Here is a 72,089-nt window from a genome sequence, read left to right on the forward strand (position 1 = left end):
CACAAAAACTTTTTAAAAGTTATGCGTTGTGAAAATTACGTGATCTAGGATGTTTATGCAGTGCTTGCCATTGTAAGGACTGTACATCTAATTCAATATGCTGGGTCTGAAGTTTAAAATCATTGGTTACCCGTAAGCCAATCACATAACGTTTGGTTAAGAAGTGTGTTATGCGCCGACTCAGCCGCATTGAACTTCCACTGTAAACACATGTATGATGCGAAAACAAAACCATCGAGCGAAATACCGGACTGAACATGGCTGTGAACGACTTTTGCAGATTATGTGAAGTAAAACTACGCATCCACGGTACAATCAGCGTCTACGTCACGGCTCTCAGCCCGCCCTCTGTTCGTTGATTGGCCGGCTGTTTTGAGGCCGGAGGAAAACTGAAAGACAGGTCGATATCTCAGACTGAGTACAGAAGCGAACTGAAATTGAGCGGAAGTACGAAGTCTGACGTAGTCAGGCTAAGTTTGAACATGATTAGAGGGGAAAAGTGCCCTAATACAAGTTTAAAAATAAAAAAATGCCCAGGAAGATATTTTCCGAGGCCAAGTATTCCCAATTAATGCAGAAGGGAATTCCAGACACTTAAGTGTCATAAATGTGAGCTGTAACTCATATAGAACAATGAATGGTTTAATTTAATGGATTGCACCATATTGCACCATGTTGAGGTGCTGGGAGGAAGAATGATCCAACGATGAGCAAATTAAGGGAATGGCTATGGGAAAAATGAAACGGTGTAACTCGATTAGCCACTTGATTTGAGTGACATGTAGGTCTTGGCCTGAGTCAATCAATTGAGTCTCTCAAAGGAATAGACAATGAGAACAACATGGCTGCCATTGCCACCCAAGGCATATTTACATTCAATTATATTCTATTAATTTTCCACAAATGCAATTAAAGGTGACCACAGGGATATATCATTTATATATAATCATATTGCCAGTTTGATATTTGTGATTTGCTGGAGGCTTTGCTCTTCACTCCTTTAATTCATTATTTGATTGTTTCAGAGGAAATGAACTACACAGAAGCTATAGTTATGTCCATGTCTATTTGTGTGCAGACATGTGTATGTGGGATTTGATGCAGTATTCTCATTTAAATGTATCGTATACAACACAATACGCTGCTTTCTATGCACTTGAACTGGCATCCTCAAATCGGTGAAGGTGTGTGCATGTGAATGCATTTAAACGCTTTTAATCGAGTCTCTGAGGTATGTAAACACATATTTATTTTCATGCATATGGTTTAATCTCCCTGAATGCATGTATATGATTATGATAATGTTTATCCACGTTGATGTACGTGCAGCCAGGAGCATGATAAATCTATCCTGTTGTCTTACTCATCCTCCGACCCAATTTAAATCCACGGCTGGAGTCGGGGCAGGTCAGGGGTGAGGTGGGGAGAGGTGCTGTGTGTAAATTCGTGCACAGACGCAGCGGGTGTGTGTGTGTGTGTGTGTGGATGGGGGTAGTGGATCTGTGTTAGTAAAAAGAAGACTGGAACTCGATAGCATGAGCTGAATCACATTCAATCTGTGTACCAAATTGATGGCGATGAAAATTGGAGAAGAGGGACACAAAAAAACACTTGTTTGCAGATTAATGTTCTGAATGGCGGTCTGTGAGACTGCCCTTTATGGATGGCTTCACATGTGGGCCTCAAGACCAAGCCTGAGGATTACCTACAACTCACTCCTGTTACACACTGCGCACACACACGAACACACGGGTACACCAAATCCAGTCGAGATTTTGTTGCATGTATAAAATTGTCAACAAACCACACTTAGACTTAAACAAGCAGCATTAAAAATAGTGCAAACACTTTATTTCGATAGTCCACTTTAGACATTCTACATTAGTAACTTTGTAGCTACATGCCAACTACCAGTCATTAGAGTATTAGACTGTCTGCTAAATATCCACTAACACTTTATTTGATGCTCCCCAACAGACATTCTACTGACTAGAAGTAACTTTACAAGTGTCATGCCAACTTATTCTAACCAACCCAAATCTTACAGTCCATTACTACTCTAATGAGAGTTAGCTGACATATAGTTGCAAAGTTATACTTATGAGAATGTCTCAAGTGGACTATTGAAAAAAGTGTAACCAAAATATTCACTTTAGTACAATAAACAGCATTAAAGACTAAAAATAGTTGAATGTCTTTATGTGAGAATTTACGGATGAATATATTTTGGATGCACAGATGTTCTAAATTTAATGGTGGACCTCCCAGAATGGGAACATATGACAAAAAAAATGTGTTTTAAGACAATAGATCTCTTACTTGCTCCTTGCACTATTTTAAAATGCAATGAATTTATCTTGAGGATTCATACAAATGTCTGTTGACTAACAGCAATTAATGCCATAAATATTCAATATTTTTAATCTAGTTTAATATATCCTCCCGTTTTATGCAAATTATGAGTCATTAGCATAATCACATTTGACTACATCCTTATAAACCAAGTGAAAGATTACAGCGCATTTTAAAATACATGTATATTAAAGAAACATATTCAAATGTTAATGTAAACGTGGTGTGGACTGTGAAGGAATTAGTGCGCGGTGTGTTCGGGCATTAGTAGACTCATATATATGTGTGACAAATCGCACAAATTCTAGGTCGGAACGTCCATGAGGAAAGTTTCCAAATACCTAAATGTGTCATCGGATTGTGTAAAGGCACCTCTCTCATATACTCAAACACAATGTAAACTCTGTGCGACTTTTTCAGCTTTTCCCTGCAAAATTCATTACCAGATAAAATGAGTGTAAACGGGGAAGGGGAACAAATTGCAAAGATGGAGAGAGAGAGAGTGATAGTGAAAAGGACATTACCTATAGCAGCACTTAAGTTGACATGGGGCCTGTTAAAGCTTCAGCCAGATATCAGGCTGGATAAAGACGCCAGCAAAGGCCATTATGTAGCCACGAGAGACTCTATCCCTCTCCCTTATTTCACTTGTCCCGCTCTCGCTCCCTCTCTCAAACCTCGAACATGTCAGGAGTTCAGTGTCTGAGGGGCCCCCTGGATGCAAGTGAGCGAGAGGTCCCATCGGATTCGTCCGACATCTCGCCAGCCCGGCTTCGTTTTCACTCCATTGCCCATCTCTCATCCAAACTTTTGCGCTCTCACTCACACAAGCACACAAAAACAACAAACCGAGTTTTATCTTTGCCCCAAACACAACATTAACTACCGAAGAACTAGTAAGACGCTATAAATCCGCCCCCAAAAGCCTGGATGGCTTCCTTCTCAAATAAGATCATTATTGCTCAAGTAATCCCATTAAATAGATCATTTTGCAAATATCTAAATCCAATTAATAATTTGTTTTCAAAGGCGGTGAGGAAAAACAGTATGCTATAGAGAGTTGACACGCTGTGACTCACAGCCCTTTGTTGCCCGCCTCAGCGTCAGCACTGCACGTAAAGGCTGAAAAAAGCAAACTTAAGCCTGAAGCATCATGTTGGGGAAAACAGGATGATGAAAGCCACACTCATTACAGGAAAATAAGACATTCACTTTCCACAAGCTTTTTAATTAATGCGTCAGACTCCGAAAAGGCCTTTCCCCAGAATCCACGGTGCTTTAGAGAAGCAGAGCTTTTTTTGATATCCATGAACCCTTGAATTCATGAGTCAAGGAGCACTCTGCTTAAGTGAATTAACATGTAATTAAATAAGTGAGCATCTGTTTTGTGGATTTTAGAGATATATATACACCAGAGACTTTTTATTTTATTTTCATAAGCACAGTCAAAGTAGTACAAGCCAATTAAATGACTAGTCTGAAAATAATTTTAGCAGTCCAGAATAACAGAACCATGAAATACTGTGCATGCTTATTGCCGGTGCAACAAATCACAGTACAGAAGTACAGTTAATTAGAGCAACGTTTAAACAATGACTACATACCTTAAATTATGCCCTTACAATATTGTGTTACTCTCAAAAAGGAAGCATTACTTAGTTACTTTTTATGGGAAGTGATGCATTGCGTTACTTTTGTGTTACTTTTTCTCACCTGGGCTGGGCTTGTTTTTTTGTTTTTTAATAACAAGAAAAAGGTTATATTTTTGGCGAAAAATTAATAAGCCTCAGGCTGAAGGAAATTCAAATTCACTCCTGTACAGTAGAAGGCGGAGCTCAAACAAACCTTACAGCTGTGCTGCCATTCTGGAATAGGACACAGGAGAAGAAAGAGAAAGTTCAAGGTTCAAAGTATATTTGAAGTATTTAACATTTTAATTATTGCAGGTTTGCATTTCACAGTTTTTATTCATTTTGAAGAATAGCTATATACAGGCATTATAGGCTGTTTTCTCATGGGGACCACAAAATGTCCCACAGGGAAAAAGTTTTTGGATATTACCATCTCTGTGGGGACATTTTGTCCCTATAATTAGGGTTTACCTGAACCACACACACACACAATTAATTTCTCAATATATTTTCTTCTATTTTGTACAGATTAAAAAAAAAAAAAAAACGTACAAGTTGAGATGGCATGAGCAAATCAGATTTTTGAGTGAACTTTTACTCTACATACTAATAACTAATAACTAAAAGTTATTTCATTAATGAGAGAAACCTACAAAAAAAGTTTCCACATGATCAAGTGCACTGCATGTGCAGACCGGAATCATGTGACAATGTCACACTTATTAACACATACAAGCATTCTAAAGAAAAAAAAAAAGATGACAGGGCTAGTTAGTACTTCAGGTGGGGGGTCAAGACCAGCATGAGGTTTTCAGAGCACAAATCTAATAGAAAACTCTTTAAACCACCACAATAGAAATGAATGCGCACACAAAAGAGCAGGTACTTTTGAGGAACATAGCACCTGTAACTTAATATTGCATGTATCTCAGCTGCATCTACCTCATTTTCAAGCTCTGCCATAGACAAACCACCTAAATGTGTTATCTTTAAAGAGGAAAAAGAAAAGCGTCCTGTGCATAAAGAGCGCTGTTTTCAAGTGTCTGAGCATGCAGATTGCCCCCTCTTGTTTGTTTTGATCGGTTAATGAGTGTGCCATTTAGATCTTTATCATGAACGAGAATTCGAGGCTCACAGCTTTACTGTGCCTGAAGAGGTGTGTGTTACTTTTGGGGAATTTATGCATAGACACTCATGCTGTTGATTTCATGGTTTTTTGCTATCTCTTAGTTAACAAATGTAGTTAACAGAACATTGTTATGGTTGAAAGGAATGAGAGAGAAACACTTGAGGGTGGTTATGACATATCTCTGTGCTTGACTATCCTTATTTGCACCTATATGAAAAAAAAAAGTAAATTGTGACAAATACAGGCGAGTCAAAGTTTGAGGGCATAATGAAAATTGATATACAAATATGCTTGCATTTATCTGGAAATAGGCTTAACCCCTCTGGGGGGGGGGGGGTGTCGATAAAATTTTTTGTTTATAAATCTCTCGTTGCAAAATATTGGATTCAATCTTGTTATCAACCTGTTTTCTTTCGATTAGGACAAGTTTTGTATTTCTTTTTGGAACAAACTGATCATAGACCTCATTAATCTAAGCTTATACACCTTACTTTTTTAAAGGCGAATAAGCTTGAATGAACTTTTTTCACTCAAAAACAGCTCAGATCACTGAGGCCCACAATCAGTCAGTTCCAAAAAGTAATACAAACCCTGTGCTAATTGAAAGAAAATAAGTTGACAAACATAATATAAATTGGTCATAATATAGCATAATCATAGATTTACAAGCAATTAAAAAGGCTGGTCATTTTGAACACCAAACTAGGTAAAGGATTTTCAACACAGCACAAGGATCAAACACCTGTAACACTGTTCGCATAATTTAAATGCCATGGAAATGGAACTAAACAGAATTTTAAAACAAAGAAAAGCTGTGAAATAAGACATTATTTTAGATTTCATGTAATTATTATTGTATTTGAATTAGAAATGAAATAATTAACTTTTTTTATTTTTTTTATTAATAAAAGTCTATTAGAAAAACACTAAAGTGGTCTCAGACTACTAATATATATATATATATATATATATATATATATATATATAAAACTAGTTATATAAAATTAACTAGTGGACTCACATTTTTGGATCCGACTGTATATCTGTAAACTCTTGGCACCCTGAAACATAATCATCTTAAAGAAACAATCAGTACTAAATGTGTTTGAAAAATATGATGTTGACTACCATGATTTATACAGCACAGTGAAATGACTAGAAATGACCAATTACCTTCATCCCAAAACAAAATCAGAAAGAGATGACAGTTAATATAGAAAAACGTGCTAAGAAAAAAAAAAATTGGGGGGCCAGAGAGAAGAAAAGAGGGAAAGACTCGGAAAATGGAAGCTGAATCTGAGCAGAGGTCAAACTCTGGAGGTTAATACCTGCTGTTGAACACGGTGGCGAGCCTGCGCTGAGCTCATCTCACTAATGAAACAGAAACACATCCTCTCCTCAGCTCAAACGCCAATCGCTGCCAGCTAAAAAAGCAGCCCATTCATGCCTCCTGGCAGTCTGTGTTTAAGTATGTGTGCGTGTGTATGTGTGTATAAGGGGAATGTTACCTGCCCTAGTGGAGTTTGATTAATGAAGAGAACAATAGAGCTCTTGTGGATGGCTCAGTCAGCCCCACTTGGTTCTGGTCCAGTGAGTCAGAGGGTACTCCATACTCCGGCCTTAAACTCATCCACATCTATCCATCTGTCCATCCGTCTTCCTATCTGCTTTCTCCCTCAGTATCTATGCTCATCCCGGTCTCTCTTCTTATTCACTTCAGCCCCTTCCTGCTCTTTCAGGATATACAGTATATCACATCTGAGTGTGTGCTGATAAGCATTGGAAAGTGATGTAGAGTTTCAGTCCTAATGGACATTCTCTGTCAAAAGAGAGGGAAAATACCATCGCCAAAGACTTCAGGACAGTTTATACATTCACGGGCGTTTCTTCAACACGGCCACTTTTGGCCCTTTGGATTACACGTAATACTTTTTTGAAAATTCCCACCAGATGATGCATTACGTTTTGGCAGCAAAGACTAATTTAATTGATAGCATTTTATGTATCCCAAACATACCCAATGAAATAACATTTAATATTAACACTTTTTCACAATTTGACAAAATTACATCTTAACGGCCACAATAAAAATGATGCTCAATCAAGTGACATTTACTTTTTTGACAATAATATCTGAATAAAAGTTTTTGGGGCACATAAAATGAAACCACAAATGAGGGACAGTTGTGTTTTTTGATGTATAAAAATGTATAAAAGTAGGTTTACAAAAAGGCACACAAAAAGGTTTAAGCATATTTGCAACAAAATACTGTACTGTTTTGATTTCTACAGTTTGCTAGCAAGAACATGATTTTTTACCATGCTTTTTCTTCTACTATACAGGTTTGCTCTTTCAATTCATCATGTGACAGCCAGCAATTACTCCATTTGGATGAGGATATAAGAATCTCCATTCTTACAGTCTGACAGCTTAATTCTTGCCCCGTCAAAACTGATGCCTCACAATTAATTACTCATATTTTCCCAACTCTCACAGTCGTAGACCACTTTTGAACCCCCCTCCCTCTATCTGTTGCCTAATTGTATCAAAACACCCCTTCAAATCGAACCACCTGCGAGTAGTTTACAAGGCCAACTCTTGTGCTCATTTTACTTGCAAATCAGGAACGTTTCGGAGAAAAACACGGGTGGGAAAAAAAAGAGGGGTGACTGAGGGTCAGTGATATTCCAGCCAGCCTGTGCTTGATGGCTCATCACCCAGCTATGTGACACTTGCAAAACATTGGAGAATTTCCACCTTGTTTGCACTATGGAAACGGAGCGCGAGAGACCCTAATGAGGACATATGGGCGAAAACCGGCCGGAATGACGCTGTGGGCCTGTTTTGAGAAGTACTGCGCGATTATCTGCCATGTTCCCGTGTTTATAAAATAAACCTTGGCATGTTTGCAAGCACGCCGCTAAGAGGGGATTGTGAGAGCCTGGGGTTGTTGGCCGTGACTGGGAACTGAACGATCATTCTTCATGTCAACACCACAATCATTTAGAAAGTTTGCCACAAAGGCCGAAAAATAAATGAAGCATTGTGAGGCCGTATTGGCTCTCCAGGATAATTACAGCGTCAAAGGAAGAGGGTAAAACATCTGTGCTGACTCATATTCAGCAATGCTTCATTTCTGCACAAAAAATTCACTCGGCATGATTTGGCATCGCTGCTTATCATTATAGCCGTGGTGACCTCGTGACCTCTGGGATTACTAGGAGATGGGTTTTCAGTCCACGGTTTGTTGTCAAGTGGTGTCGAATCAGCAGAGTATTTGACTGTAATATAAACGGTCGGGTATACAGAGGGAAGGAAGGAAGGGAGGGAGGGAGGAAGAAAATGAGAAAGTATCTCGATAGCAGAGAAAGAGGCGAACGCGAATGACTCGAGCTAATTCATTTCTTAAATACCACTGTAATCCTCACTGGTAGCAGTTTTATAGTGGGGTAAATGATTGTTTATCTCAGATTAATTTGATTAAAGAGCTTTTAAGTCTCTTCTGTGGAGCGCCCAAAGCAGCAGTGCATCTTTCCAGCCAGTCATTTTCTGTAGATTAGAGGATTGTAATTAATTGGGCAATTGGCTAATTGTCCTGTTTCTTAATGAGGGACCACCGAGAGACTGATGTCTCCTCTTGCACAGTGACCTTTTTCACACTGGAGACACTGCCAATTTTCATTCCGCCAGACAGTATATTCAATCCACGCTCAGCTATAGGCCAAAGAATATCCAAACATAAAAAGTCCCAAAGAATTATTCTATTGAGGTTCAAAAAATGGGAATAATGGGAAAAAATACAGCTGGGAAATCATATCACCTGTTGTTAGCGGCTAGCAGAGAGGATTAGAGTGAAATTACACTAAGTACCTTGACACCTCTAATGCAGGCAGAGAAATTAGAGTATTCACATGAGACTGACTGTTAAAGCTTTACAAAGATTTCAGACGTAGTGAGATGCAATAAAGGTGAAGTGACATTCACACTGGGAGAAGCCGGTTTGATTTTAGGCACCTGTAAAACGGAGGTGGCAGGTGTAAAAGTGGGATTGGGTCCCACCATCATGATCTATCAAAACCAATCTTATACCAAACCATTATGCCAGCAGCTTTCCAAAATAATATGTTCCGTCCCATCGAGAAAGATTATACTGCCATCATCTAAGGACCATCATCACTCTTTAAAATTAATTACAAAAAACATTGGAAAAGCAGAATTAAAAAAGCAATACAAAATTGGAATACTTATTTAATGATATAAACTGTTTATGCTAATCTAGATCAAAATGCAAGTGCCAAATTCTGTGTAGTATTCATGTTGGTTTCATAAATAAAAAAATAAAAAATAAAAAAACGTTGGCCATTTTAGAAAAATTACAAAAATGACCTACCTCTAAAAACAGATATTTTCATGAGAATGTATTATATTTTAATAGTTGAAAAAACAAGCCTCACATCATTGACCCATTATCATTGCACAGAGTCCTTGTGTACATCTCAACAACACTGTTTGAATCACATCTATACAAACGCTGCATTATTGTACAACCTCCATTGAAATTTCATAACAATCAAACAAAATTTTTCTTTCTGCTTAATCCCTCACTGCGTTTTCTTAACAGGGAAAATACGGTCACAATGCTTAACAGTGAGGCATGAACACTATTTTCTTGATGCTAACGGTCTGTGTTGACAGCCAAAGCTACAATGTTACAGATTGGGTAATTATAACTCTGAGGCGATAGGTTAAAATGTAGCTTGGTATCATATGCTTTAATATATCAAGACTAGTCTAGTCACGGTCATCCTGTCCTTCTTTCTCTCTGTGCCCATTAGGCATGATCAGACATCTGAATGTGGCCTCTGTTAGCATTGACACAAGAAAACTAGCAGGCCAGACGTTTTCATACTGGCTAGATGACAGCATACTAAAAAACTAAAATAAATAAACAAACAAATTGGTGCCTGTTTAGCTGGCACTGTCAGTTATGTGAAACCATTGCCGGCCCACCCGAGGCTGTTCATAAACATAACACTAAAATTCACCAACAAATTCATCAAGCATCCTAGTATTTACTAAATGAAAAAACTAGCTGCTGGAATGACACCTCAATCTTCCATTTTGTGAATGTTTTCATATCATCGTTAACTCAGCACATGCTTTTGTGCACTGAAATATGGGGAACAAATACAACACCTGTCATGTTTTGGTGTCCATCCATTTGGTCTCCATGTTCCCTGTGCTAAATCAAGAAATAACAGGGAGATATATACATGTAGTTCAATTGAATAGTTGTTAAAAGAATATGGAGATCGGAGGGTGTTGATCAGGTGACTTGATTTAGCCAATGAGAGCAGTTGGATTCTCCAAAACAAAGGTTTTCATGTGACACTAAAGACTGGCATGATGATGCTGAAAATTCAGCTTTGCCACCACAGGAATAAATTACATTTTAAAATACATTAATGTAGAAAAGTTATTTCAAATTGTAAATATATTTTACAATATTACCATTTTTTATTTTTGCCTCAGTGATCATAAGAGACATCTTTCAAAAACATCACAAAACCTTACAGACAAAAACCTTTTAAACTGTATAAAAATATACTAATTTTCCCAACACTTGTCGTTTGGTGTTATTTTCCAAAACCTCCATCGGAAGCCTGAAATGTATTTGAGTGAGCTGGAAATAATATTCCTAATATTCTCTTCATTGAACATCTTTTCTGCTGAAATTTCATTAACCACATTTAGCACAGAGCAGCTTTCCCTAATGTGCATCTAAATCCATCCACTTCAATTCTTCACCATGTGTTCAATGATCAGAAACAGCATAGAGGAGGAAGATGTGAATTTAAATACCACAAAAAGTGTCAGCAAGGTGCCGGAAGAATAAACATTTACTACGGTGAAGAAAACAGAGAGAAAGTGTGCAAGAGAGAGCAAAATAGGAAATAGAAAAAGGCAGGCTGCAACTTGCCCCACATTTACAAAGTGGATTATCATGGTTTAGGATGGTGATTTGAGTCTCTGGGAGTTGACACATCACAGATGTTGCTTTTGAAGAGACCTGTTAAGGCATGGTGGGAAGCCACTCAGCCTCCCAGCTTCCATCGCTTCCCTCCGCCCAGATTGCTGTGATTTTGGGCCGTGTTTAGGTGTAAACACCATTACATTTTGTCAGTTTGTGATACTGTTTGTCTGGCCTGCAAAATGACAAGCTCTTACACAGGAACCAATAGAAAACGGTGAAAACATTCTGCTTCCGAAAGCCCGCCACCCCTCTGACACATTATAATTTATGAGCTGGTAATTCCCGCCGGAGTAATTTGGCTGGTATAGGGTCCAGCGGTGCTCCAACTGGGCTTTCATGTTAGAGGAAAGGCAGGCAGACAACTGACTGATTGACTGTATTACTCCGTGTTTAGCGGCATATTTGAGAGTAAAAGCGCTCAGGAGAGCAAGAGAGAAACCTGAGGTTGTGTCGTATCAGCTTAAACCAGAAAATCTGGTACCACCAGATGGGTCCACTGTGAACAATGTAAAGACTGACTAATGAGGCATTTACAGATCAACATACACACTGACTCATGCAAGTCGTCCTTAATAAACATTCCAAAGTTCAGTTTGTCATTTGCATTTCAACAGATCTGAACAAGTGCTTTTGTTGGTAATTATCTGAGAGGAGTTATGCAACCAAACAGCCATTTCTCATCAAACAGAAATATTTAAAGATAAGTTCAGATAAAACGCTATAAGTAATGCAGACAAGCGCGGATCATATATTGTTACTGATTGCTGCACAACTCAAAAGTGTCTCGTTGAGAAAAGTTCCAACTGAAACCAGAAGCAAATTCCTAGGGTAAAATTCTATATTCTAAGTAGTGTTATTTACACACTATTGGAAATTCAAGCTTTTGGAGGAGAATAAAAAAAAGCTCAAACCTGCATTTGGACCAGTTTGACAAGGCTGGGAGACCAGAGATAAGATAAGCTGGTAAAATCACATAAAATGTATATGTATATATATTATAAAATATATAATAATAATAAAAAAATCACAATATTAAAGTCAGATTAGGGGACACTAGAAGTAATGGCAGTCTTCACAAGCATAAAATGAACACAAAAGAATATATTTTGAAGTATTTTTTTTTTCCATACTATGGCCGTCAATGGGGCCCATAAAATGTTTGGTTACCCATATTCCTCAAAATATCTTCTTTTGTGTTCAGCAGAAGAAAGAAATTCATACAGGTTTGGAACAACTTGAGGGTGATTAAATGATGACAGAATTATAATTTTTTGGGGGGTGATTATCCCTTTAAGGCGATTCCAAACTTTTTTTTGTCAGCTAAACCCCTTTGATTTGATTGAATTATTTTAACATTCTCTGATGTTGGCTAATGGTCACATGATGTATTGTTTTATTTTTCATCAACTCACAAAACACCAGCAGTTCCCTCAAAAACCACCAGGGGTTCAAAATCCCCAGTTTGGGAAACCTCAAGTAATTCTTTGTAAAGAGACATAACTAGTCCTTCTGAAACCCACATCAACTACAACCTGCTCAAGAAAACAATAAAATACAATACAAATCTAAAGTTATAGTATGTGAATATTTTTTGGTTTTCTTTGACATTGCAGCTCATCTGTTGGATTATCAAGCAGTCTAATGACATGTAGTGGCTAGTAACATAAAATCATTTTGTAAAATATTTTATAAGGTTTTTATAATATTATAGAAAATAATTGTAATATATATTAATTTTAACACACACAATATATATATATATATGTGTGTTACTTATATTTGTTCAACCGAGTAATGTTGTTAATGGTTTAACTAAAGCGATGTGCCAAAGGCCAGGACTGAAGCCATCACTGTTAAAAAAATCTGTAGAAATTACAGTATTATTGGCAGCTACTTGCCAGTAACTTACTGTAGATTTAAATTGATGTTATTTACTGGCAACAGTTTGTTCAAAGTTAAATGAACATTAAACATTAACAAGTCTTTATCTTTACAGAATAAAACTAAAATAACAGCCTCATGCAAAGCATTCTGGGAACCAAAATCTGAAGGAAAAAAAACAGAAAAAGGTTGATGAAGATTTCTGGTTCCCAGAATGCTTTGCATTAGGTTGTTATTTTATAGTTTTATTCTGTAAAGACAAAGACTTGTTAATGTTTAATGTTCATTTAACTTTGAGCAAACTGTTGCCAGTAAATAACATCGATTTAAATCTACAGTAAGTTACTGGCAAACAGCTGCAAAACTACAGCAAATTTTTTACAGTGTATAGATGCACATAATCTTATACAGAACAGCATAAATTATATTCCAGCTCTTTTTTGTTGCGTAACAATCTGCGCTTTTTAATGAAAGTTCTGTAAATCTCTTGATAAATGAAGACATTCCTTATTGCAGTTCTCTAAAAACGTTTGAAAATGTCCTTGTTTCTCCCACTTGCCCTGATCTCTTTTATAAACTTCATCAGCTTTGAATTTCTCTTTGCTTTCTCTTAGCTTTGGTTCAGGTCCTTACACCTCCTTTTCTTCTAATTGTCCTGTTTAGGGATGCACCGATCCGATACTCAGTATCGGTATCGGCTCCGATACTGCCATTTTTGCCGGATCGGGTATCGGTCAGATGAGGCCGATCCAAATCCGATATTGTGCGTATACTATTCAGTGTTATTGTTAAGCCCCACAAAAGGCACACAAACATTATAAAGCACCATACGTTTTCGTGCACAATATTATAAGTGTTCTGAAGCCATTATATCGTATAATGTGAGATATAAATTAATATTTAAGTTGTTAAATTCAAGGTAAACGTTTGTTCTGAAGCCATTATATCGTATAATGTGAGATATAAATTCATATTTAAGTTGTTAAATTCAAGGTAAACGTTTGTTCTGAAGCCATTATATCGTATAATGTGAGATATAAATTAATATTTAAGTTGTTAAATTCAAGGTAAACGTTTACCTCAGCTCCGGCTGTCAATCATTCTTCATTCAGCACTCAAACAGCGCGTCGCGTTCGGTTACGACAGTTAACAAGATGAAACTCTCTCCAAGATGATTCAATGTTACTATTATTATACTTGATCTGCAGATAAAGGTCTATGGTTTCGCATAAAACAACTTTATCTTGCTGGACTTTATTGCTGTACCTTAATCATGTTACTTTCTACCGTGTGTCTGTTAGATCACTACACTGCAGTAAAGTCAGAGCACTATTTGTTCTTCACGCGCACAGTAACTGAAATTTAAAACTGTTAAAAGAAAATGCTGAATAGACTATTGCATAGATAGATACTGTATAATACACTACGCATCAATATGTATTTTCTTTGTGCTTTAAACTTTCCAATGCAGACTCGACGCGCTGCGCGCTGTGATTCATGTTGCTTCAAGCGCATCATTCTGCGCTCGGGATGCGCATAAGCGCTGTGTGCCGCACTGTATTGGAGCCTTATATCATAATACAGGGACGCAATGAAAGATTATCAATAGCCGTTCTTGTTCTGTCCTATCTATTATGTTGCTACCTCATTAAACAGCTGTGCTATACATTTAAAAAATGTCTCAATTTTATAGTAGGATATAAAATAATTGCTATTTTTGATTTTTATCTTGTTTTTCATGAATGTATTTTACAACAATACAAAGAGCAATGTGTAAAGTTTTACCAGATTTAGTGTTACACTTATTGTCTCTAATTTGTTCCCCACTAAACGTTTTTTTGGGGGGGGGGGGTTTTTCACAAAATGTTCAGATTTTGTACAATTATTGTGCACTCGTGATTTTTCTAGACTAAATTTTACTGCTGAATTATACACTAATCTAGTTTATAATAGCATTTATGTCAGATTATGATCATATATTTTTTGTTGTTGTATTTATTTTTTTCAGTTCTTATTATCAGTTCAACACAGAGTTATAGAAATTCTACTTGATTAAAAAAAAACTGCGCTGGTATCGGTACGGATCGGTATCGGCCGATACTCAGAATTTTTGGTATCGGATCGGATCGGTTCTGAAAAAATGGTATCGTTGCATCCCTAGTCCTGTTATCTGATTTCCCCTCGTCCTGCACCTCAGGGTGTCATCTGGCCTTTGTTCACCTGATCCAGGACACGTGGCACCAATCAAGCACACAATGGAACACACAATAGGGCCTGATGGGGGCCCATCCTTGCGCTGAGAGGCTCATTTGACACCTTGCCGCGTGCAGGCTTCCCCTATAAACCAAGTGCTTTGCCAGATTAACTTACTGTTCTCTCCTAAAGCTTCGGAGCAGGGTGGAAGCCCGAGTGGAAGCTAACCTTGACATCTGGCTTATGTTAGGTCAGGTTCAGACAGAGCTCGGGCCATAAGGAGGGGCCGACAGCCACCTATGCCTGTCATTTCCGAACAGCTCATCCATGTGTTGAGTTTCACTTGTCGAACATCTTGTCACAGAAATCGCTGCGGGTGTTTCTCTCTGAATGGACGTGTGCCGTGTGTCACCGATCCTGCGCCATGACGCCCATCCATTTTTAACACCAGCACAGATGAACTGTGGGTGGCCTCAACCTGCACGCGTGTTCCTGTAAACACACGCGCCGCCCGGTGAGCCCGAACCACGGCTGTCCGTCCTGTAATTTATGATCACAAGCAGGTGCTATCACGTATCATATAAAACCCTGTCCTTATGGGCTTCAGATCGAAAGGGATGTGACGCGTGCCACGTCCACTGGACACTACACAAAACGAAACAGTATCTCGCAATGAATGTGTTGAAGTTATTGTTCCAATTAGAGCAGATGAAAATGAGACGTAAACCTACGCCAGGACATCTACAGCGTTAGTCATTGCTTATTCATGAAAAGTTAGCATAAAAAGATGCTCCTCATGTATTTTTTAGGATTATGTTGCATATTGCTGGCCGATATCAGAATACAATATACACTTGACTTGACCAAAAGAGGATCACATTTCTGATTCAGAGGGGAAAAACATTATGCTGTAATGAATGTAACTACTGGCTTTTAGACGTCCTTCAAAAAGGGTAATTAATGTATTACCAGTCTAAAATGATCCACAGTGCACCTCATTAAACATTACACCTTCCACCATCTGTGTCTAATGCTGCATAATCATTAACTTTAGTGGTACAAAGTGGAACATTTACAATGACCCCAGGAAGTATTTGGACACTTAATTCACATTTAAACATGTACATCATTGTTTTCCAGCATACCATAGAAACGTGTGAAAAAAAAGATTTATATATAGACTGTGGAATCATTAAGCAAGAATGGAAATATATCTAACTTGTAAAGCAAGACCCCACAAACTTTGACAATTCACACATTTACATATCTATGTTATAATTTAGCTGTGTTAGACTTTCAACCAAGGTCATTACATTTAACAAATAAACTTAAATAAAATAATTTAATTTTTTCGGCCAGACTTACGGACTACACTTCAGTGGTTTCCTATTCGCCTGTAAACCTTATAAATAAAACTAAACAGCTAGAGAACGAAAAAGCTCTCTGAATACTTTTAAGCATCTGTCTGGCACGGCACATTGTTTCTTATTGAATGAACTACTGGAAATCCTTGCTTTGAGAAGCGTTCTGTTTCAATGGGGAATTCTGTTCATCTACATCTCATTGCGTCTGAAAAAGCTCCATTTTCATCCAAATCGGAGACGTGGAGGACCCTGGGCTGATTGTAAAGGGGCCGGTCTTGTGAATGAAGAGCAATGATACTGCTCCTCAGAAGGAGGAGATGGTAAACAGCTTGAGTGGCACTTGTACATGCAGCCGTTCACATACACACACTCCTGTTACTCATAAACAAATGAGGTGAGAAGTTTAACAAGCTACCTTGTCACTAAAGAGGCTATTTTATTTGTTTGGGCGGGCATGAGAATTTCCTTCCCATTAATTTCCCTGAAAGAAACAACATCCGTGAGGTTCGCAGTGTAATGCAAATAGAAAGCTAAAATCCCTCAGCTTGGAGAGATAATTGCAAAGCCTAATGAATTTTCATTTAACGGATATGTTGATGTGGACACCAGTGGCTTGCAGTATATTGAAATAAAGATACACGCTGAATGCTGAATGCAGACTGATGTGGTGAAGTTTACCCAGCTTGGAACGTGAAAATATGTTGTTCTACAAGCTTTTACACGTATATCAAAGCAATGAAAGACACGTCATGAAGTACAGGAGATTTATTGAAATGGGCTGTACCGTAATTTTCCCCCTTTTGTACGGTAGTCACATAGACAATACACTCACAGCTCTCTCTTCTACACTCATTCATGCCGCATGCCAAGAATGCAAAGACAGACATGTTACTTCTGGATGAATCATCAATAACTACATCTACGCAAAATGTTTAACCACCCAACAGGAAAGTGTCTTGTTGAGAAAAGTTCTCAACTTGCCTATGATTTTTCTGAAACCAGAAGCAAATTCCTAGGGTAAAATTCTATATTCTAAGTAGTGTTATTTACACACTATTGGAAATTCAAGTTTTTGGAGGAGAATAAGTATTTTAAAGGAAGGAGTGTCTGAGTAGAAAGTAGTTTACATCAAATGGAAACATATATGATGCGGAATACTGAAAAACTGGTAACTTATTAGATATGATTGCAGCACCAGAGATTAATGTATATAAGACACCAAATGGAAAAGAAAAAAAATTGATATTCAAATATTATTTTCTATTTTAACTGTGTAGATACTGTGGCTTTCACATGTTTTAACTTCACGTTTGTCTTGCTACTATCCTTTGCTAAAATAACAAATATAAGTTCTTTTTTTTTTTTTACTCAGATTTTTCAAGTCTCAACAAAGTTACGTAAATTCACCCTAAACCATCTGTTGGGAAATTGCAGGAAAATAGCAGCATACAAAAACATGATAACCTCAACACATTAAGCTTTAAGTAGCTATAAACATGGCTAAATAATCAACAATGAATTTTTTTAAATCAAAGATCAACAGCAATGAGAGAATAAAAAAAAAAAAAAAAAACACATTTTGTAAAAACAAAAGAAGGAAATAATAGGTAGTCTAAGCATTTAGACAATTAAATCAATGAATATAACAAAAAAAAAAAAAGTACTTATTAAAAAAACAAATGTGTCTTCTTGATAATCAACCACAGTGAAACCATGTACAATGTGTCAACCATTATTCTGTAAATATGAGTGAAGGCAAACAATGTATAATTATCATTTCAGCTGTATATACTGTAAAGCGTGATAAAAGAAGTGCTAGATAATATCTACACAGGGTGATCAACACTGTTTGTGTGATTACAGACATTGCTGATTGGTCAAAATACATTCAGAGTACCACACAGATTTGCTCTGGAGAGAGATGCATAGCAGTTCCAGTTCAATGAGACAAAACGGAGAGGAGAAGGAAAGTGCTCGGCTGAATGTGAGAAAAATACAACAATGGAGGCAACACATCTTAACTGCCCAACAATAAGATCTACAGCAAATCTTAAGTAGTTTTGAACCTTATTTGATCGAAAGCTCGAGAAGAAAATTAAAGCATAATGCATAGAAGTCCAGATAAAAAAAATAAAAAAAACGGATAAGCTGAGATGGTGAGTTAGTAAGAGCAAACTGTATTATAACAAACTTTACTCTTCAGCTAATGACTTTCCTGAACTGAATCACATTCAATGGAACATTTTGGGCCGGTGAATAATATAATGCTGAAAAATCATTAATAAAAACGTAATTAAGCCCAGCGTATTATAACATATTTGTGAAATTTGTAAATAAACATGTTAACACATTTATGCATATTAAAAAGGTTAAAAATTTAGCATGTACAGAAAACTATATTGAGAAAAAAAAAAAAATTAACTTAAGACCAACTTCTTGCATAAACCTATTAATTGAAATCATTAGAAAAAAAAGAAACATAGGGCATTAAACTAGGGTTTTAATGTCAGCACTGTGTAACACTGCAAGTGGCACTGAATGCTTTTAACGTGAATCGTCAACTACACACATGTAAACCTCTCCAAATACATATTAAAGTGTAAGTTAATAAAACAAAATAAAACAATACTTAATTTATAACTTGAATACAACGCTTGCTCATTGTGACCCAATATAGTAGATGATGTGACTTCCTTTCCAGCACAAATAACCAGCACAGTGTTTTACCATGTTAATAAGAAAAACTACATCTGGGAAGCTTTCTGCAGAGCTATATACAGAGTATACACTATTGTGTTTTCATCAAATAAACATAAAAAGGGGTATTACGGCCTAAAGAACTGCCCTGTATCAGTTTTGTTCTTCAAATGAAGGGCTGTATTAAAACCGGTTATTTTACAGTTAAACTAAATTCATCATTCTAGTTTTCTCAAATGTACATTATTTAGTATCTGGTGCACACATGCACCACTGTTGTGCTGTATTTCACCACACAGATGCTCCAGGCCAGCTTATCGGCCTAAGGTGCGAAAAAGATGCTCAGTTACCAAGACCTACAGTACAGCCAATGTCATTTTCTCACCAGATATGTACTAAACATGATAGAAGATAAGAAAATGGAATTGGAAAAGTAGTACAATGTCAGAGTACTGCCTTGAAACTATAAAGCAATCTGTAAACAACTGTTCTTTAGCAAGGTTTCGTCAACATTGCTCATACTTGTTTTGTAAGAAACATGCTTTACATTGTAATAAATCAAACCGACAGAAATGTTTGTATAAAGAGGCCTTTTGAACTAAAGACTTATTCAGACTTCCCAAATGAATCAGTTATTTTCTGTGGTTTCAATTTTGAATGGACTAGACTTGCTCTGTTAAAGTTAGAAATTAAGTTCAAATAGCTAAAAGAAGTTAATACTTCTTTGCTCGATTGACTGACCGGCTTAACTTAAGTTTAATCAAAAACCGTCAACACTTTGGTGTAGTCAACTGTAGGCAGTCCACAGGTTTTGACAGTCCTGCAGTATACTGAAGATATGGAGCATCAGTGCAACAGTATGACACTCAGAATAAAGTCTTTGGAGACTGGATGCTCATTTCTACACTTCCGTTGTCACTATACATCAGAGGCAGTTTGTTTCTTGGACTTGTGTTAGTAAAGTTGCTTGTAAAGTGAAGAGTGTTATTCACATACACATTTTGCTCATTACAATCAAGCTCAAAATAAATAATAAGTAGTGTACCAGTCTATTATTTCATAGACGTATGCTCTGAAAAAGTACCAAAAGGTTTCATTACCAACATTCAGCAACTAACGTATCGATATGGCACCAAACACATGCCAATATCAAGAGTCTGATCACTATTTGTCTACAGTGTAAACACCATCAAGAGCGATAGGAGAGTTACCCTGTCAAACCCAACCTGGTCTTTCAGTAAACCAATCCGCCTTGGTGCTAAAACATCCAGTAAACATTCACTTCTATGTCACGTGGTGCCATCAATCCAAGTGTTTCCTTGCCTCACCACATATGTGTGTAGGACAAACGTGTACATTGATCTGGTACAGCTTTTGCAGTGTGAATTCAGTCACAGCAAATTCACTGAATTCAATCACAGCAAAGGCCTCATATGGATAGTCCATCCCAGTGATAACTACAAAACACAGTACTACTAAGAGTATTAAGTGCTGAATTATGTTATACTGACTGAATTCAAAGAAAAAGTCAACTTAAACACAGTTATTTTCGGTACAAACATAACATTGGTCTCCTCGCACGAAAACGCCGCTCTAAACTATAAATGGCAGCTTGTGAATATTTTCAAAAATGGTTCCATTCACAAGTATCAGTGAACAGCTCACAGGATTCTTAAAATAAAAAAAATCTAAATAAAGTTATGGAAAAATCGAAAAAGGCCATTTGGCATCTCCACATTTAGTGCCCGTCTTTCTTCACAATATATCCGGTTGTTCTTGCAAACCTAGAGTAACTGAATGACATGAAATCTGTCCGTGTGTGAAAGAATACACTTGCGTTCTGTCACAAGTTACCAACATTACAGTATCCTAATATAAGAAATATATATTTTGCCAGAAATCTTAAGTTACAATACGCTTCTGAGATCTTTTACTTCTTCGAGATCTTCCCAGCTTTTCTCTTGGGCTCATAGGGTGTTCTCAGGATGCTGGGCGTCTCTTCCATTACCCTGACCAGCAGGTTATCAATGTAGTCTTCCAGCTCCCGAATATGAGCATCTTTCTTTCTTACCACCTCTTTCTGCTTGATGAGCTCTTGCACAACTTCTTCAAAGGAGAGATTGCTGTAGGCCGCCATATTCGCATGCAGATGTGCAGGCTCCTATGCGAGAGGAAGAACAGATGACATATGATTGTTAAATGTACCATGTATTGAATACATTTAGAAAATACTTCTTGATTGCTCATAGAATGCTGAGAATTCTAAGTGTTCTCTGAAGTGCGTAAATCAATCGTGCATCTTTTGACCTATAATTTGAGATTTGTACTAAATTTCCAACATGAAACAATATGTTAATTTAAGCACTTCACATTGGTTTGTAAACGGACAAGTGGATAAGCAATAATGCCATATACAGTAGTAGCTGGACAAAGTAAACTAGACAAAAAAAAAAAAAAAAAAAAGTGTAAAAGATAAGAGTGAAATAAACATGTTAATGTTTCCTTCAAAACAGAACTCACTTGACAAATGAGCTTTTATTAAAGGTGTTGCTCTAACCGTTCAAGCCTCAGTTCTCTGAAGCAGAGTGATAATGTGTTGACATGAGAAGTGTCTGCATCTGACTTAACCATGATATTGAGGGACCAGCAATTTAGAAACATCTGCTATCATGCGTCTGACAAATTCACACTTTTTGCTGTCAAGGTGAAAACAAGCACTAAATGCAGTCAGTTGATAAAATCTCTCAAAGAGCTTATCCATTTCACTGTTGTCAAAATATGAGTCAATGTCTCTCAGTCCTGCTTAATTACTGATGCTTAGATAATTACAATAAAACTGCCACCCAAAATAAACATCAACACAACAGGACACAGACCTGTAATTCATCTAATTACCAAACAATCCAAATAGCTCCAGAAATGAAGTACTCGTACCAAATCTACTCTGATAAGGTTATCTGGGTGTTTAAGGAAATTAAATCTATGCCCTAGATAGATTTTTGATGCAAATTATTATAATAAATGAATATATTAGGTCATTAAATAGCCTAAAGGTTTTAACTGGGACGTTTTAAATAACATTGCTTTGGTTAGTTCAATGGTGATTAGTATGGAAGCTTGTTTCCGCCACTGAATAAAAAATAAAAAAGGTAATTGCATTCTTTTATCTCACAATTCAGACTTTTTATCTCGCAATTCAGATTTTTTTCTAAGAATTGCGTAATATAAAGTTGCAGTTGCATGTTATAATGTCAGATTTGCGATTCTGACTTTAGGCTACTCCTCGCAATTGCGAGTTTATATCCTGCAATTCTGACTTTATAACTTGCAATTGCGAGGAAAAAAGTCAGAATTGCAAGAAAAGAATTGCGAGATAAATTTCCAATTGCGAGAAAAAAGTCAGAATTGCGATTCTAACTATTTCTTGCAATTCTGACTTTTTTGAAAAAAAACCCCTGAATTGTAAGATAAAAGACGCAATTATCTTATCAATTTTTTTATTACATGGTGGAAACAAGATTACGTAGATTAGGACTAGGTGACATACTACAGTAAGTACAGAAAAAGTTTCAGAGTAGAATACAGTAGAATTCTAGTTAAATAATCAATCAATTTCCTCAAACGTTTTATTTTCCTTCATAAAATATTTTCACCACATTTATTCATATGCACCAAAATTGCCTCACATTTGGCTATTACAAACAATATAACACTTTTTACAGCCTTACATTTTTAAAAGTGAATTAAACACATTTGATTATTTTATGGGTAGCCATGTGTGATGATAAATATAATTAAAATATTAAAACCTGTATAAATGATCTGTGTTTATAGTATGTATAATATTAAATGTAAGACTAATACATTGCACTTGTTAGGAAATAATAATATGCAGGAACAAGCCTCTACACTTAACCTGAAGCCTCAGACTCTGAACTGCTTCTGGGTTTGAACTTGATCCACCATATCGGACAGATGTTTATACATGTGACACTTTGATTATGATTATCCTCCTTAGATTACGGTAATGAAAACAAAACATTCCTTCTCTTTTTCCCTGAGGAAACAGCAGAACAAATTTGACTCCATAAAACTGCCATTCTAGAAACTAATGCAAAAATACAGTGGCCCTAAAAAGCATTTAGACGCGTAAATCAAAATGTGAATGTCATTGCATTAGATAACAAAATAGAAAACCAAGTAGCATTTATTTTAAAGGGAAAAAGTACACTTAAAGTACAGTTAAAAAAGGTACACTTTCCAAGAAAAACATTTGCAGAATGAATCGACTGTAAAAAAAAATTAAAAAAAGAACGAAAAAAGTAAATAAAAAGAAAGATATATCGCTCAAAAAGAATTTGGATGCTTTATTGTTTCTGGTAGTGGAATATTTAGTTAAAGGATAATTCCGGTATTTAACACTTTGAGTCTATTTTGTAGTTTGTTTTGGATGAACAAGAGTGGTGGACAAAGAAATTGACAATGGTTCCTGTCTCGACTTTTTGACTATTTTACAATTGCCCATGACCGCTTTAGAATGGGAGTCTATGGCCATGCACAAACATGTCCTTAAAACAACCCTTAACGTTCGTTTTCAAAACTGTTCAACTCACCGAGTGGTTAGTGGTGTTCGTTGATGTTCCAAACAAGTAGAATAGCGAAATACAGTTTCTGTCGTGTTTTATTTGGCATTTTGTAAAATCCCATTGATTTCTGTTGGAGGACATTACTGCTCGTTGATATTACTGCGCTACCGGGAACGGAAAAGACGCTTCAGACTCAAATATCGAGCGGAAGTTTATACGCGGTTGTGAGGTATCTGGAAAAAAATAGTTCCACTATAGAAAAATAAACGGATTGAAATCATACATTGCGCCGATATATTTGTTTTTAATCATCAACGAACACCACTAACCACTCGGTGAGTTGAACAGTTTTGAAAACGAACGTTAAGGGTTGTTTTAAGGACATGTTTGTGCATGCCCATAGACTCCTATTCTAAAGCGGTCATGGGCAAAAAGTCGAGACAGGAACCATTGTCAAAATTTCTTTGTCCACCACTCTTGTTCATCCAAAACAAACTACAAAATAGACTCAAAGTGTTAAATACCGGAATTATCCTTTAATGTGATGACCTACACCTGTAGTGAACTTATACATCCACTAAAAGTCATCATTTCATAGCAGGTTCATTATTTGTTTGATGCCACAGCACTTGCATGCAATAAAATTCAAACATTTTTAGGTGTGCTTGTTGAGTTGAATGTTTGGTAATGCAGGTCAACAGACAACACAGGCCAAAACAACACTTTCTGGCACATACAGAACAGCAAACACTGAATCAAAGGAAGATTTAGACAAAGAGATGATGCATGAATTGCAAAACCACCAGGGCACAAGCTAGCGGGTGCAGGAAAAAGCCCAGGAAATGACCATGAACTGGCAAGCAGCTGATGAGCAGATTTAGGCAATCAGGAGTGTGGGAGAGATAAGACTTCCACTTGGCATTCTTCAGTTGTCTCATTATGGGCACTAATGAGGGCCTTTGCGTTGAAAATCTAAAACTCCAAGTCCTTTGAAATGCCTCGGCCGACTCTCCCACCCCCCACCCCCCATCCTTTAATTAAGGCCTTAGAGTGCCAGAGACACTATTTCACGGATGCAGTGTTAACATAACCTCAAAAATGGGTGAGGAAAGCCATTTTCAGCAACGCGTCTCCAGTTTCAACATCACTTCAGCAGCTATTCTCACACAGCAGACAAGCAAACGTCGCGTTACTCTGCGCTGGACATGATGACGATCACAATCAGTATAATTATGACAAAGTGAGAGAGGGCTCCTTTCCACGTTTAACACTGACCGTGGTTTGACCTACAGTGTAAAATTAGACCAGTGACAAATTGCGTATTATTAATGATTAGATTTCCAATTATTGAGTGAGAGAACATACTGTCCAAGATGGTTCACTAACGAAATGGAAGCGCACTAATAACATCACACTGCTTCAAATTACATGCAGATCAAAGACGATGACCACCCATTTCAGCTGTTAATTAGATAAATGGGCCTCCAAGCGGATCGCCACAAGTGATAGTCAGAGATCAGCATCATCAACTTCCATGTATAATAGGGCTGCAATAAATGACCAATTAAAACTTTGGGCAAGTTTGGAAAACTTGTGAGAAATGTGGTCAAGCTGTGTCTGGACAGACTGGACAGTGACAATGTGAAAATACACCCTTGTTTACCAATGCGTAGAAATAGAAAATAATATTCTTACATTTAGTGTGGTCACATGTAATTCAACTTTATATGTATGACAATAGTGTAAAGCATAAAAGAAATGGAGTGTGCAATATTTCTTTTGAATGAACTTACCTGTTCTCTTGCATGTTTCATGCCATGCTTCTTCTCTGGAGAGTTTTTGAATCTCTGAGTAAGGTCCTCATTACTAGTGGGTTTTCTCATGTTGTCACTGATAAACAAACAAAAAAAAATTGCCAGAAATCAAATTTTACTCCAATAAATGTGTAAATTGTGTTCCAAAACACCTGGTAATATGCATGCTAATAAGCAACTAGTTAATAGTGAGAATTGGACCCTAAACTAAAGTGTTACCTGCATTTTTCATCTTACAAGAAAGTCCTTTATTTAACGTTCTGACCTATCGATACTGGTGAAATCTTGCTCAACGCCAACAAGTACTGTCATAAAACACATCAAATCCTTTAGGGCAACTGCCACTTGCCAGCAAAAGTTCGATATAATTTTTGAGTTGACCTTTATGAAGTGACAAACAGGGGGTCAGGAAATGGTTTGACGCCCCCTCACACGCAAACAGCCAGTCTACTTTTCATTTCCTAACAATTGGTCACTAACCACAACAAAGGCTTTGCAGCCAGTAAGTTACGGCTCGCACAGTTGGGGTGGGCGGTACGACCAAAATCTTATATCACAGTATGAGCAATTTTATACCACAGTAACGGTGTATGCCTTAATTTCCTTATTTGTTTTAAACATTTAAAAGCTTAGGGTCAGTAAGATTTTTTTTTAAATGTTTTTAGAATTTTTTTTAATCTTTATCTATCTATCTATCTATCTATCTATCTATCTATCTATCTATCTATCTATCTATCTATCTATCTATCTATCTATCTATCTATCTATCTATCTATCTATCTATCTATATATATATATATATATAAACAAACTGTTTTCAATTTTGAATTTCCAGCAACATTACTCCAGTCTTCAGTGTCAAATGATCCTTGAGAAATCATTCTAATATGCTGATTTGGTGCTCAAGAAACTTTTATTATTATTATAGTTGAAAAAAGTTGTTCTGCCTAATATTTTTGTGGAAACCATTATGCATCTGTTTTCTGAATTTCAAGGATGAAAACTGACAGTAAATCCGACACCACCATTACTGTTTGTATCACTGTGTGTACAATCTGAAATTCAGATATGGTAATGGACGTTTTGTTTCCGACACATGTTGTAAGCTATAGACCAATCACAACAGGCTGGGCCATCTGACCAATCAGAGCAGAGTATGCTCGGAAAGGAGGAGAGTAGAGAGACTGGATCATTGATCAAGCCGTTTCAGACACTGTGAGAAAAGAGGTGATTCTGCTATCTATATTATGAGAAAATCAGTGTTTTTGACCTTGGATACATGTAAACCTATTGTAGGAGACATCCAACACAAAATTAGGAACCTTTAATATAGCATCATAGGTGCACTCAAGAAACCCCCCCCACCCCCTCCCTCCCCTCCATCCCCCTTATGAATCGTAACAGGAAATTAGGAAATTTAACCGACACATTTTTTCCACCCATGCCACAACAGTCAAACACCATTGCAACTTGCAGGAAAATAAACTGACTTTAAACTTACATGGGAGTACAGTTATAAGTAATGGTCCAATCCTTTAATGATAAAAACTTGTGAATGGATGGGATACATTAAGGATGCTGGTTGTAAAAAGTCAGTTAATGTATAAGGTTGGAAAGATCACAGATATCTTTGTACACTATACAACATTAAGCATGTTTGTTAAATGTCTTTTAAGCTAACCTGTGACCCCTGGAAGACCTCTGATTTAAGATGCGAGAGTAATCTGAGAGGATGAGCGGCCTGGTAGCCTACGGGCAGATAAATTGTTAATTGAATGGTCTATCTCTCATTCAGATCTCATTACTGTGACTTGGTCAGGCCCCTGTAGTCTGGATTGGGCCTAATGACATCGATAAGGTCTTCCTAATGACAGACTTTCTCTGATAAACATTAAGTGCTTGACTGTCCTCACCTAACTCTACTGACAAAAGAGCAGAAGTTGGGAATGTACTGGAAGTAATTATTTTAATATAATCTATAATACTATCATAAATTATAGCACTACATATAATACTTACATATTTATTTGATTATTAATTTTAATTAATTTTAATCTATTTAGTTTTCCTCATTGAACAGTATGGTGTCAAAAAAGATACTAATGGCATTTGACCTCAAGTAACTATAATGAAAGCTTGATAAACAAATTAAAGACAAAAACAAAATGGCTAAAAACAAATTGTACCTGGATCTGTAATGTGAGATAAAAGGGTTGGTTTCACTTGAGGTTTCATTGGTAAAGGGGTTTGGAGATCGCAGGTCTCCAGAGCTTCCGGTCCGTGCTCCAGTGGCCGCTTTCTTTCCTTCCTTCTTCCCAGTCACTCTGCCCAGAAGACTGACCTTCTCCTTCTTCTCTCTCTTCTCTGCCCCCCACATCATCCCCTGATCTCCCTCGAAGGGATTGTGGTTGCGAGGGAGAGTGGCGAACTTCTGGGGCATGTTGTCTCCGATGTCGGAAAAGGGGTCACATGGCACGTCGCTGTTTGGGACACCATATCCATCGCTCTGAGAGTGTCGGTGAGAGGCAGCGCCCCCTACGGATGAGAAAGACAATGTTTTCTTTAGCATTTCTCCATAAAATGCAGCTGGGATGGCATATTTGTGTAGTCCAAAACCCCAAAACAATTTAGTATTTTAGCACTTTGGTTAAACGCATGAAATTAGGTCTGTGGAGAACAAGCTCAAGAAATGTTCACGTTTTGTAAACGACGTAAAATACATAAGTAATACCCCTTGTGATTTTTTTTAAGCAAAAGGCGGTTGCTAAAAAGTGGCTAAACGGGACTACAGAAGTTGTCGGGACATTAAACATCACACTGAACAGGTAATCTCATCTACTTACTAGTCCGCTTTTACAAAATTTCAGTATAAATGTTTTTTTTTTTTTAAATAAAGACAGAAAGAGTTGTCAGAAGCTTAGTGATGGTGATGTAAAAGTCTAGTGGCTATACTGAAGTTAATTTAAAGACTATGTTTAGCTTTTCACTTATGGTTGTTTACACTGGTTGTTCATTTGTGAAGGTGAACTATATGTTAAAGAATCATAAACTTTTGTTGGTCACAGAGTAAACAATACCTTTTGCTGCTAATATCACACAATATTTAAACACATGAAAAAAGAAAATATAAAAGAATAAAATTGCTGCACTGAGCACAGTGAACTATTTGAGCAGACCATGTACTCTATGTCCTCACCTTTCTCCTCAATTGAGTTCATAGAGTCGAGTTTAGGCCTGAAGTGAGTTCCTATCAGATCAGACATGGAGTGAGCAGCAGAAAGTTTCTGCGTCCCAGTGAGCAGCGAGCGTTTTGGCTTGGGTTCAGGTGCAGCCTGAGGGTGCGGGTGCTGGTCTGGCAGAGAATCAGTCTCGCTCCGTCCTGAGCGTGGAAGGATGGCAGAAGATGTGTCTGAAAAGGCACCGTCGTGCTTGCGACCCTTCATCTTTTCCTTGAGCTTGGAGAACGGCGATCTGGGTTTGTCTCGCATCGACAAATCGAACATGCTGGCCGTCATGTTGTTCCGCATGAACTGGATGCTAACTTGAATCTTGCCTCTGTCTTTCCTCTTCTTACCTGGGCGTGAGTCTAGATTGTACCAGCTGACAAGAGAGAGACAGGAAGTATGAGGCATATAGCTAAATTTGATCAATAAAACAGTCTGAAATACAGAAAACATTGAAAAAAGACAAATTAACTGACAGTTGATGTCACTTTGGACTGGGCTATGTGTAACAGACAAAGGCCAGTGAGAGCTGTGTGTGTAAACCTCACTCCCCTGACCTAAAGAGGCGTGTTAGCGACTGATGCTAGCAGCTGCGGTCTTTATTGTCCTTGTTAGCGCGCCCACCTCTCACGCCGCAGACCCCGGTTCGAATCCCGCTGGGAGCGGGACGATTAGGACCGGTTACATTTTGTGCCCTGACTCAGATGGGAGGTTTAGGTGAGTAAGTGTAACGGACGTAGGCCAGTAAGAGCTGTGTGTGTAAACCTCAGTCGCCTGTCCTCAAGAGGCACACACGCGGCTGCAGTCTTTAGCGACCTTGTTAGCGTGCTCGCCTCCCACGTCAGAGACCACGGGTTGATGCGAGTTGAGTAGGACCGGTTACATGTGCATATTCAATCATGCTCTTCTTATCAATATATAATGTAATGTTTGACTATTATATAACAATTAGTTTTTAAAGAAAGATTTCCTATGAATATTTATTATTGTTTAAACTTCAAAACGGCAGAAAGTATTTCACATTATCCATAAAAAAAAATGTTTAAACTGGGTAAATGACACACACAAAAAAAAAAAACTATTTTCCAGCTAACACAACACTATTCATCCAAAAACTCAATTAGTGAAGTTGACTAGTTTTTTTTTATCGTTGTGTCACATGCATGGTTGGCCTCTTAGGTGTTACTGGAAACAGCTAGGCTGGTGTTACATGCGCCAGTAATTTGCAGATGTTCTAGTGTACTTTCACAGCTTGATAAAAACAAACAGCAGAAAACCACACACTCTTTCACTTCTCCTTTTCTGTGAAACCCCCCTGGTGGTAAGACTCTCTTTCAGGCTTTGCTCTGTATGTATAATTCATACAAAAACGACATGGGGGCAATGTGTTTGTCTGGCCAGAAACCCAATTTCACTTCACAAAAATCCACAGCATAGTCCATTTAGTCAATTTGAAAGCCTTCCCCCTTCCTGAGAACGCATATTATAGCAGGGATAAACATAATTCCCTGGTAACTGCAAAGGTTTGGGCCACATAAAGAATGTGAAGTAATACGCCCCCATCTAGGCCATTCCCCGGCTCCTGTTTATTTAACCTCTTGCTCTTTTTTTTCTGCTGGAAGTAATGTGATTGATGCTGTAACTGTGTGAAAAGGAGGTGGCATTTGCACAAATCTGGCCTTTGTTCATTGATGCTCACACCGGTATTTGGAGATTATGAAATGGACAATATTTCAGCAGAGCCGCGTGATGCTCCTGCGATATAAGACACTTGGAGCAGGATCATTCATTTAGAAATGATCATCGTGAACACTTAATGTAGTACAATACTAGACAGAGATTTGGCCAGAGTGTTCAATGAGTGAATTATGCAATACATCATCTTACACCTGCATAGGCAAACATACTGTGGCAAAGCATATTTCAAAAGATATTAGAGATTTCTTTATTAGTCAATATTGGATATTTGTCGGCCGATATTGTATATTTATTATTGCTTGCTCATTTTCCCTATTTTTTTAGATGCCCTTTTGCCATCATTTAACGCTCAAAGTTAATGATTAAAAACACTAATAATTATCTCTTTTTACAATTTAACAAATAATTAATGATTGTGAACAAATTATGATGTGAGATTTTTTTAAAGAATAACAGATACAGATTAACTGTATAATTTAAGTAATTTTCTTATGTAAATTTATTATTAGACATTTTTGAGGTGGGAAATTTGTTATCGTTCTATATTTTGTGTTGTTCCTTTGGATAGTACATTATAATGGTGCGATATCTAGACTCGTGTTTAAATTGACTGATTTTAGTATTTGATAATTTATTAAGACAAAATGTTGAAAATGAAAATAATGATTGGGTTATCGGTATTATATCTGTGCACCCATATTCAACTGAAAAAGGAATAAAACCTGAGAGACTGTGTTGAATGGGATTGAATATTTTTGTACAAACATAGTTTGAGCCCTTTTTTGACCTCAGCACTGATTAAAAAGACACTCTGTACACTCGTAAACCAGCCCTGCAGAAATGTAGTTCGACACTTCCACCCTAGACACAGTTCTTTCATGCAAACACTACTGTAAACACTCCTTCAGTATCGGAACACGGTTCCCTCTGGGGTCGTCACAGGCTGCCATCTTGCTGAGTGCTCTTCTTCCTTCATGGCACAGCTAGTGAATGGTGATTATGTTTCTTTCCAAGACCATCCACACACTGGGGAGCTTGTAGATCCGAGGGAAGAGGGTTTACCTGGTCTCAGGCCCAGTAAGGGAGCTCTGATCTGGGCATGTGGAGAGCCAGCCAGCCCCTGTTCTTCACATGGGAGTCAAGGCCAAGATAAATCTTCCTCTGCCTGGAACCACAATACTCCCACTCTGCGAGGGCCGCTGGGAACCAGCGTACAATCAACAAACACAGGTGTGCGATAATTAGGGTCTGTCGACTCCAATGTCGAAACGGACTCTTGTACCCTAGCGTCAGTTAGTAGGAAACCTTTGCATGAACAGAGTCATTGGGGACTGCTAACCCTGAGAGTCAATGGGATGCAAGGTTGGTAGAGTGATTTGTGCCACGAGTGTCAAAAATGATCTCAGAAATCAGTTACAGTACATAACTCCCTCCCAAGGGTGTGACACCATAGTATCGTTGAATAAATACAGGCACTGATTGTGACATACCGACAATAATTATAAGCTTGGAGGAAGTGTTGAAATATCCAAGAGAGTAAGGATGCATCTATATTAATATTCTAGCAGATACCAATAAGCTAATAATTATGCTGTGTTCCATTTACCTCAGAGGAGGGATGTCATAGCTGGGAATGATGTCACACCCCAGTTAAAATGGACTACTAAGATGAAAAACTAAGCTGGACGCATCCAAGCAAACCTTTGTTGTGCTTTTTTTTTTTTTTGCACAGATAATCCCAAAGTATCATGCCCACAAACAGAATTTGGTTAGTACTGTGTGCACCACTGAGTTTGCTGAGACACAGACAAAGGAAGTAGTTAATAAACAATATAGCTGCGTCCCAATTCAGAGGCTGCATCCTTCGTAGGCCGTAGGCCGTATTCCGAAGGCCGATTGCTTCAGAGCGGCACAACGAAGGCTGTCCCAAATCTCCTTTAAATACGACCTCGAAATGCATCCTTCATTTCCCAAGCAATGAAGGATACAACAGATGGATCCTTCACGGCCTACCCTACCCCAGAATTCATTGCACGCCGGTGACGACAGTATTTTTAGAGAAATTGCTGGATTACACTATTAAATGTAAGTATTGGGTTTCAACTTAATCAAATATCAAAATGATACAAATGTGTAAAAATTAAAGAGGTTCAAATGTTGACATATCTTACTAAGATAGTTACTACTTATCATGGAGTGACATGATATAAAAGCTTTAGCGTAAGTTCTGCCAGGAAGACTCAATCAGCGCGTCATATATTACCTCACTTCTAACCAATCATGTGTTAACACTCGCAGTATAAAAGATTGGTACTTACATTTGTCTGAGTTTGCAGATGCTGACGCTGCCAATTACCTCCATCCTCCCCAACCACCACCAAGATGGTACCTTCCCCTTCATCCTCCCCACCACCACCAGGATGGTCCCTTCCTTTACCTCCAGGGGGTCGGCTGCGCCCCTGCCTTCGTCTTCAGGCAGGATATGCAGCTTCCGCAACCCTCGCATCGCGCGCTAAGGACGGGGCCTACGCCAAAGAACTTTATAAATGTATGCTTGCTGGGCTGTTAATAAATATACGCTTGTTATATCAATTTATCTCCCGAGTCTTTCTGGTAGAAATACTTTTACAGTTTATACTCTATTATATGTACAGAAATGGATAACGGTGAACATATTTAGGAAGGTTGTTAACCCCGTTTTGTTTTCAGACAGTTGAATATAACCAAAGTCTCTTTCAGGCAAGTCATTTCAGTTAGCGGCCATCTTTGAAATGCCTCTCGGGCAGCTATTTCCTGCAGTACAGCTCCTATCTCTTTGAATGGGGAACATCAAATTCTACAAAGCTGTTCACCAAGCTTATGATTAAATTTCATATTTGAAATCACCAGTGAAATCTGTGACAACTGTCTGAAATTTTGTTTCCAAACGCTCAAATCATGAAAATATTTTTTTTTAATAAAGGGGGAAAGAAATAAAACAAATCAATACTTTTATTCATCAAGGATGAGTTAAACTGATCAAAAGTTACAGTAAAGACATTTATAATGTTAGAAAATATTCTATTTTAAATAAATGCTGTTCTTTTGAACTTTCTATTCATCAAAGAATTTTGAAAAAAAAAAAAATTGTATACAACCGTTTTCAACATTGATAATAATAATGAATGTTTCTTGAGCATCAAATCATCATATTAGAATGATTTCTGAAGATCATGTGACACTGAAGACTGGAGTAATGATGCTGAAAATTCAGCTTTGATCACAGGAATAAATTAGTTTAAAATATATTAAAATAGAAAACAGTCATTTTAAATTGTCATAATATTTCACAATATTACTTTTTTTTTTATTGTTTTTTATCAAATAAATGCAGCCTTGGTGAGCAGAAGATACTTCTTTTAAAAACATAAAAATTTTACTGACCCCAAACTTTTGAACAGTAGTGTATATAGTATATCTATCTATCTATCTATCTATCTATCTATCTATCTATCTATCTATCTATCTATCTATCTATCTATCTATCTATATATACTGTGTATATATATATATATATATATATATATATATATATATATATATATAGTACACATATAGTATATCTATTTATATATATATAAAAAAGTCCAGTACAAACGTTACTGCCGCTCGTCAACGGCAGCTGTAACAGTTGCTAGGCAACAAGAACAATCCTCCATAGGCTAGACCATCCAATTTATGCTCAAATTTGCCCATTGGCTTCTGTCCATCATGGCCTCCTAATCATCCCCATATAGCCTATACTGATTGGCTTCATCACTCTGTGTCCTCTCCACCAATAAGCTGGTGTGTGGTGAGCGTTCTGGCGCAATATGGCTGCCGTTGCATCATCCAGGTGGATGCTGCACATTGGTGGTGGTGGAGGAGATTCCCCCTTCTATATAAAGCACTTTGAGTCCCTAGAAAAGCGCTATATAAATGTAACAAATTATTATTATTATAATTTAAGGCGTAGCCTTTGAAGTCTGCGTCCTTCGAAGGATGAGGCCTCTGAATTGGGACACAGCATATATTACAACTGATTTGCTATGGTTGATGCGCAGAGCAGCCATATTGAATTCTGAAGTCAGGGTTGTTGCGCTTCCCCAGAGTTTCCCAGTCGCAACTCTGACTTGAGGGGGTGTTCCATTTAAAAGTTCCTACTGGGAACCGGGACTTTCCCACTTCCCAAAGACAAATGGAATGCAACATTATTTTTCTTATTATGGCCAATAACTGCAGTTAATAAAATCCTACACTATTGAGAAGTTAAATCAATCATTTTAAATTCTACAATCATCAACAGATCTCCAGTGCAAAACATACACTTTACTAACTTACATGTAGGTAAAAGCAAACAGTAATATTTTAAAAACTACATTTTGTAATTTCTGTCATTTATGTTTGCAGCACTGCCTTTTCTACTTCAACCACCCATACCGGTTTCTCTCTCAGTACTCAAATAAGCTATTACTGGTCTGTACATGCCTAAAAAAAGTGAAATCAGAAAATATTAAGACGCACTAATGAATTAGTCTTGACATTTATTTACAGAAAGTAGTCTATGTCACATCTGAAAATAAAAGAGGAGTGTGGCGAGCAGCAAGAGGCTGAGGGCCGTGGGAGAACAGCGCAAGGCAGGTGGCGTGATTGCTAATGAGCGACACCTGTGAGACGCACCGGTCTTGTATCTCTCACGGAGGAGCGAAAGCATAAAAGTAGGAGCGACAACAGTGAAGATCGAGAGAGGCTAGGCCTGGATTTATGTTGTGTTTTGTTTTATTATGTGTGGCGGCAATCGACCGTGAGGGACTGCCGTCTTTACTTTAATTTTGTATTTGTTATTTATTTTATTAAAATCTGTTTGAATGTTCGCCGGTTCCTGCTTCCTTCTTCCCATAACATCTAACCTCGTTACAAGGAGTAAGTCAGAAGATAGAAGAACATAAAATGATGGAAGTTTCTTTAAAGAGAATACAGTCACCACTGCCTGACAAGAAGGAAAATATAACAGCATGCAGGATAATCATCCTCACTAAACCGGTTCATCCGCCATGGGATTGTGACTCAAAACTGCCATTAAAAGAAGTCAAACGGCCTTTATCTGAGTTGCATACCAGAACAAAATGGCCTACATGAGATGGTTGCCCTTCCATAGTATTGAACAGCAATGGCATGTCCAAAGACATTTAAAACTCAGACAACAGGTTTCAAAAACAAATACATAATTACACTAAAGTTCAATGTCAGCAACGTGGAGTTAAAGTTCCAGGAGTTAAAAATAGCCCAGGCTAGTGCTGCACGATTAATCATATCGCAATCGCGATGTCAAAGCCTACGCGATTATATGACGCAAAATGCTAAGATTTTATATTAAATAAACAAATTAGCGCTGTTAACGCAATTAACGCAGCATCTGTTAATTGTTGGCATCCTTTGGCTAGTGTTACGTGATCCCGCTCTTATTCATGCAAATGCTTTTAAACCATTCATGCGCGATAAGACATTCATGCGCGAAAGAACGCGCTGCCTGTGAATGTCCTGACTGTGGCACACAGAAAGACTCGCGCTAATATCGTGCGTGCGCACAAAACAGCATGCCAGAATACAGTTCTCTTTCGATCTTGAACGAACAATAACACACACAATTATGCCAAAATGTTTTTTTTTGTCGAGTATCTTCATAACATAAGAGTAGTCTTATGATGAACGTGAAGAGTTGTGACTCGTGAGAGAATGAGGCGCGTGTGAGATCCGCGTCTCTGACAGCAGCAGCTGGTCTTAAAGGGACAGTACACAGTAGACACTAATTATATCTGTCGCTAAAGTTAATCAAAGAACAAAGGGAACAGAGAAAAACACTCACTGCTCTTGACTAAAGAACTTTTTTCTTTAGGCAGATTATCACTAATCTGTGTACGTGCATTTATTTTCCTTGAGAACCAAGCAAGTTGACTCATGAAACCATTTGTTTATTATATCGCATATCGCAATCGTAATATTGACCTCAATTATCGCAATATGACATTTTCTCCAAATCGTGCAGCTCTAGCCCAGGCCATTTCAAAACCTTTCATTCTGTTATTCTTTGAGTACTATTGGCTTCAAAATGCAGACAAGCATTAAACACTATAGGGTCTATGTAGGCTGATATTTCAGAGCCAGACCTTGAGGTCTGCTCTTATGATAAAGGTAATCAGTCAACAGCTATCATGTGACCTACAAATATTCAAAACAATTACAGTTTAAAAAAAATCTAAATGAGAAAAAAAGGCCAGTGATTTCAAAATAATTGTATAGATTGTGTAAATACAGTAGTGACGATCACTGGTACCATAAAAAGATTTGCACGTTGGGATTGGAACATTAAACTGCATTGTTTAAACACCATTCATAGTCACTAACTTCACTGTGATACTAAAAGAGGACAAAGCTTTAGTATCAGGTCCCTCTTTTAAGTTGCACTTCTGCTTATGGACCCTTTTCCTGGACTGTGATGGCGCCACCTTTATTAACATCTAGTAGTTTTTCATCGTAATAATAAAAAAAAAGTTACATAAATGTAAATGCTATAGTTTGTTTTATTACATTGGCAGTAAATTAACGCTGCTGCAAGGGTATTTATAATACAACGGCTGAGAGAGGGACGGCAAAAGTAGCATGTAAAAGCTTACATGTTTTTTTTTCTTTTGCTATTAGAGCAAATGGGAATACAAAAATGATATTTGCTGTTGTCTCCCATTCACCACTATAAAAGTTTACCCAACTATGAAGACATCCGCTTCTGAGAACCCTGGAAATGTGAAAAGGCTCCATTTGAAAGAATATGTTTGTATAGTTCTACGAGGCTTTTGCATTAATAAGTTAAAAGATCTGGCATCAGCAATGAATGAAATAGCCCACTTACTCAGTTTTCCGTCGTTCCTTGTTGTCAAATATCTCATTTAAGTTGATGAGTTTTTGGCCCAGAAATTTATCCAATCCAACCAGGGACCTGTGCATCACTGTGAGGCACAGCTCATAAACCTCTGGATTGCTCTCCATCAGCAGCCCTGGCAGTTCAAACGAAGCCTCTTCCTTCCACACCGGGCTGAGGGTCTTCTCTGCCACTGATGTGGAGTACTTCTCTCTGCCCAGCTGGATGATTGTGTAGGCATCGTTGGTGCCATTCTTGCCCTTTGGTTGCAGGTCTGTGGCTTGGAGAACAGTGGCTTGGACATGAGTTGGAAACCACTTCTGCGACTGTTCGCCCAATGACATGATGACTTCAAGTGTAAAACTATGGATTTTGGTGTGTGAAATGATAAAGTGTAGTAGCTACTTCAATTTGGCCGTGGCATTTTGTTTAGCTTCTAATCACAGTAAATGAGTGACCAAGAGGTGATAAAAGTTGAAAGTTATGTTTAACAGCGTGGGAAGAACATAATTTGTAATTACAAACGTTGTGTCTGTTAACATACGTGTCTACAAAACACTCCACACATTGACCCCGCTTCAACTCAGGTCACCTAAAAAGACAAAAAAAAAACAGAAAACTAAATATCAAACTTAAATTCATATTACAATACAAATAACATAAAAATTTAAATTTTGACTTAAACAAATGATTTTAACAATACAAAAAACTTATATAAAAAATATAAAATTGCTTAAAGTTTTATTTTATTTTATATATGTATCTCAAACTTACATATATTATTCTCATATGCATTTTTTTATGACATTGTGCGTGTGCACATGAATTTATTGTGGTAATCAAATTTACTTGCGTCCAAAATAATAGTTGCCCTATGTCCTGTCAACCAAATGTTAAACGCATAGGAAACGTTGTCATTCAGAAAAGATATATAGTAACGTTACATATAGGCTACTAACATATGAGTCATTCTAAAAAAATAAAAATACTGTACACCATTGATGTAGATGAATAGGTTGTTTTATACTGTATATTAAATTAAACTAGAAGTGAAAGTTCATCGAGACAAACTTTAAGTTGGCTTGGAAAAGTTTGGAGGAGAAGTTTAAAGTAGTTTGAAGTATTACATTATTACTTGATTTTGTCTTTCTCGATCCTTTTATAACAATTAAAAATATTTTGTTGCCAGCATGAAAAACGATCAAATTATCAAATAATAGTTCTGGGTGGTTGCTAGGTGGTTGCCATTGTGTTCTGGGTGGTTGTTATGAGATAGATAGATTAGAAATATTAGATAGAATGGAAAATGAGTCTCGATGGATTAGAAATAGTACACAGAATGGCAGCTAATGAAGTATGATGAGCCTCTCCAACTGTCAACATTTGAATTTAGTTTAGAGTTAGAAAGAAAGAAAGAAATATTAGATAGATAGATAGATAGATAGATAGATTAGTTAGGAAGAAAGAAAGAAAGAAAGAAAGAAAGAAAGAAAGAAAGAAAGAAAGAAAGAAAGAAAGAAAGAAAGAAAGAAAGAAAGAAAGAAAGCTTAAATGAGTCTCAATAAATTAGAAATTGTACATAGAATGGCAGCTGATGGAGTCTAATGAGCCTCTCCAACTGTCAACATTTGAATTTAGTTTGGAGTTAGAAAGAAAGAAAGAAATATAAGATAGATAGATAGATAGATAGATAGATAGATAGATAGATAGATAGATAGATAGATAGATAGATAGATAGATAGATAGATAGATTAGTTAGAAAGAAAGAAAGAAAGAAAGAAAGAAAGAAAGAAAGAAAGAAAGAAAGAAAGAAAGCTTAAATGAGTCTCAATAAATTAGAAATAGTACATCTAATGGCAGCTGATGGAGTCTAATGAGCCTCTCCAACTGTCAACATTTGAATTTATACAGTTGAAGTTTAAATAGTCTTGGCTCAATTTGAACATTCCGCAATGAAAGTCTATGGGATTTTTCCAATTTTTGATCAGCAATTTTAGGAAAACCGTTAGTCTGATCCGTCTGAAACGAGCAAGCAACTCGAGTCAGAACAGCTTGAAGGTTTAGTCTGAGTTTAGTGGTTGTAGCTTGAACAGTTTAGGAGGAGTAGCGTGGAGAAATTTTGGCTAAGAATAATAATAATAAGCTTAAATACAATATCAGTATGTTGGCTTTTCCAAGCCAACTTAATAAGAAAAAAATGCAGTTTCAAATAAGTTCTTCGTTCAGTTCTGTCACATTCATTTTTTTTATCAAGACCTGAAATTTTACATTAAGGATTTTTTTTTTTTTTTTTCATATAGATTTACAACTTCAAATTTCAATTTACAATTGGTGTTCATGGGTTAAATTGGTTACTGGCCAAGTACTTCGCGGTCTTCCCTAATGTGATTCAATCAGACATGGTACAAAACCACTGAAGCATCACAGCTAGTTTTATTATTAGCCACAGTTACTGCTTCTGTCAAACATACAGCACAAAGCTCTGATAATTACCTCTGAAGCATCTTTCCTCGAGCACAGCTCGCGACGCCACTGCATGTGGGATGACTGCTTAAGCGAACCGGCATCAATTCTCTACATCTGTGGTGGATGGAAATGAATAAATTGCTTTAGTCGACACTAATTCATCTTAAACAAATATGTGTGGTATTCCACATCAGCCTTGTACTCGACTTCCTAGTTCCTCATTTCCGCTTATGCGGTCACGGGTCGAAGTGGAAACTCCTCCTCTGTTGCCGTAGAAACACAGGATTTGATCAGCGCGCGCCTGGCGCTGTTCCTGGGATTCGAATGGCTGGGAGGATTATTAGACTTTTGAGCATTTCGGTCTTTTTTTCTTTTGTTGTCAGTTTTGTCAAGAAAAAAGAAAGAGGAGAAGGAATAAACAACAGCTTGTTTGTAAAAGATTTGTAAACGATTGCAATATATTAAAGATACACAAATGTGCTATATAAGTCAACTTTAGATAGTTTACAGTAGGCTATAATCAGTAGAAGGCTAGCCCTATTAGTTTACATTGTTTATAGCAGGTCATTCATCAGTAATTTATTTTGCAGCTTAAGTAGGGTGTATTAAGCATATGTATTAAGTCAGATGAATACAGGTGAAATGGATCTGGATCATATTTTAAAAACATGTCCCACTTCAGCACACTGTAAGGAAATATTTTCATGATTTGTTATCACAACTTTTGTCAAATCAACATTGATAATTAATGTGGTTCAGATAGTATTTTGAGTTTGTATTTATTAAACCAATCTCCTTTGCATTGTATTAACTCACATTTTTTAATTCAATTAACTCAAAATTTTAAGGAAATCAGGTAACTTAATTTTTTAAGTTAAACCAACAATAATTCTTATAGTGCAGTATTCATAGTTAGATTCTTACAGTGCAGTATTCAGATAGATAGATAGATAGATAGATAGATAGATAGATAGATAGATAGATAGATAGATGGGGGGATGGGGAGATTGGGGGGGCACACATAACGGTGTCCCATTCAGGCTATCTGGGATTCTTATAATGTCCTCTCCTGTAGACAGTAAAGTCAATAAATGTCTATTGGGGGCTCTTGACAAAACTAAACCAACCATGTTAACATACTGTCTGCCAATGTTTCTGGAGTGGGGACATTGAGGTACTGATAAGAGATTCATTTAAATGTGTGTGTCACCCACTTGACAGGTAGATCTTAACCAAACACACCTGCTCTTTCATTTTATTCTCTTTCTCTCTCCTTATCCCCATCAGTCTGCCATAACCGCAGAGTGTTGTGTACATACCAGAGTCAGAGGCATGAGTCTGGCACATTTGTCACACACTCTTATCTGGACTGTATCTCAGGATGAAAATGGGCCTGGTGTGGTGAAATATTAGGTCATATAAAATGCATTTAAGACAGCTTAAACTGAGGAGGGGCCCTTCTATGTGCCATTTCCAGTTAAGCTTCATTGCAAACACCAGGAAACAGCAGAGGAACCAGAGTGGGAGAGTCTCCACATACAAGCCCTGGAGATAGCTGTATGGTCCTTTCATTGACCAATGAAACCATGTTTAATGTATAGTCGTTCCTTTTTTGTATCACTCTGTTGATTATTTTTACACATTGCAGACAGACTATCTGTGAGTTTTGTTCAGGGACTCTTTCTGCAGGTTACATGGTTAGTTGGTGGTGACTTTATGTTGAGTCAGTCATTTGAATCATTCAATGACTTATTCATTCAAAAACACTGATTCATTATACGAAACTAAATAAGCGACTGTGTTTACAAATGAGTCATCAAATTATTCACTCACTCAACCAATCTATTACAAAACACAGATTCATTCAGGAATGCAAAAAGCGACTGTCTTTATGAACGAATCACTGAATCATTTACTCAAATCATTTGAAATTCAGGAACAAAACACCACTATCGTCAGCCTCATGGGAAGTGCTTCGACATAGAGCGTAGTTTGAATCTCGGCTCTTGATCCTTTCTCATCTTGTCCAATTTCTAATCAATGCCAAAAAAATAATATTAGTAATAATAATAAAGCACCACTACTGTGTGTTGTACTGATTCTCCTGTAGCGTTTGGAACTATTTTCATTGGCGGAGCAAAAACAGACAAAGTAAAGATAGATAGGAAAGAAGACAGCTTTTTCCTCTACATTCCATAAATTTAGCTCTCAATTTTGCTCTGTTCAGTTTTAAAGCCTCGTGGCTGTAAAGAGACACCACCAGGGGTCATGACACCAATCCTTAATTTGACAATTTGTTAGACACTTTCATGTATTACCTTCTAAGACCATAATACGCCTGTGTGCCTCTGGAGTGGGATAAAAACATGAAAGGCTCTACATTCCAACCTCACCTGCTTCCTTTTATTGTTCTCCTCTGATAGAGTATATAAAGGGAAAAAAAAAATCCATCAAGTCATAAATTAGCCAAGAGCAACGTATGGCCTCAGTCCACTTTTCCAGAGGAATGATGTTGTAGCCCATAAACTGTCCAATATTCAACAGGACCCTGTATTGCGTATCAGTAAGGTCCACGTGTTGGCCTGTATTAGGCATCATCTTTATGGGCCTGGATCCTCTGTAAGGTCTCTTGCCACGGTCAGACAGCTGGTTCTGCTTTAGGCCCCTTTCTTCAACACTATATAGGTTGTTTTACATTTATTAAACACTTTTAAGCATCTCTGGCTGCAAGATTGCCCATCTGTTAGCGCACGACAATATATATGCGTTCCAAGTGCATAGGGAGCAAAAGAAGGTGAGCGGATGCCATTGTAACATCAGTAAGCCTCATAATGCACTTCAGGTTTACGGTCGGGTTGTGAGATTGATTTAAAAGGCTGTGCTTTTAGTCAAGAGGACATTCAGATTGCAGATGAAAATTTAATAATAATAAAAAAAAAAGTAGGAGAGAAGAGCACAAATCACTGCCGGCGCTGCGCTCTGTGGAATGTTAGGGTGTGCAATGCATGGTGATATATAGATCTGCAGATGTGCATGTAGCCCGCGACGGCTGGAGCAGAAATTGTTGGGGGCGTACGGCTGCCGAAAGGTCCATTGTGTGGAACAATACTTCAAGAGTGTTTATTTGAGTATCACTAAAGGCTATCACCTCTCACCCCTTCATAGCCGCTCAAGACTGTCACGGAAGTCAGGTTTGCACTTTGAGCGTCAAAGGGGCCAAATCATAAACGGTGATGGGTTTAAAAAAAAAAAAAAACGATGTTAACATTGTCAAAGGTAACATTAAGATGTTTTATGAGAGCACATTTCTTTTATCTTATCTTGTGTCAGCACAAATTCTCTTCATGATGCAACTGTCCGTGTGTGTATTTTGCGTGCATTCATATCTGTCTGAATAGTCATATGAGGATATTGAGGTTACTATTTTATGACTACAAACAAATTACAGTAAATGAAACAAACAAGTCTTTTTATTTCATTTTTCATGGCTGCACATAGAAGTGCAAAACTGCTACCAGGATGACACAGTCGAGTGGTGCTTATTTAATGATGCTGAGCATTGTGAACTGGCAAGCAAGTCATTTGCAAATGTAAACATACTGCTGGTATGTTGTAAAATAAACAAGTTATCTGGATTTTATCCACATTCCACTGCATGAATCAAGTGCTGCCTTTGAACGCTCTTTTGTATGCATGAGAGGACGTGCAGACCAGGGATATGACAAACAAATTAAACAAATGAGAGTGATTAAAACAGCTGGATCCACAAATGGCATGACCAATTCAGGGAATTATGGAGGCAAATGCACGCAATTATATAGCAAATGAGGTACACCCACTTTGCGCTTCTCAGATGTTGCATTAATTTAAATGGTCTGTTTCTACTGTGCAATTCATATTACATTAAATTAGCAGTAGAATCCCCTGTGTCCTTCTGCTGTTATTCAGCTGAAGTCTTTATAAAGCTCTTCTCTCCAAAGCAATTCATTTGCAGTCAGAGTTCGTCATGTCGAAATCCTCAAACGGCATTGCATTTCATAATATTGTTGGGAAATTTAGAAAAAAAAAACATACTTTCATAAGGTTGGGTTTTATGTGTTATCATTTTGTCAAAACTAATTTAGGCTTTCCAAGAAGTGTAATTTTTGCAAGGGAGTTTAAAATCATAGTTTTTATTTATTTATGGGTTTTTTCAAGAAAGAAACTGATGTACACTGAATAAACCCGAATAAGCTGGCAAAAAAAAAGAAATCAGTTACATCAAAAATGTTTGAAGAAAGAAACTACAGCTTACTATCAAACTTTTCATTTGAATCTCTTCTCGCTCTCGCTGCATTTGTTACATCAGTAGATTTCTTTTGGAATAGATTATAGATATAGATTAATTATTAGTTAGGTAACCTTTTAAAAACAGTATAGTATATAATACTCAGTCATATGGTAAAGTCATAACTATTTGCAGCAAACTGTTCTAGCACAAAACCTTGCAGTCATGTCATTTCTTCACTTCACACCATATCACACCTTTTAATAACACACTGCACATATAATATTACAAACATTATGGATTAATGTAATTTCCTTAAGTTAGGTAATGTAAGTATATTTTCTAAAGTGGCCTGTATAACTGTATAGCAACAAAGCTGATTTGAAACACATATCTTGCATTATTTACTGAATTAAATGGTTGTTATAAGTACTAAATCATACTATTGTGTTTCAGTGATTAAACCAAATGTACCTCATTACATACATGATATTGTGTTTTGAAGCTGATTATGTGAAGAAAATGTGTATAACAGTAATGAAAGTAAATTAGGTTTTGAAAGTGTGATTAGTAGTGTTGCAAGTGTGATCAATTTTTGTAGTTTTGAAAATGTTCCGAAACCAGTATGAAAGTGAATAAAAAAAACTGTGATTTGCCAAGTTGAATAAAACCCAATTAATTTAGATGTTACCACATGAAACGCAAATTATGTTAAAAGAAACCCTCTTTTTACAGTGCAATTTGTAATTCAGTTTATTTTCTCTTGTTCTTTTTCAAATGTACATTATCAATTGTAAAGCATGTCTAAACTGCTCAGGTTTTTACTCACTCATTCCATTCTCAATGAGTCAGTGAATGGTTAGCCGCTACCATGTGTTCAACAGCCAGGATGCTGAGAGATTGACAGAGCAATACTGAACTCATGTCTTCAGGGGGCGAGTGAACAGGTGTCCCTCCTGCTGGAGTTTAAGAGAAGTCCCCTGTGCCCCAGCCTGAGAGAGTGAGATAGTAAAGAGAGAGAGAGAGGGAGAAAGAAAGAAAAGACACACATGTGTGTGCCCCGCGGCCCCTCTTTTCCCCCTTGTGTGTATGTATATATTAGAGTGATGGGGAGGTATGCAGTGCCATAGTTCAGACACATGCTAATGCGCTCCCAGAAATAAGTTGGGAATAGACGAAGGAGAAAAGCTTTGAAGGTGTTGTGTTAAAAGACACAGGGGCTTTCTGAAAGATGAGAAAGTTATGGGCAAATAATAGGTTTTATCAGCAATAATATTAAAATAACAACCAGAAGTCATTGTAAGGGATGGAGTGACAGTGTTAGAACTGAATGACATGTTATATCTGATTAATGTGGTGATCGTATGCATGCCTTGTAGACAGGGAAAGAAATGTGTTAATTGCTTTTCAATTAATAAATTACTCATCTTTTTGACTGCCAGTCTGCATTTGTGCTGAGATATTTCTTATTAACAGATTGCAGACTGATTCCATTTAAGGACGGCATGAAGTTGCAATAGAATGTTCTTGTTAATTGTGCCATATATCAGAGAGAAACAGCTTCTCGAACAAGAAAAAATGTAGGGCGGGACTTGTTTTTTTTTTACTGTAACTGATTGGATGGTTGTGGTTTGCTATTGCTATGATCTCATGTGAGTGACAGGTTGTCTCGCCCTCGTGCCAGTAAACACGTCATCAGAGAAGAGAAGTCGCTGCAAGAGGGAGGGGAAGTTCTTTTGAGGGCACATATAAATCATAATGATAATAATGTGCATGGATCACATTTATAATAAATACTGCGATACTGCATATAAATAAGAATGATCAATTTTGATTTCAAAGTGACATTAATGTTTGAATAACTGTAAAATGCTCAAACCCATCTTCATTTTACACTTGACGAAAGAAAACGTGTCAAGTCCATATCGAAGACCTGTCCTTTAACAGAGGAGCCATGTGAGTTTATCTCTCAGTAAGATCTCTCTGTTGGTGCTGATGAGTTAAGCTATAGCATGTCAGTAATTCTGACGCCTGATGAAATGTGCTGGGCAACCGAAGATCAGGCATCTCCCCTACGGAAACTGACAGGTTAGATTTCACAAGCCAAAAATTCCGCTGGAATTTTACGATGCTTCATCACTGCCTTCATGAGAGATTGCAACCTAATGTGGTTGTTGTTGATGATTTCAGTCTCAGAATACACACATTTAATATATAATTTAACACTATTTAATACTAAAATAAAGAATACTGTAATGCTCTCTCTCTCTCTTTCTCTCTCTATATATATACACACACACACACACACACACACACTACTTTCTTAAAGTTGTTCCTATCTATGTATCTGTCTCTATCTATCTATCTATCTATCTATCTATCTATCTATCTATCTATCTATCTATCTATCTATCTATCTATCTATCTATCTATCGTGTGTTATATTAATATAACGACATTATATTAACATTGTATGTGTATAATTAGCTGTTTTACCAATTTTTTTTTTTTTTTAAATCATTGTTCTGATAGAGTAATGTGTTTGTGTGTATATTCTTATGTAAATTCTTTAGGCCTATATCTTTTTTTTTTTTATGTAACAAGGATGAGCAAATATACAGATGTCTTTGTGGAAGGCAGTCAAACATTTTTGCTCTCAGAATTTGAAATTATTATTCCACATTTTTTTGCTTATAGCCTGAAGTAGGAGAAATGGAGAAAAAGCTGTTACGGCATTCCATTTTTTTCCATGTAGGAGTATAAGAGCCTGTGTTATTTGCATACCAGGGACATATTTAAGCTGTATTACATGCAGGAGAAGTGTTACGGGGAAAGGGGCTATACATCTAAAGTAATGATGAGTTCAAAAAAATGTGTGAGAAACAGCTTTACCCTGCATGGAAATGCACTCTGTGGGATCATTAAGTCTCCTCGGCTTCAAAGTGCTAAAGCGCTCTAGTGAAAGCCTATTAGCAGTCACTGGGAAGCTCAACTCCGCACTAAACGGCGTACTGTTTTCATGTCTTCCCTCAGTGATAAAGCCTTATCTATTTAAGATGCTTGAAAATAGCTCATATTGAGCAGCATATTAGAATAAATTAAATAAACACATTGCACATATATAAATCAAACTCCATGCGGTTAATCACATACACAATGAAAAGACACCCACATTGAAAGCCTCGCCGAATAAGCAAAATCTTAGCACAAGACGAGGCTTTTCTCAATCTGTTTAAACAAATCAATCAAAATTCCTGAAGATGTTTGTGAAAATGTGCAAAGATTTATTATTGAATGCGTATGGACAGGACAGCTTTATAAAACCTCTCACAATCTAAACACAGACAAACACATGATGCAATTACAGTAATAATCAGTAATGTCAATTAAACAGAAATTGCACAATTAAAAAAAACATTTTTACATGTACCGAATACACAACCGATAAACACACAAAATAATGGACACGTTTTGTGCTCGTCGCCACATTGTGTAAATGCATTATACAGAATAATATATGATTTATTTTTGATTAGCATTAACAAATACAGAATCTTTCCCTCCAAGATTTAACAGCATTTGCAGATAGTCTTTCTCATCAAAATAATGATAATAATAATAATTCATACATTTTAGCAAATTTGCAAAGTAGCGATTTGTAACTAGTGATTATTTCGGCCATACGCATATTTGTATAAAAAACAGTTTCATAATTTTACAGACAGCCTTCATTTGGTGATCTTTACTACCATGAACAGAATGATATTTATCCATCAAATATTATCTAGCTGCTAATGTCATTGCAGTTTTCTTTTGTAATATATGAGATAAGTAGATACATCTCTTTTTATTGGTAACATTTAGCTAAATTGATGCCCTTTGTGTGCACCTGGTGCCAAAGGTTAGGATTGTGGCGAAGGTCTTCTCTCTCCCACGGGAATGCATTACACCGATAAAGGTTGTCTCGACCTGCCATGCACGTGAGCGATACCATAACTGATAAATTGTTGCATTGTGAGTAGTTTCAAGACACAACCAAAGAGATATTTGTCCATTATAAAATGAAGCTATATGGTCACACTCACAATTTTCATTAGGTGTATTTAACTACTATGTACTTACAACAACAACAAAAATGTCTGCTACAATGTGCTTATCGTGTTCATGTTGTATTGCAAAACACTTTTGCTGCTATTGAGGTGAGATACGGGTCAGGTTAGTAATGTGCTTAGGTTTAAGGGTGGGTTAAGAGGTAAGGGAAGGGTCAACTGTGTAATTATAGATGTCATTACAGAAATTAATTAGAGCTGTAATTACATGCAGGTATTTTAAAAAAAAGTACAAAAACATGTATGCACACAAGAAGTGCATTGTCTCAAATGATTAATTTAAATGCACATAGTAAAAGTAGTTAAAGACACATAATGAAGTGGGACCGAAGCTATTACAGGGAATGTGAAAGAAGATTTTATATAAATTATAATTGGTATTTTTTTAAGGTGTCATTTTATTTTACTTATTTAAATACTAAGTAACATTAATTAACAACATGTATTTACTATAGGGTACTTACTATAGATTTACTGTTTGGGTTAGGGTTAGCTGCATGTAATTATGCATAATTTACTGTTAAAAGTGCATGTAAGATATGTAGCAAGGACACTGAAATAAAGTGTTACCTTATCATTTATTTATGGATGAAAAATTTGCTGAAAACTGCATTCTGTATTTATCTATCTTTAAGTTAAAACACTGATAATATCTTTATGACAGTGTATATATGCACATTTTGCTTTATTCTGAATCATACATTTTAAAATTAATATTTTAAGATGATTTTTAGGTTGACTATGAGTAATTTATCAGGTGACTGCATGCTTCATTTACTGCTGGTTGTCTATATCGTTCTTTTTAAAGCAACAAATATTATCATTCATCTAATATAATTACCACAAATTCATTACTTCACAAATAATTATTTAATAATTTAAACAGAAAACAAATTTTTCACACAAAATATATTTAGATGGTTTTACAAAACACAATGAACAATCCATAAAAATATACATAACAAATGCATTTGGTTAGACAATATTTCCTTGAATAACATTTTTCCCATTACCTTTGTTAGCCAGAATGGTGAGAGTGGAGGCCAGTGCTGGCAGAGCGCTGTGTTGTTGACTAGACGCAAAGTTCTACTCCAGCTACATCAGCACACTCATCTTATCCCTGAAGCAGAAGAGAGCGGCGTACAAAACTACTGTACAAACACTCACACATCTTCACTCCGCAGCTGTGATGAAGTCATCTCGGGGTCTTGACATGCTTTCGTCTAGCTTAGAAATCATTTTCAAATGTTTTGGGACTGGTATCCACACTAGACAGTTACAAGGCTAGTACTGTACAAATCCACTGGCAGAGACAGAGCTATTTATGGTTGTTTAACACCGCAAATGGTGTTGCAAGTACCTGCAAAAGCCATGTACTCATAAATCAAGTTTTGCTGATGTATGCAAGTGAAAAGAAAAGAATAATAAGGCAAGAAAAGAATAATAAGGCAAATCAAAATAAATCAAAATGTAACGCTTTATTTTGATATTCCACTTTGGACATTCTACAAGATATATCTTTGCAACTACATGTCATCTAGCAGCCCTTTAAGTATTAGTATGCTAACACTATTTTGATGCTCCCCAACAGACACTATACTGACTAGAAGAAACTTTGCAGGAACAAGTCAACTTATTCTACTAACCCTATAAGCTACCAGTAACTACTCTAATGAGAGTTAGTTGACATGTAGTTGCAAATTAATGAGAGTGAAAAGGCCATTTACACGATTTCAACTAAAAACGGAAAACGTATTATGCGTTTTGGCCTCTCGTGTACGCGACAACAGCGATTTGGAGGTCTAAAAACAGGTTTCAGAGTGAACGTTTTTAAAAACAATTACGTTATCGTTTCTGTGTAAGCTAAAAAAATGAAAACGGTGACGTCATGTGCATGCATGTTATGTTTTCAGTATATAGGCGCATATTGTTTCTTTACAAAGTGACATCACCAACTACTGGCCTGGCATAGAGCGTTTTTAATCATTTTTGAGGATCTGTGTGAATGGGGATCATTTTGAAAACGTTGTCTGTATGCAAAAAAAACGCAACGTTTTTAATACATCTCTGTTGAGTAAACGTACACTTAGTTGATGTTGCAAATTAAGTTAGTTGACGTAGTTGCAAAGTTACTTATATTTAGTAGAATGTCTAAAGTGCACTATTGTAACCAATCAAATCAGAGAAAATTTGGTCACATTTTACATTTTTCATGTTATGTTATGTTATGTTTCTGTATGTGTATTTTATAAGTCTGCACTAGGACGCTAAAATGAAGTAAGTTGCAGCGGAAATGCCGTAACTTCGAAATGTTTTAAATAACGCCTCTGTGTAGACCATAGCTGTCATGGGTATTGTTAAAAACTCTTCCCAGGTGTCCCAGGAGTGGTAGCACAGGAGGGTCAGCGAGTCACAGCACTGCTTTACTGTCACCATCACTCTTCATCCTGCGCTGCGCAAGACGTGTTAGTGACCTTACCAAAAAAATCACTTATATCTGACCGGACTGCTAATGCACTATCCAGATGTTATGCATTCGGCTTTATGTTTGATGTTTTTGTACACCTACTATTCTCTGTGCCTTATCCCGGACGTGGCCTGCAGATCATCTACTTTTATTTTTCATTGTCATAGTCAAACAAACGGGGAGGTTGCATACGACAGCGTCGAGCGCAAGAAAAGAGAGTCTTTGAATCACAAGCCACATAATTATTTGTATATTTGCTGGCTGAACAAAGGGCATCTCACATCAGATTAAAAAATGATATCTTAACATTAAAGGTTACCAAGATGACATTATGAGACGTGCTTGACTGACACATTGAGGTTTATGACCTTCAGAGGTGATGTCCGCGATGGATCGGAAATAATAATACGGTATTTTTAAACATACGGAACAGAGATGCAACTTCCAAACAAGTGATTCTGCACATTTCTCTTTATGGAACATTCGCAAAATATTTGGTGCAGGGCAGGACAAACAAAAAAGCAGTTGGTCAGTTTCACATGCCCACGCACACTTGTGAACGTGTAAGTCTGCGGGACGGTAATGAAACGTTGTGGCTTTCAGGGTCATGCGTTGACAGAGTTCATTTGAATTAGTTTCAAGCATTCGAAAATGAATGTCAAGCCAATTTGATTTTGAGCATTTCAAGCTCCTATGACACTTCAAGGGGCTGCATTGATGCTCAGTGAATAAAAGGCAAGACGCATTAAATATTTCTATATTTTGCTAATCATTTAATTATTCCACCCACTCTGAGAGTGGATTAGAATGATTTCGACAGAGAACATAGTACCTAGCCACTTACCACAGTAAGAGAATAAACACTATATACATTAAAGCGAGCACTTGGCGGTGCTGCGTTCGGGCCCTGATACGGCCTCATATCTAAATGGCTAATCCATGCAATGTGTGGGTGGGGTGATTAACGTTCACACAACCGAATGAAAAAAAAAAACATTTGCTTTGAAACTTTGAATACGGTCGGCATGAATATGCAACTATGAATAATTGGCAGAGAATGGGAGCTGGCTTGGATTAACAACTCAAAATGCAGTTTATGACTAATTGTGTTAAGTGAAAATAAACTGGCACTTTTGTTCCCGGGATAATTAGCTTTTTAATGTTTGCTGGAGTGATTGTGGGAGCTGTGCTCTGGCGCCTGTTCTTTTTTCAAGTGGGCCCTCTAGCTTTCCTGAGGGGAATGAGACTTGTGTTTGCTTGTGTATGTGTGTTGAGGACTTTTATTAGCGGGGAAAAGTGGCTTTCTGGCTGTAAATAACTTTGTAGTTCAGCATATTTGTTTGTTTAGACTTCTTTTTGATTTTATGCTTGAGGCTTTGTACATATTTTAATGGAGTTGCATTAATAGGTTAGTTGCTTTTGAATTGCCCCTTCATTCATGTTTAAAACATATTTACAGAGCCAAAATTGCTTTGTGTTTTGAATGTGCTTCGTGAATTTCATTGTAAAATATTTTGGTGCACCTACACATGTAATTATTTACAGCGTATTTTATCATATTATTTAGAGTATGTATATAAAAATTACGCTATATATATAAAGAAAGAGAATTTTTTAATATATTTGATACATCAAAAAAAATTTGTTTTAAGCTATATATGTAATATAGTACACAAATAGAATAAAATAGTACTGAACTGATATTTCAGAATAGCTGAATTTTTTGTGGCTAAATAAGCATATTTGAGGCATGTTTATGGCTTAACTGCATGGCTGCATCAATTAATTTATGTGTGTGTGTATATATATTATACTGTATACACACACATACATGAATAAGAACATAAAACAAGAAAACTTGTATGATTTGTCTTGCATGTCATTGAAGCTGCATTGAACTGTTATCTAGAAATATTTATTATTATTATTATTATTAATTTATAATTTATTAATTACTTTTCTTGTTTAAAATGGAAATGATTGGATATACAGTATTCATAATAATTAATAAAATAATAATAATCTTTAGACAGGAAAAAGAATTACGAAGCACAACTGTATCTCCCTGAAATATTCAAGAGGAGAGTCAAATCCAGTGATTCTACGATTCAGAGGGCTTCTGGAAACTTCCGCAGTATGCGCTCATGCACTATTGAGGGTTGAAGAGAGACTCGAGGACCCCTCTTTCACTTTAAACCCAGTACTTTTTCCCACTTTCCAAACGCAGCTCGGTCTCGCACCGAGACTCTCCTCTGCGAGAGGGGCACGGGGTAATTGGAATCAGTTATTCAAAACATCTCTAAATGTGATTTAAATGGCGAGGATTTATTAACATAGAAGGAAACCATTAAAAGGGGGTTCGGAACGGGGAGGGGGGAATTCCGTTTTGGGAGAAGAGTGGGGGCAGAACGGACTGCAGAGTGAAGAAGGAAGGGGAAGGGGAAGGGGAGAACGAGGGGGGAGAAGAGAAAGCAATTACTGGATGTAAAGGCCACGAACAGAGCTCCCGCCGTCACTGAGAAATCAAATCTGTCAGCAATTAGGAGGATCTGAGGGGGCCATGCAGCACTCGCCGCTGGACAATAGGGGTGCTGGGACTCTGAAGAGGAGAAGGGGGCCGGAGCAATTATGAGAGCTGATAGAGTAGCTTTATTTATCTAAACAGCAGGTTAGTCTCTCATTCTGCCTCTTTTGTCACTTGTTGCGGATGTGAAAGGGGCACCACTTCATCCAAACGCTGTTCGACCCGATCGGCATTGTCCGGGCAGTTAGTGTCTGAAGTGGCTCTGCTTTTCAATACCATGCTGGGATAAACCAGTGCTTGATCTCATGCCCTAGCAATGCTAACCCTTCACCTTCAAGAGCAGATCTCCATACCTTGCGCTTGAAGCTACTTATTAAGGCATTGCACTCCTCTACAACCAGTCCTCAATATCAAAGGGCACAGGCTCAATGAATGGGTCAAAAGGCCCTTGTTTAGGACAGAGGCTCAGGAAAAGGATTAAAGGTGGGTAGTCTAATGTTAGTCTTCACATAAATGGCGTAACAGAGAATTGAACTGACGTAATCTTGAGAATCCTGCCAGTGTAGGGTGAACTAAATCTCAGATTTGTAATATTGCCACCAAAACAAACAAGAAAACGCAAAACATGTGTAACCTTTGTAGGAGTGGCAACTGACTAAAGTGATAAATGATGATGTGATTTATTGCAAATGAATTAAACTCATTTTTATTGAGTCCATGCAATCAAATAATACATATAAATAAGTCGTGTAGACGGACAGACAGTAAAAAAAAACCCGCTAAGGAACAAAAAAGTCCTTGTGGAACTTTTATTTTGATAGAAGGTAAAGGATTGAATTGTGTGTCTACAAATATTTCTATGGTGAGTGCATTGGTACATTTGAGCTATTCTTAAAAATTATAATCCTTTTTAAAAATCACTCTTTATTGTGTATTATTAATTCAAATGTAAAAAAATAAATACAAAAAAATCAGCTGCTGGACGACAAAAGATACACTTATACACTTACAGTAAATTCTTCAGTTACGATATACTTCTTTTATACCCATTGATGTATTTTTCCCACCAGAATTTCTGTATAATTTATCAAAAACGGATAAAAGCAGAAAAACATTTATTAAAATAAATTTCAAATCTTCATTGAAATACACAGAATGTCCACAGAGGTCAGCATACATCACACAAATCTCTTAATGAAAAGCAGATGTTTAAAATGAAATTCTATAAATTATTTTGAAATAAGTTGAAATATGTACCAGGACATCGCTCATAGCCTTTTTCCCAGATTAAAGGCCCGCATATTTTGCCCCTCTGTAATGTGGTTTTGCAGACTGGACCCACAGTAAAGAATCTAATTATCTGAGGAAACCAAGACTCAAGAGTTTTAAGTGGGTATAAATGCATGTGTACATCTCACACACATACCATCATGTGCTTTCTGGCCACTCTGTCCTGGCCTTAAGGGATCATGAATTTCACCAACATAATATTATACCAACACATAACAATAATGGATAGTGTGTCATTCATTAATGATGAGAAATAAATATTTTCTGAGGTTACATTAAAAGCAGTGGTGATATTAGTTTTAAAAGACATTAACCATAGTAGACTCGATTTAACTTGGTTTCAAAGCAGTAAACTGTTCTCTGGGAATCCCTGATAGCGCATCCCTAATTTTCAGGTTTACCATTTGGAATATGTTATGAGGCACACAGTCTAACTCTTGTCAAAGTGCTTTTACAGCTTAAACAAATTTAATCAGAGGAGCTTTGAGTGACAGGGGGGAGCTCTCCCACAATGCTCTCTTTTTGCCGGGAACTCCTCCTACTCCACAGCAGCTGTGCAGAGGTGCGTCTTAACCCAACACTTGAATCTCACTCTGAGAGCATTATGAAAACATTTCCTTATTCAAATGCCACCGTAATAATAGCATGTGGTGGTCATGATACACGTTTTAACATTGCATTACGTTTTAATGGTGAGTATCTTCTCCAAAGCATGAAGAATTATTTTTGTTTGTTTAAACAGTAGAGTAATTCAAGGTGTACTCAGTCATTTTAGTTGGGTTACTTTTTTAAATCAGAAAATTCCTGAGTGCATCATTAAAGAAATCCAGACCAAAAAGGAGATAAAAGATAACTATTGGGTAAAATTACAAAGTTGGAGAAAGAAAAGAAAAAAGAGTATGAATAGTGGAGGTCTGCACAGGTGGCATTAAAGGCCTCAGGCCCAGTGGGGGTCTCCCCTGTTTCACTTTGTCCACAGGTGTTTATTAGCACATAGGAGCTGCCATATGTCCCAGCATGCAACACAGCCTCAGGGTGTACAATCAGCCCTCACACCCATAATCATCAGCAACCCTGGCAGCACTCACTCTCTCTCTTTTGCTCACTCATTCTGTCTCATGAGAGATCGACCACGGCAGCAAACCATTTTGTAAATACACCCTAAAGTTCACTTCACTAGATCAACATCCCTAAAGTACTCTAGTATATAGAATAGATATAAGGGTCAGTGTCATATAAGAATGTCCACGATTAAGAAAATGAAAAACCTTTAACAAAGTTAGTTTAAATGTTAGTGGCAAATGTTTAAAACTTTTAAATTGAATGTCTCAATCACAATAAAAATAAAATAATACAGTATATTTGAATTGCACTATGTATTATAGATAGGACAAAAAATCTGCATCACGTCATTGACTCATCAGGAGATATGCATGGGAGCGCGGAAGAGTTAGAAAACACAATTTGGTGCTCAACATTAGATATTTTGATGGCAAATCTTTCCGTAACAGATATCAAATGCCTTTCCATTCCCAGTCTTTCCCTCTGCAGGGATGGAAATGTTTTGCACCTGGTCAGTATGAGAGAAAACCATTGTCATTTTAACAGCCCCCTACTCAGGCAGGCATGTGAATGATTGGGCAGTGAATACATACTGGTGGGGGGGGGGGAGCCAGCGAGAGGTGCCTGTTTGAAGTGGGCATATGGTTGCTGCATTTGCATTTAATGCCCTTCAGATTACGAGCGTTAACTCGTGCTAAACACCTCGCTCGGTTGGGGCTAATTTGATGAGGTCATGCTGTGACCTTGTGACCCCTATACCCCTATGTCCTGTAAGTGAAAGCAGCTGGGTGCAGATCAGGAGAGATTTGCACATGTACACACTCATTCACGCACACATACAACCTGTTCTCATCTCTATTCTGTGTTGTAATAATGTGCCGGTCAATGAAAACATGTAAACCCTTTCACAAAATGTAGAACGTTTAAATGTTATGAAGGGTCAATATGACATCTGTAAAGGTTTTTACAAATATTTATATTTTAAAACTGAGATGGAACGAAAGCTCTTTAATGAACTAAATTGACGTTTATTTTTAAAAGGAAGTGCTCTATTACTTACCTTAGCAGAACAAATGGAGGAAAGCAGGTCAAGGGAACATACAGTATAGTGGGGTTCAAATTGAAAATCTTAAATCTGTTTTTTTTTTTTTTTTTTTTTACTGAAATAAACAGAGGGCGTATGAAAAATGATGATGTAAAATTTGTATATTTATTTAAAATATATAATTAATGTTCTGTGCTTTTATGCCAGCTTCTATGCCAGTAATAAAATAGCAAATATCAAAAAGCTAATTTATGACACTGATCATGCAAACTCCATTTCACAGACATTATTGCTTCCACTAAAGCATAAGATACTCTTTAGATCATTCTCAAATCATGCTGAAAACATGATCATCAGGTTTGACACAAACTTCATGCAGCTTCAGCTTCAGCTGTCATTAAAACACAGACCAAATATGTCCTGAAATGCAAAATTTTTGAGTTTAACCTTTCTCTCAAATTGTCATGCTGATAATACAATTTGTAAATTAAAAACAAAGAAAAAAATATTTTAAAATGAAAACAACAATAATAATAATACAATTTTATTTTATTTTTTATGTTTATAAAATATTTTGCAAAAAAAATGTCACTATAGTGCTCTCAGACATTTAGACCCTCACTGTATTTCTTCTCATATATCTTAAGCAGATTCGGGAGTATAAATGTACTCGGTGCACAGTGCAAATAATGCTACTCGAGGGATAATTCTAGAATTCCAGGCGTTTTATTCCAAAGCATTCCAACATGCACTCACAGCGGCGCACATTATGACCACCGATACGCACATATACACATATTGCAGGCACACAAGTTGCTTTCATTGTGTTTTCGTGAAAGGGGGCGTCGATACGCTGCGACTGAGCCTCTCCTTTGAAACGGGCCACAGTGGAGAGGAGCGCACAGATCTGTTCAGTACAGTCTGAGAGGCTGGTTTAGCTAACCTCCAAGGCCACAACAGCAAGGGGGCCTCTGGAGAGCCTCTCTTATGTCAAAAGAGGGGAAAAGCCGCTCAGCTTTTAAGACATCGCTTGGCCTTTTGATCAGTTCACAAGTTACAGTCGGAAACTGAGGCCTTTTTTGATGCAAATGGACGCTCATCAAAAGCAGCACCGAAAAACATCTCTTTCTTTGGGACGGTAATGGGTCTCGCTCTCGTTCTGGGAAATCACACAGCCAAGGACTGTGTAAAGTGTCCACTCAGAGTGCTGAAAAGCAGTCGCCTGCACAGGTGTGGACATTGTACACGTCTTCCTGCTACGATATCCGAGTCACACACACTTGCAATTAAAGGATTAGGGTTCAAATTATTAGGAGCGCAATACTGGACAACACACTGCTAATTTGTTCCCAGCCCCCCCTGTTTATGGATCAGTAAGCCAAATAGTAATGAAGTTTAAATGTAATTTGAGTGTTATTATGGTGCAGTAGTGATTAATTAAAAGAGGCTTTGCAATAAACGTGAGGGAGATAGAACAGCAGTTAGTTATAATGTACAGGAATTAAATATTTTTCTTATTAATGAAGATAATTGCTCGTCAACAGCTTGGGCATTTGATCTCTCCCTTCAAATGGAAAATTCTGAATATTAAAGGGATAGTTCGACCAAAAACTCACCCTCACGATGTTCTAAACTTGTAGGACTTTCTTTATTCTTCAGGAAACAAAAGAAGATATTTTGAAGAATGCATCATCTCCTTTGTCCATATTCTGAAAATCAGTGCAGTGCAAAACCTTCAAGCTCTAAAAAAGCACATGCATTCAAAGTTTGGAATGATTTTTTTTTTTTTATCCTTGTGAAAGAAATATGCTAACCATGGTTGCATTTATTTGATGAAAAATGTATTTTAAAATGTAATTTAGTGATGCAGCAGCCATTACTCCAGTCTTTAGTGTCACATGATCCTTCAGAAATCATTCTTATACACAGACTACATTTCAAAATATATTAAAACAGAAAACAATTATTTTAAATTGTAATAACTTGTAGTGTGTATGTTAAGCACGAGACATCTTTCAAAAACATTTAAAAAATCATAATTAATCCAAACTTTTGACCAATAGTGTATTTAACACGAAATTACTTCATATGACTATTTTCTTCAAATATCTTCTGTGTGTGTGTGTGTGTGTGTCACAGAAGAAAGAAAGTCATAGAGGTTTGGAACAACATGAGGATATATTTTTTGGTGTGAAATCTCAAATCAGTGTGTTTTATGTCTGTCACTCTGGAAGGTCAAGTTGGAGGAATTCATTACCAGTTGTTTCTCTTTTATTTCAAAAGGACATGAAACGTGACACTTTTATATACTTGTAAATCAGACCTCCTTTGGCATCGGCGAGCATGATCCTGTCTGTTGTGGGATCGGCGGCTCTCCCAAAGCATATCATTATGTGCCGTTAAAGAATATGGTGACAGAGATTGCGGAGAGGACAGGGAGGGGCTAAACCAAACTCCACTCAAGGTCATGTTCTCCGACAATGGCGCTACTCTAATCCTTCGCCCACTCAGACGCGATTGGACCCCCACACCCCGCCGCTCCGAGGAAGAGTACGGGGGCCGGGTCTCCTCTTCCTCACCCCGTGTGTTAGGCTTCCAAGAGCGGCCGGATAATCTACCAATTAGCAGCAATTGTGGCGGAGGGTTTTAATGTGGGGTTCTGTATTTTTTAAATACCGTTTAATTTTTCCTCTCTCTGGCACAATCGTGATTGTCAGCACTCTCTCTGGCTCCCCCATTTAAAATAAAAGAGTCCGGAGCTTAATTTGGCATTAAAGACCGTAGAATGTGCACAGCCAGCGATGTGATTGTCAGTCAGAGTCGGGGCGAGAGAAAAAGAGAGACTGAAGGGAGAAAATCATTTTAAAAGAGAGCTGGTGTGAAGGACTTGTTTGAACAGGCCTAATGCCTGCCAGAGTATCAGTGGAAGAAGCCGCATTGTGCCCAGATAACATGGTGCCCCAACGTTTCACCCCCTGTGGTCCAGCGAGTTGGTGTGTTTGGATTAGGCCAGCCCATTACATTAGCCTAATAATGGGATAAGGCCAACTTAGCGACATACTGCGCAAAGAACACCAGGCAACATCAGCACAATATGTGCTATGAGCTCATGAGCTTGTGGTCGATGGGAAACGTAATGGAAAAATTGAGTTGTTTTAATGGAACTATATTTTTTCATTTGGGTGGTAAAACAGGTGGAGCACAATCTTCGTGAGAAATGTGTTTGTGCAAAACGTTTTCAAATGCTAACCTGTAGCTTTTACCAAACGTTTCCGTGATTACAGTGCTGAAATGATAATAATTAGACGACTATGTGGGTATTTCCATCAGAGGGAACCGAGCCAACAGTGCATGCAGTTCTTTAATTTAGCGATAAATGTTATGTCATTTGAACCTATAAAACCTATGTTTTACGCAAGCAGGCTGTCAGGGGACAGACTACAAAATCGGTGTCATTACAGAGGCTTGTCTGACGGTGAATATAGGTCATGGGATGAATGTGTGTGTTGTAGTAAAATACACTAACTCTTAAATACTGTTATACTCAATATTTGTCCATGTGAATTATTAGTATTATTATAGTTGAAGATAAAATTACAAGCCAAATTTACTTACAAGTCAAACATAAAAATTAGAGGTGCACAATTAAGAAATGAATAGTCCTTTTGAAAAACATATATAATCGTGACTAAAATCTATTATGGCCCATCTCCTCCCATTATAATGTTTCTGGCATGGTATACTTCACAGAAAAGACGATCCCAGAATGCCGCGTAACAAGCTGAAAAGATCAATGTTTATATTACAATTCATAAATATATATATTATTCCATTATAATATATATATATATATATATAAACTCACAATTCCTTAATTCAAAAAAGCATTGTTCATATTAGTTCAATATAATCAAATCATCAAATATTTAATGTATTATTATCATATTATCATGAACATCTGTGCTGTAATTTTTGTCGAGTATTTTGCTTAGCAACATGCTAACATCAAACTCAACTGAAATCAATTGCAAGTCAAGTCTACCATGTTAAGCATTTTTTGCGTGCTGTGCAGAGTTGCTGCCCATATGTAGAGCATTTCAAATCATCACTAATGAAGTCCCATTTCAGATCCGATGCTTTCTTAGAAGGCAATGCTTATGTAGGCAGTAAGGAGCAAAACACCTAACTTGCCTAAGACTTTTGCTCAGTACTACATAAGTCTATAGTACTGAAGTCTTCATATATAAAGATTTGTAAATATATGGTAACACTTCAGTTTAGGGTCCAATTCTCACTATTAACATACTACTAGGATATTGGCTGTTTATTAGTACTTATAAAGCACATATTAATGCCTTATTCTACATTCTACATCCCTTAATCCTACCCAAATACCTAAACTTAAAGGATTAGTTCACCCCAAAATGAAAATTTCCTAATAATTTACTCACCCCAATGCCATCCAAGATATCCATGTCTTTCTTTCCTCAGTGGGAGAGAAATTATGTTTTTTGAGGAAAACATTTCTGGATTTTTCTTCTAACAATGGACTTCATTGGTTATCATCGTTTTTAAGTCCAAATCAATGCAGTTTCAAAAGTATTTGAAGTGTATAAATGGGCTGTACGCGATCACAGCTGAAGAAGAGGTTGTTATCTAGCGAAACGATAGGTCATTTTCAAAAATAAATGATAATTTATAGACTTTTTACCTTCAATAGTTCGGATTGAGCTGATCAACAAACGGACAGGGAACTACGTCATCGCGTTGAAAGGTCATGGTGCCGGCAATACTATTTGAACTACTATTCATATTCATCAGAATGTTATTCATATACTATTCATATTCATATTCACTGAATACTATTACTATATATATAATAGCAAACAATACTATTTGAACTATCCTCCTACGTACGGTCGCATTGTAAACAGTGGGGCGGTACTTCTGCCGGCGCCAGCGTGACCTTTCAATGCGATGACGTAGTTCCCTGTCCGTTTGTTGATCAGCTCAATCCGAACTATTGAAGGTAAAAAGTTATTTTTTGGGTGAACTAATCCTTTAACAACTACCTTAATAACTATTAATAAACAGTAATTAGTAGTTTATTGTAGTAAAAGTCATAGTTGATGAACGAATGAATGATACAAGTTGCTGCTTGTATAAAATTAAATACCCACTGAAGTCATAACTCAAATGTATGCCTTTAAACAACCAGCACATAGCAGCACATCTGAGCTGCATTTTTCTCAGGTGGGGCCAGAGGCGGCCAAGAGGCCAATAATTAGTTGTCATCCCTGCTTGCCTTTATAGTGCTAATTTGGGGTCAGGCTGTGGGGTATAAAGGTCACGGCCACAGCTGGCTCTCTCAGCGTGTCCACGGCGGCTGTTTGTCTATTGCTGGAGCGAAAACAATCTGCCTGCTGTTCCCTCTGGTCGGCGTAGTGACCTTGCCCTTGGCCACGCTGGTGATGGCAGCTGGTGTCAAGGAGAACAACGCCACAGAGTTCCCCTGCTGTACTCCTCGAGCTCCTCTCGCAGGTGCGTGGCGATCGGTGGAGAAGGGGCGGAGCGTTCCTTCAAGAGACGTCCCAACCTCGTCTATGATGTTTACCTCATAATCAAAACACTGAAGCCTAAAGCTTATCTCTCCTTCAATCTTCTAAATCTGACCTTGGCTCTTCAAATAACAGTCTGATCCTTTTACTAATGGCTAACTCTTCCCCGGAGGGTTCATCTTCAGGTCTCAATACAATAACATGGTGGAAGTGCATAACTCTGAGGGACCATCAGCTTTAAGGGCATCAGCTTCAAAGCTGGAGTACCTGAACTAAAGTTTAAGTTATATTAGACTTGCTATTGCCGAAGGGCAGGATTAACCTAATATAATAATAACAAACTCCACTTTGCACACGTCACGCCACACAGTTCGGAGATGAGGGTTTCAGGAGAGACAACGGGACACCCTCATCCTTGGACTTTCTTGTGAGCGTTCGTTCGCTGGCCGTTCCCTCACTTCCCTCATTCTGTTTGGGTAAACAGTGCCAGCCTGGTGTCCACCTGCTTTGGGGCAGTTGAGAAATTGACGTTTCCTGAAAAGTTCCTTGAACTTTGACCTGTGGGGACCAGGAAGAGGGGTGCAGTGTGACGATGCCCTCCTGTGTGGCCAACTACCATTTAACCCCCTAATTGTTACAAGGCAGCTCCTGGCGCTTTAATACTTGGTTTCCGGAAATCACTCTTAAACAATCAAATAAACGCACATGCATGGAATTCGCCATGCCTTTGGGCCTGGGATAAACGCTGTAGCCTGAAACAGTCATCTGGTGGTGCTCAAAAAGGAGGAAAAGCTTCGTCTAAACACATTTCTAGAAGTGAATCTGATCAGTGAAATGGATCAAATAACTTAAATAGAACCAAATGACTGAAATACAGTTGATTGCGGTTCTAAACAAGCACATATCAAATGATTTCAATGGTCACGCTACTCAGGATGTCACAATAAACTTCTTATAGCATGACACTCATTAAAGGAAATAAACATTATGGTAACATGGAATGCAATGGGATATGAAGCAGTAAAAAAGTTTTCGAAAGTTTCAAATCAAATTTCACAAATAATTACAAGGAAACGCTAAGTAACATTGAATTAAACGTGAAATTCTGAATAGAAAGACTCAAATAGTGTTTTCTTGTAAAACATACTCCAATAATCTTTATTCACAAGGTAGAAATCAGAAAGGTATGAAGGTGGGACATAAGTAATATTTTTCAACAAGCAGTGCACTCATTGTGAGACATTTGACTTTATAGTGTGCATTATTGTCACTGTTAGAAAGCATTACTGATTATTGATATGATAACTGAGTCGTTCATCATACAGTATGTTCACACACTAAGCTTCTTCTTCAAACACAAGCTTTGAGAGTTTGTGCATCAAAGTTCCTCTGTAAAAGTTTCATAAACAAACTTAAAATTATGTCATGGTCTTTGCAAGAGCTGGTAAAGTGTTTCAGCTTCACACATAATCTCTTTTTGACTTTTAGCTACATGATCAGAGTTTAATTCATTCATACTGCCTGACCAGCGTATATGCTCCGCAAATATCCAACACAACGCAAACAGAATTTCCAAGATGTGCTTTGTCAAACTCTCTTTCTGTGCCAGTAAGTAATTTAAACACAATAAACATTTGAATTCACGTAGATTCATCTAACTACTCTTCAAAATGTTTGACATGTCAGCGAAGCAAAAGTGTATAAACATGTTAGGACTTTAATTAGTAAATGATGACTAATGTGTATTAGTCACCCTTTATTAGAAGTGTCACAGGAATTTGAAACGGGCTGAAAGGAAGCAGTATATCAGGAGAGGGAGATGGTCTGTCTGTCCAGATGATTTGCAGACGCATTATTAGCATATAGTGCGAGTTCCTCTGGAGGACATAGCACTTTGTTTTTCTTCTTTCTCACTGTTTTCTTTTTCTTTCTTTGCCCTTGTGTTAAGGTTTATCAAAGAATTAGGTTTCCTGTGATATATCATTTTACCACCAAAGATTTTTTGTATAAACAGAGAACACAAACACATCTGAGAGACTAATGTCTTGAAATATGCTTTACACAAGCACTTGTGTTTATAATTTTAAAGTGCAGTTTCCGCTCAAGATGGACTGTGAATAAGCCGGAGCAAAATGTAAATTAATCCACGACTTCAGCAAAAATACTCTATGGAAGTATGGAGTAAGTAATGTGCCTGTGTCAAACATTAAAAGACTGCATAACATTTACAAGACCAAAATAATATTAACTAGATTTTTATATTTTCTATGGAAAAGTGCTTGCACGTGCAAAACTTTCTAGAGTGTACTCAGTGGTTGCTAGGGTGTTGCTATGCTGTTGCTAAGGTGTTGTGAATGGTTGCTAGGGAATTGATAGGCCATTGCAAAAAATCTTTTTTGCCCATTTTATTGCCTCACTAATAACTATTAACATCACTAATAATAATAATAAATAGTATTATTAAATATAATAACTACTACTACTACTAATAAGTATTATTATATTATTAAATATGACTAAATATAAGAACTACTACTACTAATAATATTATTAGTTGTAGTTTCATATATTTAATCATATTTAATAATAATAATAATAATATTACTAAATATAAGAGCTACATTTTATTGTCTGAACCACCGCCACTAATAATAATTATAATTATTTGTAGTAGTAGTAGTTCTTATTTATAATAATATTAATAATAATAATCATAATAAATATAAAAAATACATTGGCTGAACCACCACTAATAATAATAACTAAGATGTTTAATTTGTTTCAGTAAATGTTTATTATATATTGTTTCCCCCAGTGCATCATGGGATGTCGAGCCACACTTGAGTTTTTCCACTTTGCGCTGACTTGCCTCAGACGCACGTGGGCTTAGAGTGTTCCTCAGCTCCTGAGATAGCGACCTAGGCCTGATTGCTTCTCAGGATCAGAGCGAAAAGCAGCAGCCAGTCGAGCTTCGCTCAGTCCCGCTAAGCTAACCACACAAACTGCCAGATCAGAGGTGTCTCCAGCAGCCCTGGATTACACAGGAGGCCAAATTATATTTCACTTCATCTACTTTGTTTATTTCTTCCTCTTCTCTTTATCTGCCCTCTCCAACCTGCCGCTTCCAATCCGATCCTCCTTTCCCGTGCCACTGCTGCACCAAAACTCAGGTGTTATTTTTCAAAAGAGGATCTCGGGAGAGTCGGAGTTTAGTGATGTAATGAAACAACATCCAGATTCCAGGCAAGCTTTTAGCACCAGCAGATTGGGTGGGGAGAAAGTTCTGAAGAGACTCCAAGGTCAATTGCTGTGGGAACCGACACTTTTGCCAGAATGAAAAAGGAAACGGAGAACGTATCAAAGGCTGCTACCTCCACGGAGGCTGGATTCAAACTCTTGCTTTCACCTCTCTCAGCGGACACTATCATATGTCTACTTCATGTTGATGGAGGCCTTGTAAAGTATATGTGGCATAACTGGGGGGCTAAATGTAGTTAAAAGTAAGTTTGCATCTACCACATTTAATTCAAAGTAAAATTGGAAACATGCAGCCAAGTACAAAATTAAAACGTAAGTGAAACTTATGTAACCACATAAGTAAATATAAACAGATGAATGTGGTATTCTTGTCAATCCAAAAATAATTTTGAACATGTGAGTTCTTTTCCCCCAAAAAATGAAAAAGAAAGAACGTTGCTAAACGTATGAACTTATTACGTTATTAATATTATTTCCATGCATCTGTGATTGAAGTGAAAACAAAATAAAATAATAAAAGGTTTATATTTGATTCAGTATTAAATCCTTTATGATGTGATGTTAATCTAAAGCTTCACTACTTAAACTCTACACTAAATCTTATAAAGTCTTACATTATAAACCTTTCTCTCAGCTATTAAAAAGTCTTGACAGTAGCAGAGACACAAGCATTTGGTGTGTGAACGCTGTGTGTGTTTAAAAGAAATTCCCGACTGGAGGAGTTTCAGCTGCCAGATTCAGACAAAGGCTACGTGTTCTTTTTTTATTTCATTTATCTGAATATTTAGCATTTTTATGATTTAATAGAATAAATACACTATAATTATTTTAAATATTAAATAAATATGTATTGTTATATAATTAAATTAAAGACAACATATGACAATATATATATATATATATATATATATACACATACATATATATATATAAACACACATACATACATACATACATACATACATACATATATATATATATATACATACATACATATGCAACAAAAAAATTATAATGCAGGGCATTCTGAAAAATGCATTCTCTAAAAGACTGTCTTTTTTCCTTTTTGTCAATGATGCATAGGTAAAATACGAGTTGTCTGCTATCCGATATATATTCATACGTGGGACTAAAAGTAACTATAGATTTATTTGTATAAGACAGATAAGTACAAGGAAAAAAAGTGTGAATTTATGAACTTCCCTTATTTTACAATCTCTATGTTGATTAGAAACTTCAGTAATTACACAGAAAGGCTCACAGAAAAACAAATATCTACACTTTTCACATGAAACAATGTGAATCTTTTGAAAGCAGTGATCCAACAACAGATCTTGACATCAAAAGGAGAATGCTAAATGTGAACTATACCATGCTGCTCTGCAGTAAATGTATGTCACGTAAAATGTGAGCCAGCACTCCATATCCCGCTTTCACCGGCCCCTGTCTTCCACCAGTTCCTGCCACCCCGGAGGTCAACGAGATTAGCCCGGGGAACGTGAGAGGAAGCCAGGGATGGCCTGGTGTGGAGCCTCCCCTTACTCTACCTCCATCTCCTCTCCCCTGTGATTTAAATTCAATCGCTGAGAGCATCGGCGCGACACAGCCGCCATTAAAGCAGCGTGCTATTTACACATCATAAGCCAGTCTATTACATTGACATCCCGAGGAGCGCACTTCAGCCCAGCGCGAACTCATCCTCGGCCCACAACCGGGCCCCCTCTCTGTTTGCTCTGTGCTCCGGCATGCTGATTGGGCGATTTTGGAGCGATATGACATTCCACTACTGCAGGACGACGTGTTAGGTCATCTCTCTGAAGTAGTCAGGAGGCATTCATTATTTTGGGGCGAGGGAAAATTTCAGAAGAAAGGTCAAATAAGAGATGGGGATGGTGTAGGTTGGTTTTAATAGAGGTGCTGGTCGGGTGTTACAATTGAGCAGGGAATAAATTCCCCTCGATACTGTATATCCCACACTTACAATATATCCACACCATCTCATCCAAAAGTGTGTTTAAACTGTGGGGAGCAAATGTTTGCTTTTATGCATTTTATTCGGTATGACAGCACGATCGGCCTGGCCAGTTGCGGTGAGAAGCGCACGTTAGTACCAGCTCAGTCCCAGGAATGTCCCTCCACTCCTGTCCGCTCACTGCACCACTAAAGACATTAAAAATATTCGAGCACTTACAATCAGATGGCTTGAACTGTGCATGTGTGTGAGTGTGAGTCTGACTGGCGTTACACTGAGGGTGCCCTGAGGAGAGTGAACTCAAAGCGGCTTAACGTTGAGGAGTGAACCCTTGCTGAACTCAGAGCAGGTGGGGAAATATTCTGTCTCAGTGTCTCTCTCTTGTAATCTAGGACCTGCTTTAAATTTTCTAGTGACCAGTAGAGCTTTATCACTTCTCTTACTCACAGAGTCAGTGGTTAAATCTGGCTATTACGTGTGACAGATAATGTGACGATAATGTGACGATTTCAGATAAAGAAATTAATACTTTTATTCATCAAACTATTGATAGTGTCAGTAAAGACATTTATAATGTTAAAAACGACTTCTTTTGACTTCTTTCTATTCATTAAAGAATCCTGAGATTTTAACAAAATTCAGCTTTGCATCACAGAATTAAGTTAGTTTAAAATATTTAAATTACATTTTTAAATATTTCACATAAGATAAAATGAAAAAGAGTCATTTTTAATTGTAATAATATTGCACAATATTACTTTTTACTTATTGTTTTTTTCAAATAAATGCAGCCTTGGTGAGCAAAACCATTTAAAATCTTACCGACCCCAAAGGTTTGAACAGTAGTGTGTGTGTGTGTGTGTGTATATATACAAATTGTTATATATACAGTGTGTGATTTTCTCTCATTTCTCTAAAAATATCAGTATGGATTGTAAAAAAATTTCAATACAGACCATCAGCACATACACAAACCTACATCAGGTTACATGGATGAAACCCAAAACACCCGTGATTACTTTGGAAAGATTTTAATATTCATGAAGGATGGAATATCCACCCATGGAGAGAGTGTTTTGCTTTGGTTACATGCTGACATTTTCGCTAGCTTGGGAATTTATCAATTGAAACCAAAAACTTTATGTAAATTGATTCATGCACACCTGCATTTTTATTTTCTGGGGTCAGAAATTTGCTGTAATTGCGTTAGACATCAAGTCAAAAATATTTCTACTGTTTTAACTTTATTTCTAATACATAAAAATTGTAAAATGCTTGCAGTATTTCTCACTGATTCAATTCACTAACTTCAGCTTTGATATTATGAGTTCAACAGTTGTTTACACACATAGATTTACATGGCATTACAACAGCAGAATTTCCTATCAAGCCCTGGCATCACGGCAAGTTGGTATGTCACCACATTTCAAGTACAGATATACAGACCAGTTATCATGTTGTTAATGTAAATTACAATTGACTTTTATTGGTCTACCACTTACTATGAAATTCCCCGTCTTTAAAGACAGCCATAAAAATTATTATAGTGTACTGCAAGTGCAAAGTTTTCATTTGAGGAAAAAGAAACCATAAATCACCAACAAGACCTGTGGAAAAAAAGAGATTTAAATATTTCTTTCTTTCTAGTCTTTTTTTCATGTAGTCAATGAAGTCAAACGAACAAAATAATAATAAACAAATAATAAACTGCAACTAACCATCAAATTGTGCATAGGACAGTAAAGAATTAAGGTTTTTAGAATTTCTGTTTAAAAAAAAAACAAGTAATATTTAGTTTAGCCCAATGTAATATTTTGTTTAGTGTTTGTTACATTTGTTAAATCTTCTGCTGCTGCTCATGGATTTAAACATGTCAATAGAATGTATCGGGTTTCAATTGTACATTTTAATATTCTTCACATTTACACACAAAATAATTCTAAAACTCTGTTGGTCGCCACATGATGACCAGCGTAAACATGGACGCTCAAACAAAACCAGTTGGGAGCCACTGATCTAAAGGTTTTTAAGTAGTTGAGAGCTTGCGGGGAATCTCTTCATGGTTATCATACCCCATCTAGTGGCTGGAGCCGGTTAGACTGATAAACTAAGACGAGCCAGCAAACCTCTCTCTCCTCTCCGCACTGTCTGCAAGCACGAGGAATAGAGCCAAAGGTCAAGTGTCAGTCAAAAGCTATTATTACACATGCAAGTCCATACGAAAGAATAAAAAGGAATACAGCAAAATGGGGAAAAAAAGTTTTTTTTACTTAAGAAAAGTAAAACGTATGATTCCTTGTGGATGAAATATCTAGTTCCAGTACAGCTGTTTGTATAAGCTAATAAACGAACGAACAGCACACAGTAGAAATGTAATAGCTTGAGGTAGATTGAATGAAGTGGAACCTTCTGTGTGTGCGGCTGCGATTTTGATCGTAAATATGGTTCATGTTATGTAGATATAAAGATGTAAGAATGTGTGAAAGCGCTGCCCTTTATTGCCCCCTTGTTTCACAATGCCATTATCCGTCTGAAAACGGATCCCCGGCGAGCTTCTTTTGCGTTTTTCCTCTCAAAGAATAAGTGCACAAAATCGATCTCAGGTCTTGCGAGCAAAGCTGCGTCTTATAAGGCTACAGATGGGACCATTTAATTCACGTCTAGGGGCAATTCACAAACACATGCTAGTGAAAGAGAATATCTCTTTCCCAGAGAACCTGTGCAGCAGAAGTGCTCCACCTGTTCCTCGCTGCTCTCCTGTCAGAAAGTTTTCCTGTCTTTCCACGCTTGAGATAAACATCTGTGTGTGACATGGCCTTCAAATTGACCATGTTAACGATTCTCTTCCATACAGTAAGCACGTCATGTTGAAAAGAGGGGATTTTCTCATCTGTTGTGACTTTGGCTGTCAACAAAGGGGAACCATGTTACAGTATCTGTCCTGTTCTGCTAAATTTTACTCTCTTCTAACATTTCAGTCTGTGTCTCCCAGAATAAGTATATCAAAACAAAACGAGGAGGTCGGTTGTATTGGTGTCTATCGCACTGGAAGTTTTACTGCTTTGTGGTGTTCATACGTGAAAGCAGAAACAGATGAGCAACAGGTAATATCGCTGCCACTCACACGTTTACAAAGACCTTTACTATAATAGAGAACAGATACTGAGAGATACAGATGTTTGTGTGTAGTCCAGTAAGCCTACTGTTTTTCATGTCAGTGTATATTTGGACATTAAGTAAATACATACAGCCTACATGCATAAATCCTGAATATAATGTCACATTTCTCAATATAATAATGTAAATCTGAATATTTATTTATAAATCGGAATATATAGTTATAAGTGAATATAATGTAAATATGAATATAGAAATGGATATCATGAAAATACAGAAGTTAATCTCAATATCTACATTTGTAGGTCTGAATAGATAGTTAATTCGGAATATACTGTAGTGTACACAGTGTATACTGTACACTGCCAAGGGACTATGGGCGGAAAATAGCACTTGTGCTACAACCTGGCACAATGCATCTCTCCTTGACTTGATACAAGGTTGATGTTAACTTGTGCATTGTCCCTGTTTAAATAAAATGAATCTAAATGAATCAGTAGATGTAAATCCTGAACAGTCATAACTATGAATATACATAAAAAGTGAGAATTTAGAAATGTATATACAGTAATTTATATATTTATATATATAAATGTATCATTTATATATTTCTTGCACACATAAATGAAGTTCAAACTATTCAAGGCTGTTTTCATCCAAACCTGTTCATTATTGGTTAAACAGCTCATGGGAAGAACAGTCATGTTCTTTGACTTTATGTTAATAATAATCACAATTTCATTCACAATGGCATTCACTGAGCTGATCACAACAGACGACATGATACACAAAGAAGAATGACGTGTAAGTCAGGTTATAAGATGATGATGTTAATGCCTTATCTCTCTCCCACTAAGGCAAAAGGCCACACATAAATCGCGAGTGCAATTGAAAAGCTCAGCGGCTCCATTAATTCCGAGGCCATATCCTCTCTCTCTTCTCTTGAATAATTGATCCTTTATAAAACCAGCTATTAAAAAGAGACTCGCCCATGAGAGAGCTTTGAGGGAGAGAGAGTTGTTTCAGGAAATCGCAGAGAAACGTCAATGTAGGAACACCCTTTTCCTTCAGAATTGATTATGGATGGTTTTAATCTGACAGAAAGAGTTGACAAGACTGGTGATGCAATCCCAGAAGAGAAAGCCACCATTCATTAGTCCGACCTAATGTGATTGAAAGCACTTGTGCAAATAAACAGGCAGTTAGAACTGATAGAAAGGAATCTCAGAGCCCATGCCGGTACCAGACAGTGACTAATTCAGTTCGGCCCTTTTATCTTAGTAATCCCATGCAGCAAAGTTTGCAGGTCCGAGAGAGGACTTATAAATTACATCTAATAGGCTTCAAATCAAGTACTAATTAAAACTGCATTAACGTTAATGAATCGGAAAAATGGAGACCCCAATTTATTGGAGT

General features: G+C 37.1%; 1 protein-coding gene across 1 annotated transcript; it reads right to left on the reverse strand.

The window, feature by feature from the left end:
* Window positions 1-17,855: 17,855 nt before the first annotated feature.
* On the reverse strand, window positions 17,856-40,242 carry rab11fip2 (RAB11 family interacting protein 2 (class I)). The gene is made up of 6 exons (XM_084392393.1): window positions 40,032-40,242; window positions 37,530-38,130; window positions 28,879-29,282; window positions 27,869-28,217; window positions 25,662-25,758; window positions 17,856-21,443 (listed from the first exon to the last, which is right to left on the reverse strand). Exons 2-6 carry the CDS (start codon window positions 37,880-37,882, stop codon window positions 21,213-21,215), a joined length of 1,434 nt encoding a protein of 477 aa, XP_084248519.1. The 5' UTR covers window positions 37,883-38,130; window positions 40,032-40,242; the 3' UTR covers window positions 17,856-21,212.
* Window positions 40,243-72,089: the final 31,847 nt, after the last annotated feature.

This window comes from Rutilus rutilus, assembly GCF_951802725.1.
Source record: "Rutilus rutilus genome assembly, chromosome: 20".
NCBI classification, from domain to species: Eukaryota; Metazoa; Chordata; class Actinopteri; order Cypriniformes; family Leuciscidae; genus Rutilus; species Rutilus rutilus.

Coding starts and splice junctions, on each gene's coding strand:
- rab11fip2 (XM_084392393.1), bottom strand. CDS start 37,882: ATGTCATTGGGCGAACAGTCGCAGAAGTGGTTTCCAACTCATGTCCAA. Junction 28,218..28,878: donor GAACTCAATTGAGGAGAAAG/GTGAGGACATAG, acceptor TCTCATCCGTAG/GGGGCGCTGCCTCTCACCGA. Junction 25,759..27,868: donor ATCTCACATTACAGATCCAG/GTACAATTTGTT, acceptor TTTGTTTATCAG/TGACAACATGAGAAAACCCA.